The sequence below is a fragment of the Ambystoma mexicanum genome, chromosome 6q (genome assembly GCF_040938575.1).
Source record: "Ambystoma mexicanum isolate Mex_15411 chromosome 6q, UKY_AmexF1_1, whole genome shotgun sequence".
Lineage (NCBI taxonomy): Eukaryota > Metazoa > Chordata > Amphibia > Caudata > Ambystomatidae > Ambystoma > Ambystoma mexicanum.
In genome coordinates this window covers 159,407,937-159,480,025 of record NC_090937.1, presented here as the reverse complement: position 1 = coordinate 159,480,025, position 72,089 = coordinate 159,407,937, and the positions used below count along the sequence as shown (strand labels likewise).

The 72,089-nt window shown below is 44.3% G+C and overlaps 1 protein-coding gene across 2 annotated transcripts; it reads left to right on the top strand.

Moving 5' to 3' along the window:
• The first annotated feature begins 12,975 nt into the window (after positions 1 to 12,975).
• LOC138515473 (leucine-rich repeat-containing protein AAC1-like) lies at positions 12,976 to 67,905 on the top strand. Of its 2 annotated transcripts, XM_069630298.1 has the most exons (6): positions 56,582 to 56,624; positions 61,641 to 61,710; positions 63,564 to 63,605; positions 64,046 to 64,087; positions 65,937 to 66,212; positions 67,731 to 67,905. In XM_069630298.1, the coding sequence occupies exons 2-5, from the start codon at positions 61,657 to 61,659 to the stop codon at positions 66,198 to 66,200; spliced, it is 402 nt and encodes a 133-aa protein (XP_069486399.1). In that variant the 5' UTR covers positions 56,582 to 56,624; positions 61,641 to 61,656; the 3' UTR covers positions 66,201 to 66,212; positions 67,731 to 67,905. The 2 variants fall into 2 exon arrangements, with proteins under 2 accessions (XP_069486400.1, XP_069486399.1); XM_069630299.1 differs by lacking the exons at positions 56,582 to 56,624; positions 61,641 to 61,710; positions 63,564 to 63,605 and adding exons at positions 12,976 to 13,047; positions 14,925 to 14,966.
• The last annotated feature ends 4,184 nt before the right edge of the window (positions 67,906 to 72,089 follow it).

Genomic DNA, 72,089 nt, shown 5'->3' with positions numbered 1-72,089 from the left:
GGCCAGGCATGCTGTGGAGGCTGTGTCCCGCAACATAAAACATTATCATTCACTGAACGTGCAGATGGTGTGTGATGCCCAACTCATATTCACCCATTTCTGTGCAATATTTCCCAGTTCCACCCATGACTCCATGCTGTTGCGCAACTCCACGCTGCCTGGGTGCATGGTATGTTACGGTGGACAGTGTACCTGGCTGCTGGGTGAGTCTAACTACAAGGCCATGTGCACAGTTAAATTTGGGGGGGACATGAAACAGCATAGTGTTCCTCCTTGCTTTATGAGTCTAACTACAAGGCCATGAGCACAGTTGAATTTGGGCCATGTCTAACACACATCACCAGTGGCTGTGCACATTTAATGCTTCATTCCATCTTACATCCCACTTATCTGTGCTCCTTAAATTACTAAAAGCCATGAAATCGAACTGGTTGAATTTCCTCAGAGTTACTGCAGGAAACCGTAGAGCCAGGGAGAGGGACACTAGATTGTGTGCATTGCTTGTAAGCTAGCCTAAAGCTTTTGGAAGATCCTACAGCCTCCCACAAAGCAGTACTGACCAGGCCTGACTCCTCTCAGTCAAGTGCTGGACCTCAGATGTGAGGAAAGTCCACCTTGACAGCCAGGAACATTGCTTATTGCTATTTGTTGTACCACAAGGAGCTGAAACGCGAAACAGCCACGGAAAGTAAAGTTTTCTGGTTGCCAGTTTTTTGCAGTACTGGGGTAATGCAGGAGTCCCCCAACGCCCCTCCTCTTGTCACCACAACTGAGGTCCAGGAACAGTAAGATCTGCAGAACAGCACAGGAACTGAAGTCTTCAGCTGCATCTTGTCTGCTTTACCAAGGTACTGTAAAACCAGGCTCAGACAACTTACCTCTTACTGTGGAAGTGCTTGCAACTTCTACAACTCACACGTCTAACCAGCTTGTGGCCCTACATCTGATTCTTCTTTTTATCAAAGACTCCTAAGAACTTGTGAAAAGACTTTCCGTTTGCTTACCTGAGGTGCTGCATCCTATACAAAGACTTTTCCCATTGACTTTGACTTGGCCTATTTGAATTCTAAGTGCTATCTGAAAGTATTTGCCCTGATTATGAATATTTGTAATTTCTTGTGTTCTAATAACCTTTGCCTTTTACCATCTTTTTAAGAGTGTTCTGAATGCCAACAGTAAGATATTAATGTCCCCAGCACCCTTGTTACTGAAGTCACCTGTGGGTGTAGGTTGTGTCTGTGGGCCACCCCAAAGGGTCTTGTCTGATTCAGAAACTCATATTGTACAGTATTGAAGTATGTTTATGTGTTACTATTCTATTGCTCCCTTTTGAAGAAGGCTATAGAGCTGACTGATAAATACATTATTAATTGTTTATGCAAGATACCTTGAGGCTGATTCATGGAATTATTTGCACCAAAAAACAGGGATTTGTGCGCCATTCTGCCCGCAAATCCTTGTTTAACAAATGGGGATTTGCGGGCAGAATGGCGCACAGATCCCCATTTTTCGGCGCAAATAATTCCATGAATCAGCCCCCTTGGGTGTAAGAGTTTATTTGAATAGCTGTAATTGTGAATCTTTGTGTAACTCCACTACTGCTCACATTTCCTGTCTTGAGATAAGCCTGGCTGCTCAACACGCTACCAAAACTCTGTAGTACAAGCTTATGCAAAAGGTGGTGTTGGCTACACCTGTAGTCATAATTGCTTGTAGTGTTCCCAGAGGGTACTGCATTCAAACTGTGCCTAACAGCAACCACACAACATCCACAAGCAGGAATACCATCGTGCCCATGTACGTACTTGGGGCACAATTGAACAGACATTTGGTCAGTTGAGGCAAGGCTCCGCTGCGTGAGCAGATCGGAGGGGCACTGATGTACAGCCCAGAAAAGGTTGGAAAGATACTGCTTGTCTGTGCCATGTTGCACAACTTGTGCATCAGACGCAATGTCCTACTGCCCCCTGACATGGACATTCACACACCAGAGGCTGAGTACGACAGTGATGATGATGAGGCAATTGGCCAGCGCCATGATGGCATAGATGGATGTGTTTCACGTGATGCACTTATACAGCACTACTTCTAATCACCTGTCACACACGTGGCACAGGCCACCTTGCGCACTGGGCACTGCACGTAAATAAATACAATCACACTGAATAATCAAAGTCCAGTCATTATTTCTGTTTGCCACACCAACTATATTTTGTGATTTGAAACTATGTACATTTGTAAAGTTACTATACTATTAATACTGTGCATCCCAATGATCCCTCCCCACACCCCCTCCCCAACTATCCCTCCCCACACCACCTCCCCAACTATCCCTTCCCACCCGCTCCCCATCTATCCCTCCTGAAAACCCCTCCCAAAATATACATCCCCACACCCCCTCCACAACTATCCCTTCCCACACCCCCTCCCCAATTGTACCTTCCCACACCCCCTCACCAAACTGTCTATGGCCAACCGATGTCCTGTACAACTATGTACATTTGAAAAATTCTCGGATAGGGCAGCCATGGGTCCATGGCCTATTTGCGGCTCCTTTTATGCTCGTGGGTGCGGCTTTGTGCAGTACGAGACAGCCGTGCTGAGCGACGCCTTGGGCTACTCTGTACTGAACTCCCTGGTGTGGTGATGGAGGAGGGAGCCAGTGGTGTTGACAGGGGCCATCAGTGCAGGAAGGCCTGTAACAACATGGCCATTGTTTCTGCTATTAAGGGTATGACACATTTGCCCTCCCTCACCCTGTGTGACATTTGTACTATGGCACAAGTGCATCACCCCAGTGCCCGTGAATTGTGCCTTGAACTGGCCTGCACACTCTCCCGCATCAGCTGTGCCTCATTAAGGTGCTGTTGCACAGTGATTTGAGAGCATCCTGGCATTGCTCCATCTGTGTCAGGCAGAGCATCCTTGTTAGCATAATCCCCATTTCCATTGAGCCCTATGGGGGCTCAAATGGGAATGGGGATGTACCGGGTCTGGGTCAAATCCGTGTCCGGGTTCCCTGAATGGGGAATTACCAGGCCATTCCGAGTTCGGAGGACCCGGTAATTCCTCCCTCAGGGAAAACGGGCCCGGACCTTCCCCTTTCCCATTTGAGCCCCCATACGGCTCAAATGGGAATGGGAGCGGGAGCTAACAACGGGCCGATTACGTCCGGTCTGTTGTTAGCTCCCTGTTCCCCTCGCGGTTTTACAAGGCGTCTTTACCGGGTCTCTCAAGGGGACCTCGTAATATTGCAGAATGGGTTAACGGGTGCCGCCACCATTAGCGGCACCTGTTAACCCATTCTATAATTCTTGTAAGATGCCCATAGACCTTCTAAAACACATTTGAAATTTCGAGTATGTATTATGTAGTGTGATATGTTTTTCCAAGTCATATATGTTATGTTATTTTGCATTTATATAGATCCTTATATACCATTGGTATGGTCTAAAGGCGCTGGTAGGTTGAACGCCCTTTGGAACCGAAGTTCAGATCAGTAGAGAGAGTAGAGAGAGTCAAAGGTGCGTGTGAGCACCAGGTATGTGTGCAGCTGGTGCAGTATTTGTGTAATAGCTGCTTCTTAGCGGTAGGTGTGGTGGTTTAGAGATCAGGAGTATGTGTTCGTTCTGGCAGGATTTATCCAGACCGAATGTGGCTGCGTTGTGCCTGAGGAGAATGCCTGGCTGTGGGGTGTGTAACCACCAGTGTTTACTTAGAATGATGTGGAGTGTGCGGCGGATGTTGGTATGAGAACAGTTATACCGAATGGTGTCATAGTATCTCTGTGTTCTAGTTGAGTGGTGGTGTAAAGGAGAGAGTAAGCGTGGTGGTGTGATATGATGGGTTATATGCTTTTTAAACGTTCTCATTATTCCAAATGATACTATATACGTCATGCAGTTCTATGCTCTCCAATTGGTTCCATGCACTCCTATCTACCCATGCACCCCAGTCTGCTCCACACACTCCGGTCAGCTCCACGCACTCATACATTCCAGTCGGCCCCACACGCTAAAGTCTGCATGCACTCTTGTCTGCCCCACACATGCACTCTTTTCTGCCCCATGCATGCATTCCTGTCAACCCTATGCTCTACGCATTCAGCAGTTCTACGTACTCCTCCATATATAGAATTAGAATCGAAAATACTTTTCCAGCTGCATCCGTTAATGAAACGGGCCTATAGTTTTCAGGCTTTGCTGGATCGCCCTTTTTGTAAATCGGAACTGTCAGAAGTGTTTTTGTTAGGACACCCTTCTGCACGTCCTTGCGGCTGGGGTGCAGGTGCCACCGGGATCTGAGGTGGCTGCGGTGCAAGTGCCACCGGGTTCGGAGGCAGCTGGGTTGCAGGTGCCACCAGGATCTGAAGTGACTGGGGTGCAGGTGCCATCGGCATCTGAGGCGGCTGGGGTGTAGGTGACACCGGGATCTGAGGCAGCTGGGGTGCAGGTGCCTCTGGGATCTGAGGTAGCTGGGGTGCAGGTACCACTGGGATCCGAGGCGACTGGGTTGCAGGTGCCACCGGGATCTGAGGTAGCTGGAGGGATGCGGATGGGGTCGCACTTTCAAATCTGCCTCTTGACGCTGTGGAGTCCTGTGTCAAAGTGGTGGTGGGATTTCTGCAGTGAGGCCTGATTTTGCACATTCCAAGTTCTCTAATATTCACGTATCCCATTGCAAGAGCAGTTTTAATTCCTGCATTTATTTTCTAAACAGCATTTCAGAGTCTATGGGGCTCATTATGCGGTAGCCGGTAAAATCCCACGGCAGGCGGCGGATTACCGGCAACTCTGTAACACCCTTACTGCCACTTGATATCCCGGTGCCACTGGCAAATCCCCATTTTCATAGTCACATGGGACTCCATGGAAATTGGGTCACTGAAGCACTGGCACTGTTGTTAAGGTAGCTGGTGCTTCAGCAACAACCATGCGGGCAGGCGCCTGAAAACCCAGCAGGTCAGGCCGCAGGTCAGGCCTGCCTGTGGATCCGTGGCCCCTACCGCCATTGTTGTAGTATTGTGGTCTGAAAAGGGTGCCGGTACGTTGCTATCGGCACCCTTATTTCCAGACTGCCATACTTATAATGACCTATGCCTGCAGTCCTGTTAAGGATTTCAATCAGACGACACACACCTTAGTCTCGGCCTAGTATGCAGCGCGCGATTGAAAGGCTTATGTTTTATGTTAGATTCAATAGTGAGATGGAACACCACTCATATCACACCCCCTTTTCAAATAGCCAGGGTCACAATGGACCATGAACCAGGCTGGTTGATAAAATGTAATATTAATTTCTTTATTTTAAAATTCAAAAGAAATCATAACATTTTTAATATGGGGCAGCAATCACCAATGGGGTGATAAGAACAATAGGAATGTAAGCAATGTCCTTAGTTTAACCTTCTATTGACACAACTACAAAACACCAGGGAATAGGAGCACTTTTGATTTTAGGTAAGATAGCACTTGAGTTAGAATGTCCCCCTGCAATGTTCCATCAACCCACAAATAATCATTTCTAAGTGGATAAACAGAAGCAGCAGGTAATCAGGAATGACAAATGGGAAACAAATGGGAAACATAATTGAAATCCAACCTTACCTCTCCAAGCAAGAGAGAAAAACAGATTTTAAACCCTGGCAATGCTAAAACTGAAACTCAGAAATGGAGGAATAAAACAATGAATGTATATAAAACGCTTGAAACAAAAACAATTCTCTACTGGAGCAACACTGGAAAGATACTAGCAATCAAAAGCAATGTATTGAGCAAAAGCATACAATTCAAAATTGAATGGAATATTTAAAACACTTTATAATCAAAATGACACATTGGAAATTTAGTGAACTTTTACAATTCCCTCCTGAATTTACCAAAAACGTTTTTTTTTTTTAAATGGGTGGAATATTGAGTAGGGGTGTAGCTATGGATCATAGGTACAATATGGAAGTGAAATGAGGTCTCTAGCTGGTAAATTGAGTGAGTTATGCAAGATCTAGTGAGGTGCGTTTTGAGAAAATGAAGGCGCGAAAAAGGAAAAGAAATCAATGTTGACAATTCTACACTAGAGCATTCAGGCTAGACTACCAGATTGAGACACAGTTAGCTCCAGGGTTGACTCACAAATTCAACCCTAGCACCTCCTTCGACCGCCGTGGCGGAACCACTCCAATCACTCGAAAGAGGAATTAGTGCTTAGGATTTCAAAAGTCAAAATTATTAAAGAAGTTGGCGCCAGTGCAAGAAATCAAAAGCAGGGTATGAAGGATAAGCATAGGATGACTTAGAGAGTGGAACTAAGGACAAGGCGATACAAGGTATAATATGGTTTTCTATGGTTCTTATTGGAACTCACAGTCCACTTTTTAGTTTGGTTTTTGGACAGTCAATGGTTCTGGTCACCAAACGGATCTAGTCTAACACAACACAGCTGGACAAAATCAGCGGGACAGGATAAGCTGGGCAGGGACGCGATAACAAAGTATAGTTCTTTTGGACTGGCAATTCTGGTTATTGGATACTATAGATCAGCAGGGTAGCAGGTTGGCAGCTGCATGCAGTGAGTGGCGGCAAGCCAAACTGGATTAGGATGCCAAAAGTACCACAGTTTCTCCTGGTTGCTGGGATATTAGTAGGTTTTAATATTGTAGGGTAGGCCTTGCCCGAGCCGGATCAGCAATGCTTGGTTTTTGCAATGGGTTCTGGAATAGGATCAGCAATGCTTGGCCTTGTAGTTGGAGTCTGGAGTCTGAAAGATGAAACAGGAACAGGATTGTAGCGCAGGAAATCAGGAAGAGTGGGTGTCTAGGGTCCTGTCAGGGACCTTTATTTATAATGCAAAATTACATCATCCAGGTAGAGGCTGGGCAGGTTAACTACGCCGGCCCCGAAACTACTTGGATTGGGCAGGGGAGCCAGTCTCTGCCTCGCTCTCAGTTGGTGGGACTTCTAAGGGAATGATGTCAGATTTATGAGGTGAGGTTTACAATGTCCAAACACTCCCACATTTACTTTACTTAAAATCCGATTTTGCCAAAAAAATACATTTCTTCACTTGCAATCTCTTGGCAAATTATACAAACAGGTTACATATTATGTGCAGCCCAGATCAGTCCAATCTTCAGTTCTGTGCAACCTTGTTTCACCTTTCTGATACATTTTGGTCAATTTGGCCTAAAAATCCACAATTTTATACAGAGATGCAAATTGTCCCCAGGGATGTATGTACAAAATGGTATGTTTGCCACATTAATACTTTCCTTGGAATCTCTCTTATTCCGTAACTTGTGTTCCCAATGTGGCAATGAGTTCTACCAAGTTTGAAAAGATAGCCCACAAAATTAGATTTAAAACTGCAAACTTTTAAAATTTTTGCTTATTCTTGCTACAGATAAAAGTCTTAAAGTTTCTTTATAACATAGTCTTGTAACCCAAAAGGCAGTCCCTTTGTTACTGGAGCCTGTTTTTTCCCTCCAACTGCAAGCAGCTGTCATTTCCTTGCAGACAAGGGGGTTTCCAGTCTTAATTGAAGGTTTTATTGCCCCTTCACACTTGACAGGTGAGTTTCCCAGGACTGCTATTGTCCCAGCCTGGAGCACAGAAGAATGTCTGATGAGCGTGTGAACTTTCATGGTCCTGTCCCATACAACGTTTTTCAAGCTTGCAATTTGCACCTCTATGTCCTTGATTACGGTGTATCTCCCTTCCTTGGAGAAGTTTCATGACTGGCAACTCGAATAACAGGTTTTTCTGAGAGTTTGCTAATCCATCCCATGTGTTTTAAACTGTTTAATTTCTTACTTTGTGTCTTGAATTAAAGGAGACCCTGTGCAGGGAGTCCTAACCCCCCCCCTCACATCCTGTCCCCCCAAAACATACAGGCGTCTAAGGAGGGCTTCTGTGTAGAAGCCCGCAAAAGGAGAGTGAACAAAGGAACCAAACCTGGTTTGGCGTGCAGAGAAAAACACGAGAAATACTTTTACAAAAAGAAATGGCGACTAAACCCAGCCAGAACCGTATAAAAACGTAAATGGTCTAGCGGGTTTAAGTTTGAGGCTTCCAAGATAGCCTATAACAATAGAAGGCTAATAAATATAACTGCGGTAGGAAAAATAGGGTAGTTACCACTGCCACCAGCCAAGTCTTAATGAAAAGGGAGCGAAACAATGCTCCAAGAGAAACAGACAAAAAAGGGATAAGTATTAACCCTTTCCAGAACTCTATTTAAGATAGTTTGTACTGGGTCCGTGAGTTTTAAAAGAGACTAATAAAGTCAATGGCAACTTTATATGTTCTGGGAGACAGTAGTCAGTCCCAGAAAATGGAGTCTGAGTTGGGAAGCCAAAAAGACAACCCTGTCTCACTGCACTGAAGGTGCTGTGTAACACACAGTAAAAAAGATGATGCCTATGGATTAGGTGAGGCTCCACAGTCTATGAACACAAGAAAATGTTAAATACACACAGCAACACACATGTAAGAGTGGGAAAAAAGGCTCACACTCTTACCAGGTGAAAAAAATAAATCCTAGAAATCCAGCAAAGCCGCTGAGGGACTCAGTAGGGAAGAGAAACTAGCCATTCTGGAGAATTCTCCCTAACACACCCTACCATATCACTTCTACAGAAGTCTAAGTTATGATTGTTGGCCCAGTTGAATTTTTCACCAATCTGAAAATGTGCACCGCCTAAATCTCGTAAAGTCCCTTCAAGACGTCTCAATGCTGAACCTTCAGGATATATATCTCTTGAACCTCTTGCTCCCCATTCTCCAAGTTGCAGGTCTCTCATAGCTCTCTGGTTTCTCAGCATTCAGTCTTAGGAGGGCTAACATAGCTTTAGGGTTTCTAAGCATTTACAGTTTAGGTACCTCTTATCGTTCCTCCGTAATCAGTATCAGGTCTCAGCTAGATGTGTGGTTTCTTGGCTTTCACTGTTCACGCCTCCCATAGACCCCTGGCAGGTGTCACCCAGATTTATCAGGGTCTACGTAGCAAGTAAGGACTCCAACAAAGTGGCCATCTTGCACCAAGTAGAATGTTTCCTGTATCAGCATAGAACAGTATGGCACACTTCTTTCATATTGCAGTTGGCTACCTGTGCTGGGCTCTTCTACAGTGTCTTACTGGTGTGTGTGTAACAGTTCCACCCTTGTTATTGGCTGGGATCCCTAGAGAGTTATGTCAGGTTTTAGGATTGTGCTTTTCCCTTGATTTTCATAAATGTACCACACACCTTGCACAAGCCCCCTTCTCTAAATTGGTTAATTGTAGTATTATCCTCACCTGGCATTTACGGGGCTTTATAGGTGCAGCGGACCATCAACAACATCCTGGATTTCCTCTTGTAGTAGATGTCCATTCCGCGACAGCCCCAATCCTCCCAGGCTCATGGAGGGGACTGCAGAGGTGTCTCTGTGCAACAACATGGTTTGTTGTTGTGTTGCTTTCTGTCTCTCATCTGCGGGTATGTTTGGGAAATGTTAGCTGTGTTGTGCGTGCCCTAGACAGCACCACATATGGACGTGAAAACCTTTTTTATTCATTTTCCTGCTTTGTCCCACATGCCATTTTTGTATGGCCTGAATTGGTTTGAAGGGTATTTTCCCAGTTGGTATTAGGAATTACAGAAGGTACAAGTGGGGTTATACCAGGTTTTGGATGATTTAGCACACCTGTGGGTCCCCGCTCTATCTACCCTCTGGGAGACACATCGGGTAGCAGCCAGACTAACCCAGTCCATTGTGGCTCACTCCCTTGACTAGTAGGAGTCCCTCTGCCAACTCACTCCATCATCAAACTGCATGAATGATAGTACTGCAGAACAAAAGCCTTGCTCAGCCCACAAGGGGCCTGATTCATGGAATGTTTAGCACAGTGCAAAGTGACTTTTCACTGGTGCAAAGTGACTTTGCACTGCACAAATACAATTTGTACTGCTCCTTGAATCAGGGTGTTTTTTGCAGTGCAAAGTCATGTTGCACCAGTGAAAAGTCACTTTGCACCATGCAGGCTCCATTGAGCACAACTTTTATTATAATAGCCAGTGCAGAAGCACTACATTTATTTTCTGTGCCCCCATCTTCTCCCCCCTGCAATACTCTCCAAATCATGTGATGGTCAAGGCAGTGCATATGTAAGATTCACTTTGGACTAGGATTGGTGGGGGTGTAGTAACTGACAAAACAAAGAGCAGCCTGCCTCTTCCATACTGAATGGGGGTCGTATCTCTTTACAGAACAAATCAGAGTTAATGTTCACCAAGTGTCTGATGCTGTGATGCTTTGAACAAAGTCTCCCAACTTGCTCAATATTTCAAAGAAAAGCCACAGCTGCTTGTGAAGTTATTTGTGTTTATGGACTGTTGACAGGTGAACACATCCGAGAGTTAAGTGGGGAGGGTTTCTTACGCCCACTGACCCAACGTGCACTAATTTGTGTTAATCCCTGAAACAAGGCACCATTTCAAAGAACACTATAAATGCAAAGCATGCTCTGCTTTCAAACATCAGTTCTGCAACACAGGCAACAGGATCATTCGTGTCACTACTCGAGGAAGGTAAGTGGCTGCGTTAGTGCAGCGCATCGCATGCCGTGGAAATGTGCACTATTCTAGATCACAAACCTGTTTGTTTCCAATTAATCACAAACCCCTTTGTATTCACATTACATAAAATTATCTGTGTGTTCTATAACATTTTTAAATATAATGGCCTGAATTGGGGCGCTTTCGTCCACCGACCATATGATAAAATTTTGTTTGATTTTAATGTGGGACAAAATAATATGAAAACCTATTTTTTATTGATTTCAGGAAAGACACATTTGGACTAATTTGCAAAGCGTTTTTCGAAGGGAAAATCCCATTGCAAAATGCTTTATAAAATAGATCAATTGTATTTTCTTAGTAATTATAAAGATCATCCTGATTCTAAATACTCAGGAAGTCAATGGGACAAGGCGACACGTGGAAGCAGCCCTTTGGTGAATAGATTATTGCCTAAATTCTACAATGTGTATGTCCTACGGCTGTGCTGCTCTCTAGAATGAACCGATTCATTTACCAAGAACCCCAACATATTTTAGGCTAGAAGATTGTATGAAAGAAACATCAGATAAACTAATGATGTTATTTGATCTATGGATCCCATAATCCCACACTTTCAAATGTGAATTAACTAGTGGGGAGATGTTCAGATGCACGTTTGTTGTCAGAGTCATGTCCTCCATTCATTGCTGGTCTTCAATTGCCAATGATCCAGCCCTGGAAACAATGGTGTGCATGCTATGGACCTGGGTGTGAGGTGAATAGGCTGTGCATTCATAGCAAGTCTATTTTGCATTTTGAGTTACAGAAACAGTATTTTGTCGACGTTGCCCACAAAACAATAACATGTAAGGGTCATATCTTGTATGAATGTACATTTTGTAGCAGAATATAACTCAAAGGGTGGTAATGTACATTTAAGTGGAAAACCTCAATAAGCTCCTGGGCTTTGGACATATTAAAGAATCTTAATTCAAACAAAGGAATGATTACATGTCTCTCATATGGCTATGACGAAGGTCTTCCTAACAGTATTCAGGTTTATTTGGAGAGGAGAGGTTGACATTGATGAGTTGTTTTTTTGAGTCCCGAATATGGACTAGCTTTGTTGATAATGGGTTTGAAGGAAAGTCATGGCTTCACAACGACAAGAAATGATGTGATCCGTGAGGTGATGTCTAGGAAGCATGATCTTTGGCAGATGGGATTGGGGATGGATGGCCTGTGTTCATTCCTGTAGTTGGAGCTTTCAGTAGCTACAATGTTTTGGAGACATGTAAGCATAGCTACAACATCAACTGTCAGTCTTGAACTATGTGAGGCAGTTCACTTACTTCTTTATCGTGGAGCATCCCTCGAACATTCTTCGAAGGATTGGGTGTAGTCTACACTTTGAAAACCAGAGAGGCATTAGCCGTGACTTACCTCTCCAATTTGGGCACTGGAGCTGTTGAGAAGCAGTGGGGAGAGGAAAGAGACTTACGGTATGAGGGAGGTTGTTTTTTGGGGTCCAGGTTGTATAACAAAGATTATTTCATGAGGTTGGTGAGAAATGAGCTGCACCATTACCAGACTGGACCACCTTGTGCTAGTCAAACTAAGTTTGCGTAACTGGACACCAGGAATGAGAAATGGAATAACCATCAGAATACTGGCAGATAATAGAGAGACTTAGTTGAACACCATCTTATTTCATGTTTAAACATCTGAACTAAGCCTAATGTGTCTTATCGGAGTCCAAAGCATAGCTAGGAGTGTGATCCATAACATCCCTTGCTGTGTTCACTTCTGTTGTTTAAAGGCACTGCACGTCTCACTGGCACTGGGAATTCCCCTGGTCGTGCTAAGGATTCTGAACACCAACCTCAGCATAAGCATTCCCAGACCACCCAGGACTCCCCCACAGGATATCAGCAGCACTCTAGCATATATATTTTTTTCTCTTTTTTATATATATTGTTTTATTTGTGACATATGAAACAAATGCTATTCAGATGTTGGCAACACATATAAATGTTCAATGTTTTAGAAAAAAAGTGAATACAAGTCATTTTACTGTTGCTAAAAGCTGAATGATTTTAGTCTTTCACATTTTGAATGTGTATTGATCTTAGAAATAAGGTGCACATGATCTTAAGATTGACCCTCTTGTGACATTGTGGTTGAAAGGGCTATTTTTGGTATTTGCAAATGGTAGGAAGGGACAGTTCTTCATGCTATCCACCTGGACGTCATGTGAAGAATTTTACAAATTGTGGCCACTGAGCTCTGTTCATCAATCCGTTGCTTCACAGCACCTTTCCCTAATTCTATATCAGTAAAAAAAAATACGTTCAGTGAATCCATTCCTTTTTAAATGTCAGAGAAATGTGCAGTGCATAAAAAGCCCACATAAGTGTTTCATTTTTATTTATTTATTTACTTTCAGAGGCAGCTGATACACAATGAGGACTCTACTTGTGGTGGCCTGCTTTATGGCGGTAGCTATTTGTATAGTGGTAAGTGGCAGAATCAGTGGGGTAAAGTTAGACAGCGTTAGACTTGCTGCAAGTGGGCAAACAATTTAAGTAGTTCACAATTAATCCTGCTCTCATCAGAATCCCCCCATTTCATAATGTGGCTTATTCCATTGTGTTTTCTTATGTATAAACCTTACAAAAATGGTACTAATGCAAGTGACCAACGTTTCAGTCCAATGTTTCCAACACAATCAAAGGGAAGAGAGATTCATTGTTTACAATAATTGCAATGCTAGTGATGAAGACGGACGCGTGTAGCATGTCCCCCGGATCAGGCCAAAGGCCCCCCTCATCCCTCTCCTGGCCACCCTGCCTTCACTTATCCCCTTCTCTGTCTCCTGTGTATAATCTGATGATCGTTTCTGCCTCCATCGCTAAGGGTTCTCCAAAGTTAAGAGATTCAAAGTATATGTGTGTGCTGTGGTTTCTACTGAAAAGTGAGAAGTGCAGTATCTCCTCTTCAGCCCTTACTCTGCATGTGTCTTCCATTATTCTGATCGCTCAGTTGGATCTAAGACTAGTGGGCAATCTTTACCGCACTCTCATACCTCTATCATCCCTCTTCCTTTCAGTGCGGCCTCACCATGATGCTCCATGGTATGCCGCTGCCTGCTCACCCTGAAACACTCGTGACCTTTCCTCACTCACACCAAGCCCTCTGTTCTTGTTTCCCTCTTCATATTCTGTTCCCTTTATTTATGCCAAAAAGTACCACTCTATGGGCCTGATTCTTGGATTTTTGTGCAAAGTCACTTTGCACAGCAAAACGACACTTTGCACTGCTGCATGAATTAGGGTGTTCGTTGACAGTGCAAGTCACTTTGCACTAGTGAAAAGCCACTTTGCACTGTGCAAAGAATTCCATGAATCAGGCTCTATGAGTGCTTAGCAGCTGAGTGAGTGAGTCAGTCAGTCAGTTGATCAGCCAGCCAGTCTCTGTCAGTGACAACCAGTCAGTGAGATCCATTCTGAGGCAATGACTGCCCACCAAAAGTCCCCTTAGTGCTGGCCATCAACACAGAGGAGACCCAGAGCAAATGACAAGCCAGAGAAGAGCCTCCAAGGGGCTTGCATTGCTGCCTTTTTAGTAGGAGTGTGTTCCACTGTTTCAGCAACCTTTTGGGATAGCCAAGAACTCCAAAGCTGCACATATTAATCCGCTCTAGTGACCGAATAATGACGCTCATCCAACGCAGGAATTCAGGGTTTAGCCCCTGAAGACATAGCATAAAAAGGCATGCTTGCATACCGCAGATTATTACAGGGCAGTTTATGGTATGTTATAGGGGGCAGTTCCAAGTGAAATTGACTGACAGTTCTTGTGATAGTAGAAGGAAGTTGTATGGACAGTTAATGCCTTACGAATAGGGGGAATTATCAATTTTTTGAAATAAAGGCAAGTGAACGTGACTTTTAAAGTTTTATTTTTCTTGGAGATAGTTTTCTAATACCTATCTGCAAGCACAGAAGAGGAATGTATTGGGCAGTTCATAACATACTTGTATTCTCAATAAAACAGGGCTGTTATTTTAAGCAGAATAGAAGGATGTGAACCAGCTGGCGAGTGGGCTTCTCTTCCATGGGGGTCCGAGCATGCAGGCAGCCGAAAGCTGTGACATTTGCAATACGCCAGACCTTTGCATACAATGGGTGTGGCAATATGGATTGTATTTTGCAATTCTCAATTCAACTGTTAGAATCATATATACCTATTGATAGAGATGACTCATCGTGCTAATGGCAAAGTTACATCAATGTATACATAATAGGACGGGAATAGGAATTGCGACTGTTTGTATGTGTCCCTTTCATGTAATTCTGAAGGCTTCTTCTTGTGTCACCGGCATTATTTGCAGATCTCTGCAGAGAATGAACAGGAAGATGCAAGTGCTGGCAGCGTAAGTGACCCTCTCCTTCTCAATGAATTCCGTTTTCTTGCATTCATCAATATTAGTTTTATCCATTTTATTTTAATGTTAAGTCAGTTAATCACTTCACACATTTAGTTTTCCTAATTATGCAACTTTCAATGCAAATTAAAAAAAGCGATCTATGGGATCATTTCATAAACGGTGACTAATCTGTGTGGCAAATAAATTAAGAAGATATACTAAGTATGCAATTCTAAACAGTGTCCAGACAAACAATCGAAAAAAAAGGATTGAATGACCTTTTGCTCGAATGCAAAAGGATTGAAAAAATAAGGGTTGAATTTTTGTTTTATTTATTTATATATATATTTTAGTTTGGGTTGGTAAAAAAATGTATTTAATAAAGAAAACGGGGGCTGGGGGGAACCCCTCCATACAAAAAATAAAATTAAAAAACAACCCTTTTTTTCGATCCTTTGACTGTCGATCAAAAGGCATTCGATCCTTTTGTGTTCGACCCTATCACTGGCAACCATTCTAAACACATTAGCATTTTTAGAAACAGCCATAAAACAGCATTTCTGTTCAATAATATTAAGAGAAGAGGCAAATGTCCTGGATCAGGATTCAACCCATTTGATTGGACTACAGAGGAAGCAGGATCAGGAAATGCATGTAGTTGTGATCTTTGTTTTGCCTTCTACCTTTTCATTCTTGATTGTTCTTCCTCTGTTCCTTGTGATACTTACAGGCTTCCGTAGCGAAGATGCGGGAGGATCGAAGTGCTTCCGACGTAAGTGGAAAATCACCTTTTGTAAGTGTTCCTTGTTTCTTGTTCTTCTCAGGAATGAGTATGGCCTTTCATTATTCATTTGACATCAATTGCTCACAAATTAAAATCTTTGTTTAACGTTTTCTCAGACAACAATCAATGCCGGGTTTACCTTCTACCGGAGATAGATATTGACACATTTAGAACAAGTGAACCATTCAAAAGAAATGTATTTGAGAATTATGTAGGAAAATGAGGTAATGTGAGAAAAAAATAAAATAATAAACTGAGTAGGAGAATTGTGAGGCTGTCCCTACGAAGTATTTGTAAAAAGCCAATCGGGGAAAATAAAGTATTACTAAAGATAGAGTCCCCAAAACTCTCATGTACATAACAGAACGAATCTGCAGCAAGCCTCTGCCTCCCTGTTTATTCTTCTTTCGGTTGTCTTGCTAGTACCATCTTTTGTCTGTTACCATTAGATTGTGCTCCACACCATGCCCACCGCCTTTCCCAACCAACCACTGAGGCCTTTGTTTAACACCGGGGAAACTATCCCTTAGCCCTGTTCTGCCCAATATAACTCACTACCTCGCATGCCATGAAAAGGTTCTCCAAATGAGGAAAAAACCCTGTACTGTCTTCCAGCCTCGATCCTTCTTTATTCTCTCAGCATTTCCTTCCCCTACACCCAAACACCCATGTCTCTCCTCCACTACACTACATCACAGCCACCCGAGCAACGTCAGCAAATGAGGGAAAGCCCCATCTTGTCTTCCATCCTCCCTCTTCTCTGTTGTCTCTGCATTTCCCACCCAAACACACACTTCTCTAATCCATTACACTACATCACAGCCCCAGGCCGGAGGCGTTGCTAGATGGCGGAGGGGGAGCTAAGGGGGCTATAGCCCGGGTCATTTGGTTGTAGCCCCAGATAGAAGCCCAGGAGCAACAACCAAAAAGGCTAGCTAGCCCTGAGTCCTAATAGTCCTGACATTTGAACAGCCCCAGATCTTTTCCAGACCTAGCAACACCCCGCCCCCCCCACGCCGCATCAGCAAAAGAGGGAATGCTGCATGTGGTCTTCCTTCCTCAACCTTCTCTTTTCTCTCTGCATTTATCTTCCCCTGCACCCAAACACCCATGTGGCTCCTCTATTACACCACTCATGTGAATCTCTTCCAATCCTGCTCCTCCTCACATTGCAACCCTAAGATCTGCCAGGCCAACCAATAAACGGCAATGGTGCAAAGCAATCTGCCTTCATTCAAGATTCATATATTTTTTTTTTTTTATTTTGTATTTAATCAAAATTAGATTTTTACAAAAAGAAGAAGAAAAGTCTTTCTTTGTCGTTAACTGAAGAGATGAAGAAAAGAAAAAAGAAAAAAGAAAAAAAAAAGGAAAAAGAAGAGGATTCTGCCGTTTTCTTTGTGCGCTGGCTTGCTCATACCGCTGGTTGATTGAGAGTTTCGATTGCTGAAATTTATTTTTTTTTTTGCAGAATTTTCTCCAGAGCAATGTCTATTAGTTTAGAAGCCGCTATTAGCCATCTAGTTTTTGCTCCCGTGATCAGACGATTCCACCAGACATTGTGGTTGATTAAATATGAAGATTTTAGTATAGGGCCAAGAAAGGCCTCTCTTTCGTAGTCAATTGAGGGACAAGTCATCAAAAGATGTTTGATTGTTTCTGTAGATTGAGAATCTCCACACAGTCTGCAGGATTTATCTTTCGATGCGGCCCGAATTGCCAGAACCTCTTGAGTCGGTAGGAGATTTAAACGGGCTTTGAGTAGAGTTCTCATGAGGCGCTTTGACGGATATTTCAAACAGTACTCCATTGGTTGCTTCAATTTGTTATATATTGGTGGCAGGTGGGTCAGTAGCTTGTTCGCAGTTGAGTTGTCGTTGGTTTTTATCCAGTCCAACCATTCCATTTTAGATTTTATTCTCGTGGGATTTTGAATTAATTCCTCTCCTGAGCAGGCTATTTCTTGCAGCATACGCTTTTGTTTCTCAGCCCAGTTGGTAACGGATTTGTTGGTTCCCTTCGCTATTTCTTCAGAGATCATTTTATATATTTCCAAGCTGTCTTTGTTCCGCAGTTTCTTATAGAGCTGGATCGAGCTCTTCGCAACTACCACCTCGAGAGAGAGCAGGCCGGGTTTGCGCCTTATAGGAGCCACTGCTTTCGATTTAGGTAAGCCTAGAGTTGTTCTCCAGATGAAACCAGATGAAACCTTCTAGCTTATATTCATATTTTAAATGAATATAGTTTTTTTTCTAACTTTTCAAATAATTACAAGGTTTGCGGACATCCCTTGGAAGCGGTAGTCAATTTACGAGTTTTAATGAAAATTTATTTTTCTTATTTTTAACTTTTAAAATGGCAAAAACAATTCTGAAATTGCTAAGTGTCACGGATCTTAGAGTGCGTACACCGGTGTTTCCTACACCTCGACATAGGAGTCTCCCTCATAAATATCTTATTTCCCTTTGCACAGCACCCTGCTGCTTTCATGCTAGAGTTGCACTACAGCAATAACACACATGCACACATGAATAGAACATAAGTAGGTTTTTACATTACCTACTTGCCTGCCTCTAGTCTATGAGCAAAAACAATTAATACTCCTTCCGGTGTGTTCACTAGCTGTCTTTGCAAAACCTTTTCATGCCCCTGAGGGCATCTATGCTAGATATGGAAAGTAAAGATAATCAGTGTACAAAATAAGCGGCCATTTGCATTTCTATGATTTGGATACCTTGAGTCTACATACACACATAGAAGAGTGATAGAAAACCATGTGACCTGTGTGGTTTGTAGCTTTATTGTAATCCATTGTCAGGATGTTTCAATTCATTTGTTGATGACTTTTTTTTTCTTGCAGTCAAATGAAAGCAGGGGATATGCAAAGCGAAAGTATAATCGTAAAGATCGTCATCATCGTTTAGGTTCAACTACTCCAACCACTACTACGCCAACCACCACTACTCCAACCACCACTACTCCAACCACCACAACTCCCACTACACCTTCCACAGCTCAAGGCTAATAATGGAATCAGCTATGTGATGCACTCCAGATCATGTGTGTAATATGCCAAATGCTTAAGAGATGTTTCTTATTCTGTCCCTTCAAGTGACCACACTGAGTACCTCTGACTAGCTGACTGTCTAAAAGTCCTTAAAAGATGGAACATAGGATTGAGATACAGGGCAGTCCAAGTCTATCTTTCATGTGTTGGCTTCCCCAGATACCACATGGTCACATGATATAGGAACGCCATTTGACAATGCCAATGTGTTGAGCAACACTTCAGACAGAGACCATAAAATGGGTAAGCCCTCCTCTAAGTCTACAGTAAGTCTAGAAATGTTGTTAGTCATCCTTTGGAAACAGTATTATAATAGCAATTCGGTTGCACAGGTGTTGCCATCCTGTTGTGTGTAAAGACACATTTTCATCAATCCAAGAGCATTTAGACATAGCAAAAATGTCTCTTCGTCAATCCAAGAGCCTCCTGCATGGCAAGCATGGTTTGCAGCTAAGCACCCAGCCATGGCTCTCCCGATGCCCCTTTGGGCTTCTCTCCCTCTCCAGTTTGTGATCTCGGCAGTTGGACTCTATCACAATGCACAGACAGACACAGGCACAAACAATTTCAGTCTGACAATACCAGCACATCTTCTGTGGCATTTTCCTCTGTATGAATCCTTTGAAAACGCATATGGATGTGTTCACATGTAGCCCCGACTCTCAAATCCTCCAGTACATCACGAGCGCAGCTGCCCCCAATGGAGGCCATGGCGCATGGACTGTAGAGATTGAATGAACGTGGACACGTGTCAGCGTTCCTAAGGTGGATGATCTGTAAGTTCTAGCCGCTCATGGCTACCAAGCGCTGTCGTCACTCAAGCATTCGCCAATATAACTTTTGCAAAGTTCTGGATCGCAATATCTGGAACATATTGATGCCGGTTCAGCAGCAGATTAAAATCTTGTTTCAATGTCTGCTTGTGTTGATATGGAGGAAGCATCAGAAGGCTCTTCTGTACTTTCAGCATTTGGAAATCTCCGTCTACTGAACAAAAACTATTGCTTTTTGTACACAATGTACTCCCTTCTTCATTGGTAAACATGAGGCAAAACCAGTGTAATAATGCAGCATAAGGTACCGTAACTGAAGTGTGTCTAGCAGGTACTTGCTCAAAGTTACGTTCTTAAGGTGATGCAGGCGATACACAGCTGAGCAATAGCGAGTGCTCTAAGATGGCTGATGCAGAGAGACCCTCCAGCTGCACCTTCTCATGTGGACTATGACTGTCCATCTGGGTATGACTGAGACAATTGTAATTGGGCAGCCCTAGGACACCTCAGAAGCATGATTTGCAATGGGTCCCTCGACCTGCCCTTAGTATTTGCCATTGGGAGCGTTGCCAACATTTACTGCAACAGAGATCAAACACCAAGTTATAGATGTAGTTTCTTATTAGATTAGAGCCCATTTGAATGGTACTAGAGTAGGCAACGCAGTACAATGAATTAAGTGAACTGAATATAATTTCATATGCATACATTTTGCTTACTATTCTTTTTCTTTCTTTTAGAGCCGGAAGTAAAAGAGGACTCCTGGACCTGCACCACGAGAAGGGAAAAGAAGCCAGAGTCTGCTTCAGTGCAGCTTCCAATGCATTTCACATGACCAAGCAACAGTGCACACAATAAAGCTCCTGTGCATTAATGATGCCTTTTCTGTCAATAAACACATTTTGCAGGCTTCATGCAGATTTGTCAATTGCTTTCTTATTGTGTTAAAAATATTGGCTTGTACTCTTGAGAAAAAGGGACATGTTATTTCTACAACAGCTTCATCGTCTATTATCAATTTGGGCACTGACTTTGCAATGAGAGCTTATGATTAGTAAAAACAGAAACATTATCACCTTCGGAATGAACATACAAAAATGAGGTAACCTGCAGTCTTCCTCCAGAAAGTAAGCTCTATATTGTTGTTTGAGCTATGAACACCCTCTGCACCTTCCGCTGTGTGCTGCAACCACAAGGCCTGTTGCCATGCTGGATCCTCATGCACGGTGGTGCATGCCACGCGGCATCCCTTATCATCCTCTGGAGCAGTAGGATTTCTGGTGCCGCACTGAGCGCAATTAGAGCATAGATTTAATGATAGTGAGATGTGGGTAACACACACCTCAGATATAGATAGAACAAAACAGAGATATTGCTGTTCACATGTGCTACGCACGCATAATATTTCGGGATAAATAGCACTACTGTGAACCAACAAACAGATATACACTATTCATAAATGTAAACGTCAGACCGAATTAGACATATACTTAAGACCTCACTGTTGCGATCCTAACGAGAGCTAAAAAAGGGAAAATTGCAAGAGAGAAGGGGCTCGTGGGCCATTATAGCAAGGAGGTCGGGAGAGTGAGCAATTGCCAAGGAGGAAGGTGCAAAGATGAAGGAAAACAGGGATAACAACCTCATAGGCACAGGACAGTACCACAATCCATCTGGACAGGACCATTTCTCAACTGTCACAACCATAACTGACCAAAGCGAGAATGTCTGCATCGGAATTGAACATGGTAGAACACTTTGTGTTAAGCTCTCTTTGATGATAAAGCCTCAAAGTAATTACTCCAAGAAGGGCAAGGGGGACCAGACACTCCCATTGGTATAATTTGTTAGAGAGTTGAAAGGGTTCCAATATGGACAATTCTTTCATGCAAACGCGGAGTGATGAATGGTGCTGCTTGGAAACTGGTCGACTTCAAACCTTTTGGAAAGTCCTGTGCATGTCACTTCTACTGCCCAGATGCCTCCTCTGATGCATGTGTGCACTCAAGGAACCACACTCCCATGCTCACCCTGGTAATGCCAGGTTTACAGGGGATGAGGGCAACCTGCACTTTACATCCCACCTGCCTCCTACGATTTCCTGGGAATTAGTAAATAACTATAGCTGGTGACCCAAAGCCTAATGTTAATGTCTACTTTTAACATGCAATGTAGGCAATATGCTGGTGTTTAAACCATTGTAAACCTCTCCTGATTTATTTTTAAATGTAATGGAATCGTGGCACCGGCGGGTAAAGTACTTTAATTTGCCTGTTATTGTTCAACATGGTCCAATGAGAAGATTGATTGAAACCCTGATTTCTTTACTATCCCATTCAATACTCCTGGTATTTTGTAAACTACAATCATGGCATCTTGAATGGGCCATTGGCTGCATGTTCCGCCTTATTGATATAATGCACAATTTAATTAGTTGCGCACACCTATATCTTCAGAAATACTAAGATTTAAAGCATCCATTAATGGTGAGTCATCTGCTTATTGAATTGTCTATAGTGTGCATACAAGCAAAACAACTGTTTTCACCACTGGAGCTCGGGACCGTGTTCAATTTCACTGAAATACCTTCTTTGAATGGTCACTCCCGATCCTTCGCTTGCCAAATTAACACTCTCTCATATTTCCAATCGTAGCACTGTTTCTTTTTTCAGTCTTCCAGTGCGCTAGGCAACTTTACTTTATTACAGAATGAAAGGAACATAAAAATTAAAACAAGCAACAAAAAAAACAGCTCGTATGAGCAATTCTAAGAGAGGCTCTTCTGAAGAAGCGCAGGTGGATGTCACAGTGGGGAAGGCATTGTCCCAAATCATCCTCACCCTCTGCAAACATGTGTATGAACAACAAGACAGAGCCGTTAAGGTTTAGTCACCTTAGCTAGGCCTGCAGTGGCATGGGTGATGAGTCTGTGGCATCAACCTGTGTGGGTGGGTCCACCACAGATCTATTGCCATGGTGACATCTGTCTCTTGGCGAGTCACAAACTTTACTTTGCCCCATATCTCCCGACTTTTGCCTCCTGTTTGGGTGGCAGATTGATGGGAGGCGGGGCGCCAGAGTTGAAGAGCGAATGTGCATGGTATTAGCACTAGGGCAAAGATTGCCCTATTTTTAAAAACCACAGGGTCATATTAGAAAACTATTGCACCATGACAAGTGAAGTTTGCCAGGTTATTGGAAATATTGAAACAGTCAAAGTGGGAGATGGCAATGGCAGAGGTAATATGGATTTATGTAGGTAATACTCAAGAGGGGTAGGCTGCATCTGAGGACATGGGCTTGGAAGTGAGATGTCTTGAATGGGAGAATAAAGATTGAGGTGGCTGTGAAAGTTCACTCCAAGGTTGTTAATGTCAGGTGAGGACAGATGGGGGAGTGCTTAATGAGGAAGGCAAAGGTAAACAACAAATACTTCAGTGCATTAAGCCAGAGGACATGTCAGATGCAGCATACCCTCATTCAATATGACCCAAATAATTAAAGCTAACACTTCTATATCCTTCTCCCACCTTAACTGTTGTGGAAAACCCCTCTTGGGCCTAGTTTAAAATCTTTAAAATGTCGAAAATAAAGCAGCTAGACCGGTTCTTGGACCAAAACAGTTATCACATAACACCTCCCTTGATAGCCTTCTATTGGATGCCTCTAGATATGCACTTCAAATTCAAGGCTCTCTGCCTCATCTACAGAACCATCGTAACACTGACCCAATCCAAAACAGGTGCAAGATGAAGTAGAACATTCCCCACAGGAGCCTGAGTTCATCTGGATCAATGACGGTTGTCGGTAAGACTCTGGATCCTTCCAGCCTCTGGAACATCCTCCCTCATTTCATTAGATGTTGGGCGAACCACCTACAATTGAAGACATATCTCAAAATCTCACCTCTTCAGAGTGGCATTCCTTTAGGAGATAGGTTATTCCTTCCCATTAACACACTATCGGCCTCACTACAAGGATGCTGGTCTGGAAACAATGGTGCTGGTAGTTCCGTACCAGCACCTTTTTCCAGACCGGTATAGTCTGAGTAGCGATGCCGGCAACACTGACACTGCAAGTGACCCACTGCATGCTGCAACACCGTGGCCGGTATCTGCGGAGTCCCATGGCAACCATGCCTGCCATACCGCCATGGCGTTACTAAGTGCACATTATGAGCAGCACAGACACGCAAATACTGGCATGGACATGCCGGTATCAACATGAAATTGATGCCGGAAACACCGGGATCGCGGACCTGGAGTTAAGTAGAATCACGTGTGTAAAAATATCCCACAAGTGCAAAAAATCAGCAAAGGTACCACAAATCAGCAGTGGTACAGCACAAAAGGACCACACCCACACTCTGCACCCCTTACAAGACCGCAATGCTAGCAGTAGCAGAAGCAGTACTGGAGCTGGAGGCCATTCCTGCAGTACTATTACTTGAAGAGGCAGGGGGGTAGAGGATGCAGCATAGGCGCTTGAGGAGAAAGAGGGCCATCATGGTCCAGCAAAACCCCATTGTCCAGCTTGTTGCACTGCACAGACAGCCACCAAATCTCGGTAAATGGCCACACAATTAAACCGAGCGAAAGGAGGCTCCACACCCTGTACCGGCTAGACAGGGAGACCACCATTAATGTAGTAGACTAGATCCACGATGACACTTTCTTGCTACAGGCACATACCGGCACACAGTTGGAGAGCTGCATGGGATAACGCAACCCTGTTTTTCAAGTGTCCTGTTCCAGGTCATTGATGCACTATTACGTCATGTTCGAGACCACATCAGTCTACCCAGAACAGCAGACCAGGTCAATGTCAAGAAAAAAGTCTTCCATGCCGTTGCATGCATGCCGAATGTTATTGGTGCCTCGGACTGCACACATGTGGAGCTGGTGGCCAGGCAGGCTGTGGAGGCTGTGTAACATAAAACATTATCATTCACTGACGTGCAGATGATGTGTGATGCCCACCTCATCATCACCCATTTCTGTGCCATATTTCCCGGTTCCACCCATGACTCCATGCTGCTGCGCAACTCCACGCTGCCTGGGTACATGGCATGTTACGGTGGACAGTGTACCTGGCTGCTGGGTGAGTCTAACTGCAAGGCCATGTGCACAGTTGAATGTGGGGGGGGCATGAAACAGCATAGTGTACCTGGCTGCTTTATGAGTCTAACTACAAAGCCATGAATTTGGGCCATGTCTAACACACATCACCAGTGGATGTGCACATGTAATGCTTCATTCCATTTTACATCCCACTTATCTGTGCTCCTTAAATTACCAAAAAGCCATGAATCGAACATGTGCAAGATAGGGGGTGTAAAGGGGAATGGTTGCAATGAATAAGACTAGTTCTCATGAATCCAGGCAATAGTACTACACATACAGTTACTAAATGAAAGGGGAGAAGTATTTACTTTGTGTTGTGTGCGCATTAAACCTTAAAGTGTACAGATGTGACTGAAGGTGCTACACAGTAATAGCATGCCCGAGAGCAAGGTCTTGACAAGCGTTCCACAACTTAGGAAATCGATCCAGTGCATGCATAAGAATAACAATTCTGTACAACAATAAACAAGAAAACAACATGTACACAGCACCACAACAAAATGAGACCAAGAAGCAATAACACAGTCAAGCAAACACACAACAATTGAAGGACAGACAGAGAACAATACTGCATCCACCCGCATAATAGTGTTTGTCAACACACACATTGTCCATCTCCCCTGCCTGTTTGAACCACACAATCACACATTTCTCATTCCTAATCTAAAAGTAACCTAGTACATGGGCATTGTCTTACATTTTCCCTCATAACACAAGAATGATAGATCCAGCATTTCAATTTCTGTATTTGGTACTACAAGGGTAGGAGGTCATGTTGCCAGTGAATGGCCCGAGTGAATGCGACTGCAGACCACACCCCCCACACGCATTTTGACATAGTGCATTTCTGATACAGGACATATGTTAGCGGAACTAAATATTGCATATGCATGTCTGTCCACTCAAATGAACACCATAGAGCCTGTGCCAACATGACATGGACATAAGAATGACATTGTACACTTTCTGTTGTCCCGGTGCAGGTGATGTTACCCCCTGTCGCCATGGTTGATGACACCCATGAGGAAACTGTTAGTGAGAATTCTCAAAAATGTGTTAATTCCCTCCACCTTAGAGACCCTCAGCAACTTTGCTGGTTTTTGAGGACTTGTTTTTTTTTCCTGGAGAGAGTGTGACCCTTTTTTCCCACTCTCTCGTGTATTTTTTTTTCAATTCTCTTTATTGAATTTTCCAACAACTTTAACAATCCACATAACTCTCCCTCCCTCCCTTCCCCCCTCCCCCCGGTGCTGTTCCAAAGTCTCCATAGCTCCCTGTCACCACAAAGTGTCTAGTCGGGGTTATTCCAGATCCAGAAGTCTTAAACGTTGCGGGCGCCACCCGATCCTGAAATCATCTCTGAGAAAGGAAAGGACCTCACCCCACTCGCCCGCAAAGTTTTGTATTGTATTGTTCATTGCACAGGAGGCCCATTCCATCGCTACTATCTCCCAGCCTTTACGCAGCCAGTCTTGAAACATTGGTATGTTCGAGCTCTTCCATCTCTGGGCTATGATTGTCATTGCTGCCAGAATGAGCATCACTCTCGCTCTTTCCCTGCCCCTCGGACCCGCCGGCCCTTCTGCTGGCCTCAAGCCTAATAGTGACCATTCCGGGGGTATGCCTCCCTCTGCTCCAAACACTTGTTCCATTGCCTGCTTGATGTCTCCCCAGAAAGGGACTATTTTTGGGCATCGCCACCAAATATGTATTTTAATGTGATTTTATACACTCTGTTTCTTTTTGGTTGTGGAGTCTAACCAACTCCATAGGCATCATATTTTACAATTGTGTCACAAAGCACCTTCAGTGCTGTGCCACAGGGAAGTCTTCCAGATTTCCCAGGGTTTAAATACCTTCTCTGGGATCAAAAACTGTTTCCCAGGGCAGTAAAGTGAAATTGGCTTTACTTAGCATTTTACTTACTAGACCCAGCACACCCTGTCTTACAATATAGTGCTGGAGGGGTTACTTAGTATCCCATGTGTCTAAATGCTCATGTTCCCTTTTTTATGTTACCCTTTCCTCAATTGAATGGCTGGTGGCAGTGGTTTCGTTTTGAACTACCTAGGTTTACATTTACCGCGACCATTCGCAGACCCGGTAATGTTAACTGCGGGAGCCATCTTTTTCAAAATGGAATCCAGTCATCTTTGCTAAAATGGTGGCCAGTCTATTTTCGCCATGTCTTTGTGGAAAGGCCCTTCTTTGTTCATTTTGCCTTTGGCAGAATTTCTGAGAGAAACCCGCCTCTGCGTCCAGAGTGCCTGGGCTAGGCAGGAAGTGAAGGAGGTACCCGAAACGCCCTGTGCTTAGTCTCCTAGGAGACCTGAATGCACCCCGTGGTGATTGGCTGGCTGACTGTCTGGCAACGACAGCCACCCTGCTAGGTGAGCTACAGCTAGGCTCGAAAGAAGGGGAGAGAACTGAATAAAAGGCCAGTCTTTCGGCTTGGAAGGCAGATTCGACCAAAGAATGAAGGAACTGAAGAAGGGCTTGAAGAGGATGCCTGCTGCAACTCCTGCACCGTTGGTTTGCCCTGCAAGGACGACTTCTCCCTTTAAGTTGGTGGGACTAATCAACTCCGAAGTAAACCACCTAGACACCAATCTCGGAGCTGGTTCAATTTCCTCAGAGTTACTGCAGGAAACCGTAGAGCCAGGGAGAGGGACACCAGATTGTGTGCATTGCTTGTAAGCTAGCCTAAAGCTTTTGGAAGATCCTACAGACTCCTACAAAGCAGTACTGACTTAGCCTGACCCCCCTCAGTCAGGTGCTGGACCTCAGATGTGAGGAAAGTCCACCTTGACAGCCAGGAACATTGCTTATTGCTATTTGTTGTACCACAAGGAGCTGAAACGCGAAACAGCCACTGAAAGTAAAGTTTGCCAGTTGCCAGTTTTTTACAGTACTGGTGTAATGCAGGAGTCCCCCACCGTCCCCCCTCTTGTCACCACAATTGAGGTCCAGGAACAGTGAGATCTGCAGAACAGCACAGGAACAGAAGTCTTCAGCTGCATCTTGTCTGCTTTACCAAGGTACTCTAAAACCAGGCTAAGAGAACTTACCTCTTACTGTGGAAGTGCTTGCAACTTCTACAACTCCAAGGTCTAACCAGCTTGTGGCCCTACATCTTATTCTTCTTTTTATCAAAGACTCCTAAGAACTTGTGAAAAGACTTTTCCATTTGCTTACCTGAGGTGCTTCATCCTATGCAAAGACTTTTGCCCATTGACTTTGACTTAGCCTATTTGAATTCTAAGTGCTATCTGAAAGTATTTGCCCTGCTTATGAATATTTGTAATTTCTTGTGTTCTAATAACCTTTGCCTTTTACCAACTTTTTATGAGTGTTCTGAATGCCAACAGTAAGATATTAATGTCCCCATCACCCTTGTTACTGAAGTCATCTGTGGGTGTAGGTTGTCTCTGTGGGCCACCCCAAAGGGTCTTGTCTGATTCAGAAACTCATATTGTACAGTATTGAAGTATGTTTATGTGTTACTATTCTATTGCTCCCTTCTGAAGAAGGCTATAGAGTTGACTGATAAATAAATTATTAATTGTTTATGCAAGACACCTTGGGTCTGATTCATGGAATTATTTGCGCCAAAAAACAGGGATTCGTGCGCCATTCTGCCCGCAAATCCTTGTTCAACAAATGGGGATTTGCCGGCAGAATGGCGTACAAATCCCTATTTTTCGGCACAAATAATTCCATGAATCAGCCTCCTTGGGTGTAAGAGTTTATTTGAATAGCTGTAATTGTGAATCTTTGTGTAACTCCACTACTGCTCACATTTCCTGTCTTGAGATAAGCCTGGCTGCTCAACACGCTACCAAAAGTAGAGTAGTACAAGCTTATGCAAAAGGTGGTGTTGGCTACACCTGTAGTCATAGTTGCTTGTAGTGTTCCCAGAGGGTACTGCATTCAAACTTTGCCTAACAGCAACCACACAACATCCACAAGCAGGAATACAATTGTGCCCATGTACGTACTTGGGGCACAATTGAACAGACATTTGTCCAGTTGAGGCAAGGTTCCTCTGCCTGAGCAGATCGGGGGGGGGGGCACTGATGTACAGCCCGGAAAAGGTTGGAAAGATACTGCTTGTCTGTGCCATGTTGCACAACATGTGCATCAGACGGAATGTCCTGCTGCCCCCTGACATGGACATGCACACACCAGAGGCTGAGTACGACAGTGATGATGATGAGTCAATTGGCCAGAGCCATGATGGCATGGATGGATGTGTTGCACGTGATGCACTTATACAGCACTCCTTCTAATCACCTGTCACACACGTGGCACAGGCCACCTTGCGCACTGGGCACTGCACGTAAATAAATACAATCACACTGAATAATCAATGTCCGGTCATTATTTCTGTTTGCCACACCAACTATATTTTGTGATTTGAAACTATGTACAATTGTAAAGTTACTATACTACTAATACTGTGCATCCCAACTATCCCTCCCCACAACCCCTCCCCAACTATCCCTCCCCACCTATCCCTCCTGAAAACCCCTCCCCAAATATACATCCCCACACCCCCTCCACAACTATCCCTTCCCACACCCCCTCCCCAACTGTACCTCCCCACACCACCTCCCCAACTATCCCTCCCCACCCCCTCCCCACCTATCCCTCCTGAGAACCCCTCCCCAAATATACATCCCCACACCCCCTCCACAACTATCCCTTCCCACACCCCCTCCCCAACTGTACCTCCCCACACCCCCTCACCAAACTGTCTATGGCCAACCCCTGTCCTGTATAACTATGTACATTTGAAAAATTCTCGGACAGGGCACCCATGGGTCCATGGCCTATTTGCGGCTCCTTTTATGCTCGTGGGTGCGGCTTTGTGCAGTACGAGACAGCCGCGCCGAGCGCCGCCTTGGGCTGCTCTTTACTGAACTCCCTGGTGTGGGGATGGAGGAGGGAGCCAGTGGTGTTGACAGGGTCCGTCGGTGCAGGAAGGCCTGTAACAACATGGCCATTGTTTCTGCTATTGAGGACATGACACTTTTGCCCTCCCTCACCCTGCGTGACATTTGTACTATGACACATGTGCATCACCCCAGTGCCCGTGCATTCTGCCTTGAAATGGCCTGCACACTCTCCCGCATCAGCTGTGCCTCATTAAGGTGCTGTTGCACAGTGATTTGAGAGCATCCTGGCATTGCTCCATCTGTGTCAGGCAGAGCATCCTTGTTAGCATAATCCCCATTCCCATTGAGCCCTATGGGGGCTCAAATGGGAATGGGGATGTACCGGGTGTGGGTCCCAGGAAAGGGAATTACCGGGACCTCCAAGGTCGGATAGGCCCGGTAATTCCTCATTCATGGAACCCGGACCCGGTATGGGGTAGCCATGCCACTAAAAGCGGCATGACTACCTCCATAATAGTAATGAGGCCTATTGTATTTTTGTTGCCTTTTTGTTTTCCCCAATTCCTTGTCCTTTCAAGCGTATGAAATTGATTCATTTTATAGCGCATACAGTACACACGGGTGACATTACAGGGAAAGATAGCTAAATAGGAACAGCATCCTTCCCTTTTCCGAGGGTGCTTGGCACACTCTTTATAGGTACTGTACGTATTAAGTTCCTCTATTGTCCTAGCCCAGTCTTGTTGTAATAGTTTTTTTTTTTTACATAAACAGGTCGCAGGTATAAGTAATTTTGTGCCACCCCAATTTCGTCCAATAATGATTTCATCCTTGCATGGTACGCCCTAATAGAGCGAGAGCTACTTCCCATTGATATTTGACACAAATCTTGATAGAGGGAGTTCCTTAAAGGAACTAGGATTCTATTGTAGTTTGACAGTGCTCTCCATTCCCAACAGCAAGAGAGAGATATTATACCCAACTCATGACGAATTATGCAATTCGGGATGGAAGCAGCAAGATGAAGAGCAGATTTCAACAGGCGCCCCTGTAAGGTGTTATGATATGAATTTAAATTAAAGAAACACATATCAAGGGCGTAGAGAAGAACTGATTCCACTTTTAATGACATAAATTCCAACATCGGTATCAGAGAGAATCTGCTGTATTTGTGGAAATTTATCTTCATTTTACTTAGTAAAGGTCTTGCCTTTGAATGGAGACGATCAATCCAGAATTTGGTGGAATATGAATTACTTAAATGTAGCCATGGTATGTAATTTCAGTAGATTTGGATATAGCTTTCCAATTAATCTTCCATGTAAAAAATGCTGGCAAAAAATGTTTAATTTTTTGCCAGCATCAAACACAATAATGCAAGTCCTTGGAGAATTTGGTGTGAGATTATGTTGGATTGCAAATTGCTCAAATAACTGCAGCTTCCTCTAAAGGCCTGCCGGAGGAAGATCGAACAAAAAATTATCATCCGCAAAAGCTAACCAATGTAGCCTCAAGGAACACAACCTGGCAGCAAACGTATTACTGTTCTTCCAAAGTTCATCCAGATCGCACAAATATAGATTAAACAACGTTGCTTCCAGGTTGAATCCTTGCTACAAGCCTAAGTATGACATTACAGAATCCGTCATTGCCCCTGTTGGGTGATTCTAATCTTGTATGAGGTATTTGTGTGAAATTTGGCAATCCAATAAATCAGGTTTACCAGGATGCCTAAGTTAAACATCTTCGTCCATAACAGATTTCGAACTACAGTGTCTCACGCTGCAGACATGTCAATGGAAGCCATGCAAATTGGACTAAGTTCTTTAGTTGTACTGCCTGCTAACAAAAATGAGCCATTATTGTAGCGTTTAACATTGTACTCATGGGGCCTCATTGCGGGTTTGGCGGTAGCCATGCCCTTAATAAGGGCATAGCTGCCTCCAAAACCGTGTCCGGGTTCCCTGAATGGGGACTTACCGGGCCATTCCGAGTTCAGAGGGCCCAGTAATTCCTCCCTCAGGGAACACGGGCCCGGACCTTCCCCGTTCCCATTTGAGCTCCAATAGGGCTCAAATGGGAATGGGAGCGGGAGCTAACAACGGGGCGATTACGTCCGGTCCCTTTGTTAGCTCCCTGGTCCCCTTGCCATTTTACCAGGCGTCCTTACCAGGTCCCTCAAGAGGACCTCGTAATATTGCAGATAGGATAACGGGTGCTGCCACCATTAGCGGCACCCATTAACCCATTCTATAATTCTTGTAAGAGGGCCATAGACCTTCTAAAACACGTTTGAAATTTCGAGTATGTATTATGTAGTGTGATATGTTTTTCCAAGTCATATATGTTATGTTATGTTATTTTGCATTTATATAGCGCCTTATATACCATTGGTATGGTCTGTAAGGATATTTGGCGTGTTACAGCACAGAGTACAGCACTACTGCACAGGTAGCAAACAGCACAGAGTACAGCACTACTGCACAGGTAGCAATTTTTTTTTTTGCAGCACCACCACAAGGGTGCGGTGCATTGCTATATGTGTTACCAGATTAACAAGGAAAGACAGGCTATTCAGTCAAAAAACGATTTTAACATATAAGATGCAAATCTATTTTTACAGTTAAAAGCACACGTGCACATTCAAAAATGCACACTATTTTTTCACCTGAAATGCCTATGGTGCGAGAGACACATTTGAAAATTAATAACTAACATTACTTATAACTAACCTGACTAATGAAACTGAGGTTAACATAATCCACTAATAAAAATGTGTCTCCAGTGCAGAATTAGGCCTATTCTGAAAGTGAGCTTTTAAACGCACATCCATTTTTTTTTTGTTTTCTCTGCTGCCCTGTCCACATAATTACAGGAAGCAAAAGAGCTCGTAAGAACAGGAAATCAGTTAGTTACAAAGTATTACTATAAAAATGAGCCATTGTGTAGAGAAGGAGGAGATGGCATGATTGATTCTGATTGGAGCAGCGTCATAGCAAGTATCATGCTAGAGGGAGTGATCAGAGTTTTGCTGGGGGGAGTTTGAGGAGGAAGGAGGACAGTCAAGATTTGGCAGAGCTGGGAGAAGGACCTTTTTCCTGGCTGGAGCATTCCTATCTGCAAAAGCTGAGAATTCCAGGCAATGACCCCAGTTTGAGAAGGAAAGGCGCTCCTTTTCACTGGGGTTAATCTTCAAGGGAGCCACATTCAGAAAGAGAACAGCTGAAGAAAACTCGGCTGAACATATAAGGTAATTACATAGGTGTGGTAGCTGAGTGTGTAGGAGAATATTCAGTTAGAGTAGGAAAGGAGATTCCGGTGCCTTAATCACATGTTAATGTTGCAAATTGTGTTCTGTTCTCCGCCACTATTTTTTCAGTGTATGACAGACAATGCTGTCACTGTGCTATTGTATTTATTTCTGTAAAGAGTGAGATCGTGTTTAAATGCAACTTTTATAATACAGAAAAATATTTGAAAGCAGACGGGTGGTGTATTTTATATTTACCAATACAGTGCTGATGATGAGGGGAGATTTTTAAACAATGCAATTGTCATTTTAAGACAGATGTGTGCATGATCATATTCAGTATGGACAGTTGAGAGTGATTGTTTGTAGCATAGCTCGTTGGAGGTACATGAGCCAACGGGAAGAGGGACTCTCTGAACATAGTTCCCTACCGTATATAAGGTAGTGGAAATTACCACAAAATTACCACATATAGCTCTCTGTCGTAAATAAGTCAGTGAGATCGCCCATGGTGGCACACTAACACTAACACTGAAAATGTGGTATTCCTAAAATGTAGGTCTGAGGTCTCTCTAGTGATTACACGAAAAATCTAAGCAAAGATAAGGGATTCTGGACATTGGGGCCACAAATAAAACAAGGGAATTATGCTCACCAAAATACCACCAACCACGCATACCAACCACGCATACCAAATATGCATGTCTGGGTGCTGAAATAATGCATGTCCGCTGTATTATTGTTGCACATGGCCCAATCTGAATACCAGGAGTGATTATTGCTAAGTTATTTTTCGGCGGTAATAAAATACCGTCAGGCCCCAAATCTCCACAAAATACCCTACATATTTACGGTGCGTTGGCCGGGAAAGTGATCATAGAGTACCTACTGGGCGTGGCAAGTGTGTCTCACACCGCCATTTGCACATTAAAGGGAACCCATTTTATAATAGCAGTGTGCCACTAAAAACGAATTTCAGAATGTCACAAAGGGAAACCACATTCTCAGATTTAGTGCAATATTTAGAGGCAAAGTTGTTTGCACATGGGAATTGGTCGTCAAATAGCACGTAAGAATGGAGTAACCGCATTCAGGGTGAGGTGCAGAAAGAAAAACTAGACAATATTTTTGCAGAAGGCAGCATAATTCAGGTCTGCCTTACAAGATTATTGAATGCAGCCGATAAAAGTGCAGAGAAAGACTGTTTAATACGGCTATGCGGCAAAATATGGTTTATTTTAAACAAGTCCCTGCGAATGCAAGAGAATGATACTCAGCTAATTAACAGGTTAAAGACTGAATTAGATGGGGCAAGTAAAAATCAGGAAATGTTGAGAGCAGAATTGGATGTATGCCAAAAAGACATGCAATTAAAATGCAGAGACGTTGATACTCAGTTATCCAAAAGCAAGAAACAATTTGAAGATAGTGAGCAAGAATTGGCACACTTAAAAGCCTTAGTGGATCACATTAGACGGGATAAAGATGAGGTTGTTTCAGAGATGCAGATTTTATAAAAAGAACATTGTGAAAAAGAAGGTGATCTCCAGAGTGCAGAACAAGAAATGATTAAAATGATTCAAGAAAGAGACAAGAGAAATAAAGAGTTCAATGAATGCCAAATGCAAATGTGCGGCATGCAGGAGGTGATTAATAAGATGAATGGTGAAAACAACTATTTGCAAGATGAAGCCAACAGACTCCTTAAAAAGTGTAAGGACTTAGAACAGCAAATGTGCATTCCCAGGTCCCAGGAGAGGCGGCAGGGTACCACATTCAATGGAGTGGAGGTGAATTCTAGCTCTGCCCAAAGAGCTAGTGCTCCAGTGACTGGGCCGGTGACTGAACTTGGTTGCAGCGCCCTTGGGGGATTTGATACTCCCAATGGGGGCAGCCATCAATCTCATACACCTGAAAACAGGATTGAATCACAAAATAGTGCAATTCCATGCATTGCAACAAGTAGCCCCATAAAAATAATGAAATCCATTAAAGCCCTGATCAAACCATTTAAAAAGGGAGGTGAATGCTGCATTGAGGATCAGTTAGAAGTGGTGCATGACATTTTTAAAGCACTCCAGATACCTAAGGAACAGTATAGACAATATTTTCATTTAACTTTAGATGCCCCGACGGCCAGCATCATAAGGGGATTAAATGAACAGCAGAATATGACATGGCTGGAGTTTGAAAAAGAAATTAGGCGTCATTTTTCTCCTTTTCAGTCATTGCAGGAGGCAAAGAAAGTCGCGTACACAATTACTGCTGGACCTAATACATCTCCTCGCCAATTTTTACAAGACTTAAAAAGAGCATTTTCTCGCTTTGATGTATCTTTTGACTCAAATTCCAATGAGTTTAAAACTGCATACTTCTATGGGCTACAGAAAGACATCATATCCCAATTGGTCCGTGAATTTGACCGTGACAAGTCCCTTGAATGTATTGTACATCAAAGCACAAAACTATATGAGGTACTCTATTGTCAGGGTAGAGAAAGTGATAAAATGAAAGATACTAGACCTAAATCTAAAGAACCCTCAGCCACAGTAATGGAAATCAGGTCAGCCAAAATGTCCCTTGAGTCTGCTCAAAGCCAAGGTAAAAATAATGTGACACCTGAACAAAGGGGTAATCAACAAAGATCGCCATTTCCTGTACCAATGTTCCAATCACATGATCCTAGTAATAGAGAGAGCTACATCAGCCCTAGGTATTTAGGGGACAGACCCCGGGTAGGATACCGGCCTGATATGGCAGGTATGAACAATAACCAGAGACAAAATCAAGATCAAAGAAATGATGGTCCCTACCAGTCATTGGGGACACAGAGCAGATTTGATCCCAGCACCATGATATATGGTAATCAGGATAGGCCCCGATATGTGGATCGATTTACTGATAATGGAAATCAACCTAGGGGCCAGTACCCACAATCTGAGAGACAGGACATGAGGCAAAACGTGAACTACAATCCACGCCAGTACAATGATTCCCCACCAGGGGACTATAATCAAAGGATGGGTGCAACCCGCTCCCCTCCACAAATGAATCAAGAGTTCAGAAACCATCCCAACCGACATCGATCACCTGAGAGGTATCAGAATAGATCCAATCAGGGGGAAAACAACCAATATCGACCTAGGCCACAGAAAGAGGATCCTAGAGAGATGGAAAGGTTCCAGTGCCTTGAGGCCCAAGTGAAAATGTTAGCTGAGCAAATAGGAAAGCTCAATACAGCGCAAAAACAACCTTCCAAAGAGGGGGCTGATGGCCATAGCAATGACCGGGGGGCTTCCGAAAAGTGACTAAGTACTCATGATAACTGCAATGCCAAAATGAGAGATTGCTCTGATATAATTTTGCATAACGACTCTGAGATGCCTAATGGATTAAAAATGAAAGTGCCCGTAAATAAACTTGTGACAGAAAGTGCAAATACTTCTAAAAAAAAGGTACGATTTAACCTAGAGCTAAATAAAGCAGTAAAGATTTGCACAAATGAAAAAGAAACATTAGGAATTCCAAAAGAACAAAGGGACAGATTTAAGAAAAATGATTCATGCATGGGGAATACCAGTGAACATGGAGTAAGTGGGGATGCTATAGCTCCTTCCCTGGGCAAGCAAAACAATGACCAAACACAGACAGAAAAAGGAAATACTCAAAAGGAGGGTACAAGTCAATCACCTGAAGAATTCTTTGAGCCACATATTTTTGAAGAGGCTGAAAGGGCTGGTATCACACTAAATGATCACAAATGCACAGAATTAAAAAATGACAAATTGCTGAATGATGTTGTTACACATGTTCAGTTGGAGGATTGTAATGTGGTCTCTGATGTTACCCAGATGGATGGGCGAACAGTGGACACACTCCAAAAAACCTCTGAACATGGAGAAATGAATAAAATCTCTCGCACAGAAATGGGTAAAAAGGAGGGAAAAATGTCTTTTCATTTACCAATGTGCTTAGCCAAAAGTGAAATGATCTGAGAAAGGTGAGCCCTGAACTCAGTAAGAATTCACACTTTTTATGTGCATTAGAGGAAGTTGAGGACAGATATTATGCACCCATCACTGTAGAAGAAAAATGCCACACCTTTGCTATGATTGACACTGGCGCACAGGCCACAATTATGTCCAAGGAGCTGGTAAAGAGTATCAATGAAGGGAGACCTCCACAGAGTCAGATCACAGTGAAGGAAAATCAAGGCCCAGTGCATAACTTTAATGGGGAGGAGGTGCCCATCATAGGTGTAACTGAGGTTGACATAAAAATAGGAAAGCACAGAATGAAACAAGAGGTATTGATCACATCTATTTGTGAAATTCCATTTCTGATGGGGACAGATTGCCTGAAAAGATTGTCTCCTCTCATAGATGGGGTGAATGGAGTGCTGTGGTCCGTAACCAAAAAACCATTGAGGTCTAAGAAACTAAAATCATAAAACAGCAATATAAATGAATGTCACACCGTTGCCAAAACAAATGATGCTGTGGAGGTATATCTCCAGAATAGCTGCATACCTAGTGTCACTGTTATATTAATGTGTCAAGTCAAAATGCAGAGCGACAATGAAAAACTACCTGTACAAATATACTTGGACCCAAGGAAAAATTGGCAGACTGCCATAGATGAGCACACATTACGTTTTTATTTAAAAGAGAAAACGTGCAAACAGAATATTGCTCCTAAAACAGATTCAGAAAAACACATTACCACTCTGGCAGAAATACACATGGAAGATGAGCAACCATGGGTTCATGTTGGTATAAATGACTATTTTAAAACAATAAAAGCCACTTTAGCGCTTGAACATGAAAGGAGTTTCATTAATGAGAAGTTGTTGCAAAAAATAATGGAAAGGGAAGAAATCCCGAAATTTAGGATTAAAAACCAATATGTTTCTGGGTTGGACAGTCCAGACTTTGAAAACCGAATTGCAGGCAGATGCATGCTTAAAATTAGCATTGGGCAGAAAACAATTTACCATAATGTCTGGATAGTGAGTGGAGCACAAAATGAATTTTACATGGGCAATGACATCATGCACAGAATGTGTATGGTGTTAGATTTCCTTAATCAAAAAATATGGTCACGCCTAGGTGGTCCGGCACCTGAATTTGAAGACAAAAGAAGGGCTTATCATTGTGCACAACTGGTTCCTTATGCAATCGAATTACAAAAGAGGAAAGATACTATTATACCTGCATTTAAAAAACAGTTTGCAATAACACTGAAATACAAAAATGGACAGCAGATGAAAGGCTCTGATGCATTTGTATGCCTGAATGAATCCATAAAACAGCAAGGCCTGTATTATGAATACATTCCATTGGTAGACATTGGTGAAGGATCTGTAAAAATCATGGTAAATAATAAAGGTTGTCAGGATATTCATTTAGAGGAAAACTCCCCATTAGGAATGGCCATACAAAAATCACATTATACGGCAGATTTAAATAACATGGTGATTGGGAATATTCCTGAAAAATATGTGGATGCCAAGGGCGAGTTGCCAGAACACCTGGACTCTCAGCCCAAAGGAATATTTAAAATTCATTCTGTGTGTCCTTATGATTCAAATGAGACAGTGTGCTGCCATCAAGAGGATTGCATAATATTTAATTTAAATGAAAATGAAACAGAAAATCAGCCCATTGAAGTGGAAGCTGATATGCCAAAATATTTAAAAGTGGCAGCTTTACAAAAAGACACAGCCACACAGTTAGAGGAAAGCGCCGAGATTACCTTACCAGAAGATTTTCCAGAATTTTCCAAAATGGTAGAAGAGCAGATCTCCTTAGTGGATGCATGTGAAAGCAATGAAGAGAGGGACAATCTGAGGGAGATATTTATGGAGTTTAAGGATGTATTTGCAAAAGATGCTTATGATTGTGGTTTAACTGATTTACATGTGGCCACACTACCAGAAGGGTGTAGCAGAAATCCAGTGTTTGTGCGCCAGTATAGACTAACGCTGGCATGTTTAGAATCATTGGCAAAGATTATTAAAAATTTGGAATCGCGGGGAATCATCAGGCCCATTCATAGCAAATCCAATACACCTATTTTAGGTGTGTTAAAGCAAAATGGTCAATGGCGGCTGTGTGCAGACTTGAGAGAGTTAAATAAAAGAGTACCAATATCTAGATGGCCACTGCCATTCATTGATCAGGGCCTAGCTCAGGTACATGGTTCAAATGTATTTACCACATTAGATCTCACCTCTGGATATTGGTGCGTGCTATTGGCAGAGGAGATACAACATTTATTTTCCTTTACATTTGACAGGACTCAATATGCCTGGCTTAGAGCTCCGTTCGGGTACATCAATAGTGGGAGTGAATTTGGCATATTTTTGAGAAAGGCCATGCCGGATGCAGCGGAAAGAGGAACAATAGTTTATGTGGACGATGTCCTGATAAAAAATGAAAGCCTGAAAAGCCATTTTGATGAAATAAGACATGTACTTGGCCAATTGCAGAAAGCAGGCGCCAAAGTCTCTTTGCAAAAAGCACAATGGTGCAAGAAAAAAGTGAACTTTCTAGGGCATGAAGTGACTGAACATGGGCTAAATCCACAAAAGAAGAAAGTAGAGGCCATACAAAGATTAAAAGATCCTAAAAATGTGAAAGGAGTAAAAAGTTTATTAGGGATGACAGGCTATAACAGAAAGTTCATTGAAAATTATGCAGAAATCACTCAACCATTGACTAAACTGCTTAAACTGAATACTCCCTGGAAATGGGAAAAAGGGCAGTCTGATGCAGTGGCTAAATTAAAGGAATGTCTTGTAAAGGCACCATGTTTAGCATACCCCATAAAGGACAGGGATTTCTTTATAGAAATAGGTTTTTCTGAACATTGTATGTCAGCAGTGTTATCACAAAAACACGATTTGAATCACAAAACCATTGCATATGCAAGTAAGGCATTTTCCCAAGTTGAAATGAAATTTAATGAATGTGAAAAGGCCCTATTAACCACTGTGTGGGCGCTACAACATTTCCGCCCCATTGTTCAGGGAGAAAAGGTAATTATTGAAACAAATCATCAACCTTTGCAATTTTTAGAGAGTAAAAGAATTAGATCAGGTAATCTAGCGCAATCCAGAATCACTTCATGGACGCTGGCATTACAAGGTTTTCCCGTACAAGTGAGATATGGACAAAATAAAAAGAACCCAATTGCTCAAGGGTTAGCTGACTTACATGACTGTGCTGCTGAACAAATACCAAATGAAATGGAAGTAGAAACTAGTTTGCAGGAATTTGAACAATCACCACACAAAGCTTTTGATGAAAAAACATGCAAGGATTTGCCAACTGTATATGTGGATGGTTGTGCTTTTCACATTGAAAATGACAGTAATAAACAGTTAATGGCAGGAATAGGAAATGTCTGGTTGAAATGTGAAGGTGTCCCCAGTATAGGGATGAGGATTGGAGATAGGAGCAGTCAGGTGGCGGAATTGGCAGCCATTTATAAAGCAATTGCTACTGCAGTTGATAAAAAGTTCAGTGAAATTGTCCTGGTGACTGATTCTGACTATGCACGGAATAGCTTTGTGGAGTATTTGCCTGGTTGGAAAGCAAGAGGCATGGTTACATATAACAAAAAGCCACTTAAGCATGGAAAAATGATACAAGCCATAGACCAATTGGTGTCAGAGAATAAGTTAACAATACACTGGAGAAAAATTCGTGGGCATTTAAAAACACCAGGAGAGGATAAGGAGGGAAATGATAAGGCAGACCACCTGGCTAAGATTGGGGCTGTGATGGGAGAATTGCTACCTATTGATTATTTAATGGGTGAAATACAAATTGATGCAGTCACACGTTCTAAAGCACCAAAGGAGGTAGATCAACCGGTGATGCAGTGGAGTCATGACACGCCAGACCAAGATTTGATTGAGGCACAAAAGAATGATCAAATTTTGGGAATCTATTATAATCATTTGATAGATCCCGAACAAAATCCTTTAACAGAAAATGATTGTATGGGAAAAGAAGAGTTGAGGGTGCTATTAAAGAACAAAACACGAATTAGATTACAGGATGGACTCATGATTAGAGAGTCCATAACAGGACAAATACAGTGGGTAGTACCCCTTTCATTCAGAGGACTAATGCTACACCATGCACATGATGCCATAACTGCAGGCCATAGAGGTTCACAAAAAACATTAGAAATACTAAAAGATTATGCTTACTGGCCACATATGTCCCAAGATGTGGAATTATATACTAGAGGATGTCTAGTATGCGCCCAATTTAAACCTGCTTCACCAATGCATAGAGCACCATTGATGAAAAGAGGCCTAACTCTCCCATGGTCAGATTTGCAAATAGACTATGTAGGTCCTTTAAAAAGGTTGAGCAGGGGACACCGTTATATTTTGAGTGTGGTATGTTTGATGTCGAAGTGGATTGAATGCATTCCTGCACCAGATTGTAGTGCGCAAACAGCAGCCACACTGCTGGAGAACCATGTGTTCTCAAGGTTTGGGTTGCCACAAAGAATTGAGTCAGACAGAGGAAGTCATTTCACAAGTACTCTAATGAGTAAGGTATGGCAAATACTAGGTGTGAAAAGGAAACTACATATCGCATATCGGGCGGCGTCTTCAGGTACAGTTGAAAGAAGCAATAGGTCTGTTGTGGATATTTTAAAGAAATTTGTGGCAGAAGCAGGTTCCAGCTGGGATTTACGTTTACCATTGGTTTTGATGGCAATCAGGTCAACTCCTGCCAAAGCAACAGGTGTTAGCCCCCATGAGGTCTTAACAGGTAGGAACATGGTGTTACCACAACACCTACTATACAGAACACATGAGCAAACCCTTGTGAGTGCATCCACAGTTCATGAATATATTGATGAACTGAGGAGGCATTTGCAACATGCATTTGCTTTTGTGCAGAGAAATCTGGAAAGAGCTGCTGACAGTGCAAAATCTTATTATGATAAAAAGACATCAGTAAAGGAATACAGTGTAGGGGATCAGGTGTACAAGTTTCATTTTGGAAAAAGTAAACAGAAAAATTCTAAATTTCTAGCAGCCTGGCAGGGGCCATTTCGAATTATAGATAAGGTCTCTCCTGTAGTTTATAAAATTTTGAAAAATGAAGGTGAAACAGCAATAGAGCAGTTTGTCCATGTAAATCAAATCAAACCATGCCATCCCAGACATGAGATCAGGCAGCTTGAGCATGTAGAAACAGATAAAGTCCCTTGAACACAAAAAGGGAAAATAAATGGGTACAATCAGGAGGCAGTGACAAAGGAGTTAAAAAGTTGATTGTTATGATGGCACATAAACACTGTAGTATATGTAAAAATATATAATATAAAATAAATAAATAAATAAATGCACATATAACAGAAGCTCATGGTTGGTGTGCAGAGAGAAAATGTATTAAATATTGAATGCTGTTTATGTGTGCTTGTTTTCTTTTAACTTGTGTTTAATTTCAGAAAAAAGAAAAACGAAATATTTTTACCAAGCATGTTTTATTTTTGGCAAAAGGGTGAAGTTAGTATTGTGCTATGTACTTAATTTGTTTATTTTCTATTTGATTTAGAAAATTAACATTATTTGGTCGTAGGTTCCGTGATCAGAGGCCACGGGAGACGATGGAGTCCTGGAGTCCCCTGGATGAAGACCAAAAGATGCCTGCCTCCAGGTGGAGGTGAAGACAAGATAACCAGAATGCTAAAAAAGATGACTCCTATGGATCTAAGATGGCCAAGATGAAAGTGTACTCGAATGAACCAAATAACATTGCTGGTCGGGACATATCAGAGTGCATATAGACAAGAGTGCTGACATATGGAGTTCCACGTATTTATTATTTTAATTATTTATTTTAATTTGTTATATTAATTATTTGTTTTGGTTAGTTGTTTTATTTCATTGTTTTTAATTGACTTGAAAAATCTAAACTTAGAGTAATGCCACTGAGAAGGCAAATGTAGAACATTTTGTAAACTAATGAACTCAGATGAATATTGTATTGATTGCAACATTTTCATTGATGCACATGAATATTCATTTTATTGGATTGATATATTGTGAAAAGAAGAAAAAGAACAAATTGTTTTTAGGAATTGGCTTGGATCGTAGCCAGATTCTAAAAACAAAAGGAGGGTATGTAAGGATATTTGGCGTGTTACAGCACAGAGTACAGCACTACTGCACAGGTAGCAAACAGCACAGAGTACAGCACTACTGCACAGGTAGCAATTTTTTTTTTGCAGCACCACCACAAGGGTGCGGTGCATTGCTATATGTGTTACCAGATTAACAAGGAAAGACAGGCTATTCAGTCAAAAAACGATTTTAACATATAAGATGCAAATCTATTTTTACAGTTAAAAGCACACGTGCACATTCAAAAATGCACACTATTTTTTCACCTGAAATGCCTATGGTGCGAGAGACACATTTGAAAATTAATAACTAACATTACTTATAACTAACCTGACTAATGAAACTGAGGTTAACATAATCCACTAATAAAAATGTGTCTCCACTGCAGAATTAGACCTATTCTGAAAGTGAACTTTTAAACGCACATCCATTTTTTTTTGTTTTCTCTGCTGCCCTGTCCACATAATTACAGGAAGCAAAAGAGCTCAAAAGAACAGGAAATCAGTTGGTTACAAAGTATTATTATAAAAATGAGCCATTGTGTAGAGAAGGAGGAGATGGCATGATTGATTCTGATTGGAGCAGCGTCATAGCAAGTATCATGCTAGAGGGAGTGATCAGAGTTTTGCTGGGGGGAGTTTGAGGAGGAAGGAGGACAGTCAAGATTTGGCAGAGCTGGGAGAAGGACCTTTTTCCTGGCTGGAGCATTCCTATCTGCAAAAGCTGAGAATTCCAGGCAATGACCCCGGTTTGAGAAGGAAAGGCGCTCCTTTTCACTGGGGTTAATCTTCAAGGGAGCCACATTCAGAAAGAGAACAGCTGAAGAAAACTCGGCTGAACATATAAGGTAATTACATAAGTGTGGGAGCTGAGTGTGTACGAGAATATTCAGTCAGAGTAGGAAAGGAGATTCCGGTGCCTTAATCACATGTTAATGTTGCAAATTGTGTTCTGTTCTCCGCCATTTTTCCAGTGCATCACAGACAATGCTGTTACTGTGCTATTTTATTTATTTCTGTAAAGAGTGAGATCGTGTTTAAATGCAACTTTTATAATACAGAAAAATATTTGAAAGGAGACGGGTGGTGTATTTTATATTTACCAATACAGTGCTGATGATGAGGGGAGATTTTTAAACAATGCAATTGTCATTTTAAGACAGATGTGTGCATGATCATATTCAGTATGGACAGTTGAGAGTGATTGTTTGTAGCATAGCTCGTTGGAGGTACATGAGCCAACGGGAAGAGGGACTCTCAGAACATAGTTCCCTACCGTATATAAGGTAGTGGAAATTACCACAAAATTACCACATATAGCTCTCTGTCGTAAATAAGTCAGTGAGATCGCCCATGGTGGCACACTAACACTAACATTGAAAATGTGGTATTCCTAAAATGTAGATCTGAGGTCTCTCTAGTGATTACACGAAAAATCTAAGCAAAGATAAGGGATTCTGGACATTGGGGCCACAAATAAAACAAGGGAATTATGCTCACCAAAATACCACCAACCACGCATACCAACCACGCATACCAAATATGCATGTCTGGGTGCTGAAATAATGCATGTCCACTGTATTATTGTTGCACATGGCCCAATCTGAATACCAGGAGTGATTATTGCTAAGTTATTTTTCGGCGGTAATAAAATACCGTCAGGCCCCAAATCTCCACAAAATACCCTACAGGTCTGAAGGTGCTGGTAGATTGAACGCCCTTGGGAACCGAAGTTCCGATCAGTTGAGAGAGTAGAGAGAGTCAAAAGTGCATGTGAGCACCAGGTATGTGTGCAGCTGGTGCGGTATTCGTGTAATAGCTGCTTCTTAGCGGTAGGTGTGGAGGTTGAGAGATCAGGAGTATGTGTTCATTCCGGCAGGATTTATCCAAACCGAATGTGGCTGCATTAGGACTGAGGAGAACGCCTGGCTGGGGGGTGTGTAACCAGCAGTGTTTACTTAGAATGATGTGGAGTGTGCGGCAGATGTTGGTATGAGAACAGTTATACCGAATGGTGTCATAGTATCTCTGTGTTCTAGTTGAGTGGTGGTGTAAAGGAGAGAGCAAGCGTGGTGGTGTGATATGATGGGTTATATGCTTTTTAAACGTTCTCTGTATTCCAAACGATACTATATACGTCACGCAGTTCTATGCTCTCCAATTGGTTCCATGCATTCCTATCTACCCATGCACCCCAGTCTGCTCCACACACTCCGGTCAGCTCCAGGCCCTCATGCATTCCAGTCGGCCCCATGCGCTAAAGTCTGCATGCACTCTTGTCTGCCCCACGCATGCACTCTTTTCTGCCCCACGCATGCATTCCTGTCATCCCTATGCTCTACGCTTTCAGCAGTTCTACGTGCTCCTCCATATACAGGATGAGAATCGAAAATACTTTTCCAGTGGCATCCGTTAATGAAACGGGCCTATAGTTTTCGGGCTTTGCTGGATCGCCCTTTTTGTAAATCGGAACTGTCAGAAGTGTTTTTGTTAGGACACCCTTAAGCACGTCCTTGCGGCTGGGGTGCAGGTGCCACTGGGATCTGAGGCAGCTGTGGTGCCAGTGCCACCGGGTTCGGAGGCAGCTGGGTTGCAGGTGCCACCGGGATCTGAAGTGACTGGGGTGCAGGTGCCACCGGCATCTGAGGCGGCTGGGGTGTAGGTGACACCGGGATCTGAGGCAGCTGGGGTGCAGGTGCGACCGGGATCTGAGGTAGCTGGGGTGCAGGTGCCACTGGGATCCGAGGCGACTGGATTGCAGGTGCCACCGGGATCTGAGGTAGCTGGAGGGATGCGGATGGGGTCGCACTTTCAAATCTGCTTCTTGACTCTCTGGAGTCCTGTGTCAAAGTGGTGTTGTTATTTCAACAGTGGGGCCTGATTTTGCACATTCCAAGTTCTCTAATATTCACGTAGCCCATTGCAAGAGCAGTTTTAATTCCTGCATTTATTTTCTAAACAGCATTTCAGAGTCTATGTGGCTCATTATGGGGTAGCCGCTAAAATCCGCCGGCAGGCGGCGGATTACCGGCAACCCTGTAACACCCTTACTGCCACTTGATATCCCGGTGCCACTGGGATATCACAAGCAGCGGCAGTACTGGTAAATCCCCATTTTCATAGAGTCACATGGGACTCCATGGAAATTGGGTCACTGAAGCACTGGCACTGTTGTTAAGGTAGCTGGTGCTTCAGCAACATCCATGCCGGCAGGGGCCTGAAAACCCAGCAGGTCAGGCCGCAGATCAGGCCTGCCTGCGGATCCGTGGCCCCTACCGCCATTGTTGTAGTATTGTGGTCTGCAAAGGGTGCCGGTACGTTGCTACCGGCCCCCTTATTTCCAGACTGCCATACTTATAATGACCTATGCCTGCAGTCCTGTTAAGGATTTCAATCAGTCGACAGACACCTTAGTCTCGGCCTAGTATGCAGCGCGCGATTGAAAGGCTTATGTTTTATGTTAGATCCAATATTGAGATGGAACACCACTCATATCACACCCCCTTTTCAGATAGCCGGGTCACAATGGACCATGAACCTGGCTGGTCGATAAAATGTAATATTAATTTATTTATTTTAAAATTCAAAAGAAATCATAACATTTTTAATATGGGGCAGCAATCACCAATGGGGTGATAAGAACAATAGGAATGTAAGCAATGAACTTAGTTTAACCTTCTATTGACACAACTACAAAACACCAGGGAATAGGAGCACTTTTGATTTTAGGTAAAATAGCACTTGAGTTAGAATGTCCCCCTGCAATGTTCTCTCAACCCACAAATAATCATTTCTAAGTGGATAAACAGAAGCAGCAGGTAATCAGGAATGACAAATGGAAAACATAATTGAAATCCAACCTTCCCTCTCCAAGCAAGAGAGAAAAACAGATTTTAAACCCTGGCAATGCTGAAACTGAAACTCAGAAATGGAGGAATAAAACAATGAATGTATATAAAACGCTTGAAACAAAAACAATTCTTTACTGGAGCAACACTGGAAAGATACTAACAATCAAAAGCAATGTATTGAGCAAAAGCATACAATTCAAAATTGAATGGAAGATTTAAAACAGTTTATAATCAAAATGACACATTGGAAATTTAGTAAAGTTTTACAATTCCAGTCTGAATTTACCAAAAAGGTTTTTTTGTAAAAACGGGTGAAATATTGAGTAGGGGTATAGCTATGGATCATAGGTACAACATGGAAGCGAAATTGAGTGAGTTATGCAAGATCTAGTGAGGTGCGTTTTGAGAAAATGAAGGCGCGAAAAAGGAAAAGAAATCAATTTTGACAATTCTACACTAGAGCATTCAGGCTAGACTACCAGATTGAGACACAGTTAGCTCCAGGGTTGACTCACAAATTCAACCCTAGCACCTCCTTTTCCCGCCGTGGCGGAACCACTCCAATCACTCGAAAGAGGACTAAGTACTTAGGATTTCACAAGACAAAATTATTAAAGAAGTTGGCGCTAGTGCAAGAAATCAAAGACAGGGTTTCAAGAATGATTTTTGACAATATTACAAGTTATCAGGATAAGCATGGGATGACTTAGAGAGTGGAACTAAGGACAAGGCGATACAAGGTATACTATGGTTTTCTATGGTTCTTATTGGAACTCACAGTCCACTTTTTAGTTTGGTTTTTGGACAGTCACCGGTTCTGGTCACCAAATGGATCTAGTCTAACACAACACAGCTGGACAAAATCAGCGGGACAGGATAAGCTGGGCAGGGACGCGATACCAAAGGATAGTTCTTCTGGACTGGCAATTCTGGTTACCGGATACTATAGGTCAGCAGGGTAGCAGGATGGCAGCAGTGGAGTGAGTGGCGGAAAGCCAGACTGGATTAGGATGCCAAAAGTACCACAGTTTCTCCTGGTTGCTGGGAGATTAGTGGGTTTTAATATTGTAGGGTAGGCCTTGCCCGAGCCGGATCAGCAATGCTTGGGTTTTGCAATGGGTTCTGGAATAGGATCAGCAATGCTTGGCCTTGTAGTTGGAGTCTGGAGTCTGAAGCATGAAACAGGAACAGGAATGTAGCACAGGAAATCAGGAAGAGTGTGTGTCTAGGGTCCTGTCAGGGACCTTTATTTAAAATGCAAAATTACATCATCCAAGTAGAGGCTGGGCAGGTTATCTACGCCGGCCCCTAATCTACTTGGATTGGGCAGTGGAGCTATCCTCTGCCTCGCTCTCAGTTGGTTGGACTTCTAAGGGAATGATGTCAGATTTATGAGGTGAGGTTTACAATGTCCAAACACTCCCACATTTACTTTACTCAAAATCCGATTTTGCCAAAAACATACATTTCTTCACTTGCAATCTCTTGGCAAATTATACAAACAGGTTACATATTATGTGCAGCCCAGATCAGTCCAATCTTCAGTTCTGTGCAACCTTGTTTCACCTTTCTGATACATTTTGGTAATTTTACACATTAAAGATTTGGCCTAAAAATCCACAATTTTATACACAGATACAAATTGTCCCTAGGGATGTATGTACAAAATGTTATGTTTGCCACATTAATACTTTCCTTGGAATCTGTCCTATTCTGTAACTTCTGTTCCCCATGCGGCAATGAGTTCTACCAAGTTTGAAAAGATAGCCCACAAAATTAGATTTAAAACTGCAAACTTTTAAAATGTTTGCTTATTCTTGCTACAGAAATAAAAGTCTTAAAGTTTCTTTATAACATAGTCTTGTAACACAAAAGGCAGTCCCTTTGTAACTAGAGCCTGTTTTTTCCCTCCAACTGTCAGGCAAGGGGGTTTCCAGTCTTAATTGAAGGTTTTATTGCCCCTTCACACTTGACAGGTGAGTGTCCCAGGACTGCTATTGTCCCAGCCTGGAGCACAGACGAATGTCTGATGAGCTTGTGAACTTTCATTGTCCTGTCCCATACAACGTTTTTCAAGCTTGCAATTCGCACCTACATGTCCTTGATTTATGGTGTATCTCCCTTGGTTGGAGAAGTTTCATGACTGGCAACTGGAATAACAGGTTTTTCTGAGAGTTTGCAAATCCATCCCATGTGTTTTAAACTGTTTAATGTCTTACTTTGGGTCTTGAATTAAAGGACACCCTGTGCAGGGAGTCCTAAACCCCTCCCTCACATCCTGTCGCCCCCAGACATACAGACGTCTAAGGAGGGTTTCTGTGTAGAAGCCCGCGAAAGGACAGTGAACAAAGGACCCAAACCTGGTTTGGTGTGCAGAGAAAAACACGAGAAATACTTTTACAAAAATAAATGGCGACTAAACCCAGCCAGAACCGTATAAAAACATAGATGCTCTAGCGAGTTTAACTTAGAGGCTACCAAGATAGACTAAAACAATAGAAGGCTATTAAAGATAACCGCGGTAGGAAAAATAGGGTAGTTACCACTGCCACCAGCCAAGTCTTAATGAAAAGGGAGCGAAACAATGCTCCAAGAGAAACAGACAAAAAGGGATAAGTATTAACCCTTTCCAGAACTATATTTAAGATAGTTCGTACTGGGTCTGTTAGTTTTAAAAGAGACTAATAAAGTCAATGGCAACTTTACATGTTCTGGGAGACAGTAGTCAGTCCCAGAAAATGGAGTCGGAGTTGGGAAGCCAAAAAGACAACCCTGTCTCACTGCACTGAAGGTGATGTGTAACACACAGTAAAAAGATGATGCCTATGGAGTAGGTGAGGCTCCACAGTCTATGAACACAAGAACATGTTAAATACACACAGCAAAACACATGTAAGAGTGGGAAAAAAGAATCACACTCTTACCAGGTAAAACAAATAAATCCTAGAAATCCAGCAAAGCTGCTGAGGGACTCAGTAGGGAAGGGAATCTAGCCATTCTGGAGAATTCTCCCTAACACACCCTACCATATCACTTCTGCAGGAGTCGAAGTTATGATTTTTGGCCTAGTTGAAATTTGCACCAATCCGAAAATGTGCACCGCCTAAATCTCCTAAAGTCCCTTCCAGACGTCTCAATGCTTAACCTTCAGGATATATCTCTCCTGAACCTCTTGCTTCCCATTCTCCAAGTTGCAGGTCTCTCATAGCTCTCTGGTTTCTCAGCATTCAGTCTTAGGAGGGCTGACTTAGCTGTTGGTTTTCTAAGCATTTACAGTTTAGGTACCTCTTATGGTTCCTCAGTATTCAGTTTCAGGTCTCAGCTGGATGTTTGGTTTCTTGGCTTTCACTGTTCACGCCTCCCATAGACCCCTGGCAGGTGTCACCCACATTTATCAGGGTCTATGTAGCAAGTAAGGACTTCAATAAAGTGGCCACCTTGTACCAAGTAGAAGGTTTCCTGTATCAGCATAGAACAGTATGGCACACTTCTTTCATATCGCAGTTGGCTACCTGTGCTGGGCTCTTCTACAGTGTCTTACTGGTGTATGTAGTAGTTCCACCCTTGTGATTGGCTGGGATCCCTATAAGGTTGTGTCAGGTATTAGGATTGTGCTTTCCCTTGGTTCTCCTAAATGTACCACACACCTGGCACAAGCCCCATTTTCCACATAGGTTAATTGTAGTATTATCCTCACCTGGCAGTTCCGGGACTTTATAGGTGCAGGGGACCATCAACAACATCCTGGATTTCCTCTTGTAGCAGATGTCCATTCCGTGACAGCCCCAATCCTCCCAGGCTCAAGGAGGGAACTGCAGAGTTGTCTCTGTGCAGAGGGGAAGTGCAGTATATGGTTAGTAGAATACAAGATAAATAATAGGGCCAGCTGGTGGCAAGTGCAAGGAAAGTGTGGTACATGGTTAAGAGAATACTAGATAAATAATAGGGCCAGCTGGTGGCAAGTGCAAAGGTAAGTGCCAGGAGAAGGGGCTGTAGGATACAGAGACAGTAGTCATGTATCGTAGTGCATGTAGGCAGTGCAAGGAAGAGGGGCTGGGCCAGGACATGAGATCGGTGAGTGGCCCAGTTGCAGATTTAGTGCAGGTTCAGTGATTTTAGCAGGGGAGAGAGGGAGAGAAAGCGGAGGCAAAGAGGAAGGTTTTGAGGTGCTTCCGGAACCGGAGATGGTTCTCCTCAAGTTTCAGGGAGGCATGAAGGCTGTTCCAGAGGGAGGCCCCTGCTGCGGCGAGAGATCTACCACCAGCTCGTTGCTTGGAGAAGCGGCTGACACTGAGGTAGTTGGAGGTGGATGAGCGAAGGGCTTGAGAAGGAAGATATTTAGGAAGAGAGAGTTGAAGGTATTTCGGCCCAAGGCCCCAGAAGGCCTTATGGACAATGCAGAGGGTTTTGAACTTAATCCTTGCAGCCACTGGGAGCCAGTGTAGTGATTTCAGTCCTGGAGAGATACGGTCCCTGGGCTTGAGGCCAAGGACAAGTCTCGCAGTCCTGTTCTGGATGAGTTGCAAAGGGCGGGGAGTAGAGGCAGGAAGATTTAGATAGAGGCTGTTACAGTAGTCCAGCCTAGAGAGAACCAGAGCTCTGGAGACAGTGAGCTTCTGGGGGAAGGAGAGAAAAGGAAGGATACCTCTGAGGAGGTGTAGCTGGTAGTGTGACTTCTTAGAGACGTCAGAGATGTGAGGAGAGAAGGAGAGTGTGGAGTCGAAGATGACCCAGAGGTTTTCTGCTGTGCAGGTAGGAGCAGGAAGAGGGCCAAGGGAGGCCGGCCAGAGAGCTGCAGGGAAGGAGGGAGTGGGTGTGCCGATAAGTAGAATCTCAGTCTTACTAGCATTAAGGCAGAGGTCTTTGGCGGCACACCATTCCTGGATAGCAGAAAGACAGTCAGAGATGAGGGAAGTGGAAGAGAAGGCCGAGGGTAGCCTGAAAAAGAGCTGGGTATCATCCACGTAGCACTGAAAGTTGGGACATAGAGTGGCTATGCGGTGAGCAAGAAGTGCAAGATACTGATTGAACAGCCAGGGGGAGAGGTTAGATCCCTGGGGGACACCACAGGTAGAGAAAAAGATGTCAGAGAGGAAGGAACCCAGTTGGACCTGGGAGGGTCGATTGGAGAGGAAGGAGGACAGCCATGCCAGAGCTTGAACAGTGATACCCAGGTTATCACAGAGACGGTTGAGCAGGATGGTGTGGTTAACAGTGTCAAAGGCAGAGGAGAGGTCGATGAGAACACAAGGGGTATTAGAGTCAAGGTTTGAGAGCAGGTCCTCACGGATGTTCAGGAGAGCAGTTTCCCTGCTTCTGGGAGCTCTGAAGCCAGACTGATGTCATGAAGACTACCAACAGATTCAGCGTGGAGATTAAGCTGGGAGATGGCCAGTTTCTCCAGGAGCTTGCCCAGGAAGGGAGTGATAGAGATTGGGTTATCTGGGCAGGAGGGGTCGGATGAGGGTTTCTTAAGAAGGGGGTGCACAAGGTAGTGCTTGAGGGGGGATGGGAAGACTCCAGAGGCGAAGGAGTGATTGCAGAATTCAGCCAAGGCAGGCGCTAGGGAGTCGATGTGGTCCTTGATAGTTTTGGAGGAACAGGGGTGGACCTGTTTTGACGAGACTTTCATAGATCAGACTTGTCTCGCAACCTCGTCAGCAGAAAAAGGGGAAAGGCAGAGAAGGAGGGAGGAGGGGTGGCTGCCGAAAGGCCAGAGGGAGAGCAGGGAATAGGGGAGGGGAGGTGATAGGAGGAGAGGAGAGTGAGGACAGGATGTCTTGAGTTTTTGAAATGAAGTGAGAGGCCAGTGCTGTGCAGAGGGCCTGGGAGAGGTGGAGACTGCAGCAGGGTTGGCCAGCTCCTTGCAGATTTTAAAGAGTTTGGCCGAATTGTTAGATGCCGCAGAGATGCAGGCTTGGATAAGGGCTCTCTTCTTAGTGAAAACGGAGAGCCGGTATTTCCTTTGGAGCAGGCGGCAGGCCAGTTTGTCAGAAGATGAACATGAAGCACGCCATTTCCTCTCTGCCACCCTGCACTTGCGTTTAAGGGTGACAAGATCTGAGTCATACCAGGAGTTACATTTGGCTTTGGGCTTCAGGTGGATTCTCATGACAGGGGCAAGGATATCAAGGGTATCAGATATAGCAGAGTGGAGATTGGAGAGGGCTGTGTCAGTGTGGGAGTCACCCGAAGGGGGGGGGGCGAGAAGGTGGTAGCGAAAGCCTCAACTGACACGCACTTCATGGGTCGGATGACCGCGAAGGTGGGTGGCAGTGATGAGGGTGGCTTTGCCTGTGCGGTAGGGAGGGTGAGGTGGGAGGAAAGGAGAGAGTGATCACTCCAGGAGAGAGGAGTGGAGAGAGGGACAGAGAGGGGAAGGTCAGAAGAGATCAGAGCGTCAAGAGTGTGCCCTGCAGAATGGGTCGGCCCAGACGGGAGAACAGAGAGTGAGAGAGAGTGGCAGAGGTCGTGAAAGAGTCTAGAGGGAGGACAGGAGGCTTCAAGGTGGATATTGAAGTCTCCAAGAAAGAGGAGTTGAGTGGTTAAGGACAGGAGTGAGGAGGAGAGGTCAGCCCACTCAGAGAGTAAGGAGGACATTTGACCAAGTGGCCGATAGATAGTAGCCACAGTAAGGGAATGGCTAGGAGAGAGAGAGAGTCGGCAGACAAGGCATTCAAAGGAGGAGTAGGTCTGCGAGGAGTGACAGTGGCAGGAATCCACTCAGGGAAGATAAGGGCCACACCCTGCCCCAGCACGGTTGGGCCTGGGCAAGGAGAGGATCTTGTAACCGTCAGGTAGGAGTGTGTCAAAGCTGGCGACAGAGCTGGCCGTGAACCATGTCTCAGTGAGACCGAGGATGTCAAGGTCCAGTTCCTCAAGAAGGCGACATTTATCAGAGGAATGTTTGACGGCAGAGCGAGAGTTAAGATTGGCAATGTGGAGTAGGTTGCCATCCTTGAAGGACTTCCAGGGAGGGGTGCAGATCAGAGGTACGCCCTGTGGAGGTGAAGAAGAAGGAGCCAGAGAGAGGGCAGGGTGAGAGGGTGGTGGCAGGGTAGCCGAGGACAGAGAAGAGGGGACAGCAGTAGAGGAAAGGAAGTTGATGAGGCACGGGAAGCGTCTATCAAAGAGGTGGAGGTTGGCCTGAGGGCCTTGGACCAAGACGGTCCCATTAGCGTAGACATTAATGAGGAGCGGAAGGGGGCCAAGAGGACATCCCAACGGGTGCCACCATTAATGGGAGAAGAGGAGAAGGGAGAGAGCAGAGAGACCATATGAAGAGTCCATTGGTCAGGGGAAGGCACGAAAAACAGGATGTCAGTAAGTGTTTCCTTGGATGCGGCGCTAGTGTAGGTGTCAGCTATAGGGAGGCCTGGGTTGGAGACCAGGATATCCTTTTTAAACTTTTTCCTACCAGATTTAGTGAGGAGAGCAGGATAGTCAATGGAGAAGCAGTTAGAGAAGATAGGAGAGAGAGCACCATGGAATAATGAGGGAGTGGGCGGAAGACAGACGAGATCAAGCGGAAATGAATGAAGCGGCAAGCCCTAGTTACCACAGTTTCAGAGCAACAGTAACACAGTAAAAACGAATTAGGTACCCAGTGTAGAGGCCACCTAAATTTGAGAGTCCTGCGAGGGGAGAAAAAGCCCTAGTTTACCACAATTTCAGAGCAACAGTAACACAGTAAAAACGAATTAGGCACCCAGTGTAGAGGCCACCTAAATTTGAGAGTCCTGCGAGGGGAGAAAAGCAGACCTAATTTACCACAATTGGCGGTACACACTGAAGTGTAGAAACCATGTGAAAGAAAAGGAAAGGGAAGGAGTGGGTAGTTGGGCTGGGCGAGCAGGTGGAGCTAACCAGAAAAAGGCGGACCGGCGACTGGCGTCCTCTGCGGACACCTGCAGACACAGGGAGCCGCAGACACAGGGAGCCGCAGCCATAGGAGCCGCCCTTTGCCTAAGGGGGCCCTTAGCCGATTGGGGCTGCCGGGCCGGGGGCTGCCCCAGGGGGTGGGCTTTTAGGCAGGAGGAGAGGAAGGGGAGTGGGGGAGTGGGCGGGCATGGAGGCGGGAGGGGACAGGGGAGAGGAGGAACCAGGGAGTGAGTTGGAGGCAGGGGGCAGGAGGCAGCACAAAAACGCACAGAGCGCTAAACCAAAAATAAACTACAGTGCCTGAAATGAATGAATCTTACTGAAGGCCCAGCAGGGCCTGGCAGGCAGCCTTGGAACACGCACACCGGGCTACGGGCGACCGCTCACACCAGCTCTAGCTCAACAAAGAAGCGAGCTTCAGGAGCGGTCGTCGCGTTGTCCCAGAGGGACTACAAGGACAACCAATCAGAGGGGGGTTGGGCGGGCAGGGAGGCGGGAGGGGACAGGGGAGAGGAGGAACCAGGAAGTGAGTTGGAGGGAGGGGGCAGGGGGCAGCACAAACGCGCACAGAGCGCTAAACCAAAAATAAACTACAGTGCCTGAAATGAATGAATCTTACTGAAGGCCCAGCGGGGCCTGGCAGGCAGCCTCGGAACACGCACACCGGGCTACGGACAACCGCTCACACCAGCTCTAGCTCAACAAAGAAGTGTGCTTCACGAGCGGTCGTCGCGTAGTGCCGCAGGGACTACACAGACAACCAATCAGAGGGGGGGTGGGCGGGCAGGGAGGCGGGAGGGGACAGAGGAGAGGAGGAACCGGGAAGTGAGTTGGAGGGAGGGGGTAGGGAGCAGCACAAACACGCACAGAGCGCTAAACCAAAAATAAACTACAGTGCCTGAAATGAATGAATCTTACTGAAGGCCCAGCGGGGCCTGGCAGGCAGCCTCGGAACACGCACACCATTTACGGGCGACCGTTCACACCAGCTCTAGCTCAACAAAGACCAGGTTTTGGAGGATTTAGCACACCTGTGGGATCTCGCTCTGTCTACCATCTGGGAGACACATCGGGTAGCAGCCAGACTAACCCAGTCCATTGTGGCTCACTCCCTCGACTAGTAGGAGTTCCTCTGCAACTCACTGCATCATCAAACTGCATGAGTGATAGTACTGCAGAACAAAAGCATTGCTCAGCCCACAAAGGGCCTGATTCATGGAATTTTTAGCACAGTGCAAAAATACACTTTGTACTGCTCCTTGAATCAGGGTGTTGGTTGGCAGTGCAAAGTCACGTTGCACCAGTGAAAAGTCACTTTGCACCATGCAGGTTCCATTGAGCATGCATTTATTATAATCGCCAGTGCAGAAGCACTACATTTATTTTCTGTGCCCCCTTCATGTCCCCCCTGCAATAGTCTCCAAATCTTGTGATGGTCAAGGCAGTGCATATGTAAGATTCACTGGACCAGGAAAGGTGGGGCTGTAGTAACTGACAAAACAAAGAGCAGTCTGTCCCTTCCATACTGAACTGGGGTGGTGCATAGCTCTATAACAATTATACATTTACAGAACAAATCAGAGCTAATGCTAAACAAGTGTCTGATGCTGTGATGCTTTGAACACAGTCTCCCGACTTGCTCAATATTTCAACGAAAAGCCACAGCTTCTTGTGAAGTTATTTGTTTTTAGGGACTGTTGGCAGGGGAACACATCCGAGAGTTAAGTGGGGAGGACGGTCCCATTGTGCACTCATTTGTGTTAATCCCTGAAACAAGGCACCATTTCAAAGAACACTATAAATGCAATGCATGCTCTGCTTTCAAACATCAGTTCGGCAACACAGGCAACAGGATCATTCACGTCACTACTCAAGGAAGGTAAGTGGCTGTGTTAGTGCAGCGCATCTCATGCCATGGAAATGTGCACGATTAGAATCTAATTTAGATCACAAACCTGTTTGTTTACAATTAATAATAAACCAATTTGTATTGACATTACATTAAATAATGTGTTTGTTGTATATCATTTTTAAATATAATGGCATGAATTGGGGCACGTTCGTCCATCGACAGTATGATACAATTTGGTTTGATTTTAATGTGGGACAAAATAATATGAAAACGTATTGATTTCAGGAAAGACACATTGCAAAATGCTATATAAAATAGACCAATTGTATGTTCTTAGTAATTATGAAGATCATCCTGAAATATTCAGGAAGTCAACGGGACAAGATGACACATGGAAGCAGCCTGTTGATGAATAGATTATTGCCTAAATTCCACAATGTGTATATCCTACGGTGGTGCTGCTCACTAGAATGAACTAAGAACCCCAAAATATCTTAGGCTAGAAGATTTTATGAAAGAAACATTGTATAAGCTAATTACGTTATTTGATCTAGGATCCCACAGTCCCACACTTTTACATGTGAACATAGCAATTTAACCAGTGGGGAGATGTTCGGATGCACTTTTGTTGTCAGTTTCATGTCCTCCAGTCATTGCTGGTCTTCAGTATCCAATGATCCAGCCCTGGAAACAATGGTGTGCATGCTATGGACCTGGGTGTGAGGTGAATATGCTGTGCATTCTTACCAAATCTATTTTGCATTGTGAGTTACAGAAACAGTATTTTGGCAACGTTGCCCACAAAACAATAATATGGAAGGGTCATATGTTGTATGAATGTACATTTTGTAGCAGCATATAACTCAATGGGTGTTAATGTACAATTGAGTGGAAAACCTTGATAATCTCCTGGGCTTTTGACATATTAAAGAATCTTAATTCAAACAAACAGGACTACATGTCTCTGATAGGGCTATGATGAATGTCTTCCTAACAACATTCAGGTATATTTGGAGAGGAGAGGTTGATGTTGTTGAGTTGTTTTTTTGAGTCCCAAATATGGTCTGCCTTTGTTGATAATGGGTTTGAAGGAAAGTCATGGCTCCACAAGGAGAAGAAATTATGCGATCCGTGAGGTCATGTCTAGGAAGCATGATCATTGGCAGATGGTGTTGAGGATGGTTACAATATAAAATACAAAGCAATATAATACCGAAGTATACATGAGTAAAGACAGTGCAATATAGTACAAGGGTATATACAGGTTAAAGTACAAATGAATGGAATGTGTGACAGAACCAGGAGAGCTGTAAGAGGAGTTCTAACAGGGTGGGAGGTCATTGGATATCAGCCAGAGTTTGAGGTGTTTCCTAAATTTCAGGATTGATTGGTCAAATCTTTAATGGGGGATGTGGGGTAGGGAGTTCCACAGTTGGGCGGCCATGACTGGAAAGCTGCTGCCACCTGCTTTCTTCAATCTGAACCTAGGGACTCTAAGGCAGCCTGAGTTGGAAGATCTGGTAGTTCGGGGCGAAGTTTTGCCTGATTAATTTTGCAGAAAGGTACTGAGGGGCTGCTTTATTAAGGCATTTGTGCGTAAGAGAGGCTGTTTTGAGGGTGATTCTGTCCTTGATGGATAACCAGTAGTTGTTTGGTCTGAGCATGGAGATGTGCTGTCTTCCAGGGATGCTAAGAGCTGTTCTGAGAGCATTGCTTTTCAAGATCTGTAGTTTGTTAATGATATTTTTGTTGGCTCCGATGTAAAGTGCATTGCAGTAGTCGATTTTACAGAGAATAAGGGCTCAAGCCAATGTAATGCAACTATCTACAGAGAGAAATGTTTTGCAGGTGTGGATCAGCTTGCAGGTGTAAGGTGTCGCTGAGGCTGTGGCACTGGCTTGTTTGCATAAATTCAGGGCGGAATCTAGGTGGAAACCCAAGGTGTTAACCTCTTTAGCCACCTTGATGTTATTGCCATCAATGTTGAAGGCGGGGTATTGGTTACATGATTTCTTCTGGTTATGGGGAGAGGCTAGGAAATTCAGTCTTCTCATCATTCAGGCAAAGACCATGTGTGGCCACCCGTGCCTGAATGATGAAATAGTAGCCCGTCAAGGTATGAGTATCTGGATGTCAACTGCATATTTAGTGTAGGTGACACCCAGATAGTCTAGGTCATTGAATAATGGTTTGGTAAATGCATTATACATGGTGGGCAACACACAGGAACCTTGTAGGACTCCACAGGTTATGGGAATGGGATCAGCTGCAGCTTTGGATGAGAAAACTCTCATGGATCTGTTGCTTAGGAAAATTTGGACCCATGCTGTTGCTTCTACTGAGAAATGGGCCGCTGAGGATAGATGTTTGCAGAGTACCTTATGATCAACTAAGTCAAAAGCGGCTGACAGATCCAGTAGAAGCAAAAGGGCAGGTGTTCCATTGTCTATCAAGTCATCAATCTGTATCTTTAGGTCAATCAAAGCTGTTTCAGTGACATGTTGGGGTCTGAAGCCAGATTGTCTGAGTCCTAATAGGTTGTTGGAGTCTAAGTAAGATTGAATCTGGATGTAAGCAGCTTTATCAATGATTTTTAGAAAAAATGGGGCAGTAGTTATAAATCTAAAGTTAGTGGGGATGCTTCAGTCCAGGGAGAGTTTCTTTAGAAGAGGTACTACCTAGGAGTTCTTTAGGTTAGTGGGGACAGTGGAAGTGTGAAGGAAAAGTGGATCGGAGTGGCAACAAAAGGGGCAAGTGCGCTGGCAGCTTCTTTAATAGTGGAAGCTGGGCACGAGTCTCTCTGGCAATTGGAGGATTCTAATGAGGCTATGATGTTTTCCACTTCCCGAGTGGAAACTTGAGTGAATTTGAATCGCAGGAAAGGTTTTGTATGGTTGAAGCCGGGATTGGAGGTATTTCTTTGAGATTCTTGGGAAAGGAGATTGGTTCTTTTGGCAGTAATTTTATTCTGGAGTGAAGTGATCTTATTGGCTAGTGCATCTTGGATCTTGGTGCACAAAGTCTTGTCTATGATACAGTTATCTGTTGGGGGGATAGGTGATTCCAGCTCTCTTAGTATGGAGAAATGTTCTCTAGTACTTGAGCTGGCTTTTTCAATCATATCGTTGTAGGGGTCTCGTTTGGCAGAAAGGATTTAGGCTTTGTCGTTGGCTGCGATTTTAAGAAGTTTATCTTCATTGGCAGGGCTGGGTTATTCTTCCAGGTGGTTTCCCATTTCCTTTTTTCATTACAAATGGATTTGAGTTTGGGTGTGAACCAGGTGTTCAGATGTGATTCAGGTTTGCCTTTCCTCAATTTAAGGGGTGCTATTATGTCAAGAACAGAGGTGATAGTGTTGTTGTGGAGCTCCACAAGTTCTGCCGGATCAGCAGATGCAGGTAATCTGAGGTGTGCAGTCAAGGATGTTAAAGGTAAGTAGTGAGTGGTCGGTCCACAGGTATGGTTCAATAGCGGTAATGGAGGTTGCACAATGTAAGTCAGCGACCCAATCTAAGGTTCTACCTTTATTGTGCATAGGGTGGAGGACTATTTGTGTGAGGCCCTTCTCAGTCAAGGAATTAGTCAGAGACATGACAGGTTGGTCATTCGGGTCATTGTGACCTAGGTTGAAATCACCTAGAATGAGGATTTTGAGGAAGGTTTGGTATTAGAAGGGAGTAGAGTAACAATGTCTTCTTCAAAGGAGCCTATAGGCCCTGGGGGTCTGTAGATCAAATGTATTGTTATAGTCCGTGAGTTATTGAGGGGAAGCTTAACTGATATCATTTCACAAGAGGTAGTGGGAGTGTGAGGAGCTATTCTGAGTCCTAAGTGTGTCTTGGCGATAAAGGAAATTCCTCCATCTTTGGAGGATTCTCTGTCGGATTTTAGTATTGTGTAATTATCAGGGGTAGCAACGAAGAGAGCGGGTCCTGCAGAAGCGTGCAGCCAGGTCTCAGTTATTGCTATGAAGTCCGATTTCTTCTCCATAATTAGATCTGCAATGTCTGCAGCATGAGCCACCAGGAATCTGGCGTTGATTAGTTACAAACTATTACAAAGATTATTTTATGAAGTTGATGAGAAACGAGTTGCACCATTTCAAGACTGGACCACCTTGTCCTAGTCAAACTAAGTTTGTGTAACTGGAAACCAAGAATGTGGAAATTGAATAACCATCCCAATACTCGCAGGTAATAGAGAGACTTAGTTGAACACCATCAGTTTTCATGTTGAAGAATCAGGAATAAACATAAGGTGTCTCGTTTGTGTTCAAACCATAGCTAGGAGAGAGATCCATGACATACCTTGCTGTGTTCCCTTCTGTTGTTTCAAGGTGCTGCACTTCTCATTGGCATTCGGAATACGCCTGGGCATGCTGAGGATTCTGAACACCGACCTCAGCAGAGGCATTTCAGAACTGCCCAGGACTCGCCCACAGAATATCAGCAGCACTCTAGCATATGTTTTTTTCTCTTTTTTTTATATATTGTTTTTTTTGTGACATATGAAACAAATGCCATTCAGATTTTTGGCAACACACTGAAATGTCCAATGTTTTAGAAATAAGGAATTCATCCTGATAATATGGGTCACTTGAAGCGTATTAGTGGATTTTCGAATATCGATTCTTTACAAGTTATCAAAAAAGTTAATCCAAATCATTTTACTGGTGCTAAAAGCTGAATGATTGCAGTCTTTCACATTTTGAAAGTTTATTGATCTTAGAAATAAGGTGCACATAATCTTAATATTGGCCCTCTTGTGACATTTTGGTTGAAAGGGCTATTTTTGGTATTTGCAAATGGTAGGAAGGGACAGTTCTTCATGCTATCCACCTGGACGTCATGTTAAGAATTTTACAAATTGCGGCCCCTGAGCTCTGTTCATCAATCCATTGCCTCACAGCACCGTTCGCTAATTCTATATCAGTAAAAAAAAACACGTTCAGTGAGCCCACACGTTTTTAAATGTCAGAGAAATGTGCAGTGCATTGAAAAGCCCATATAAGTGTTTCTTTTTTATTTATTTATTTACTTTCAGAGGCAGCTGATACACAATGAGGACTCTACTTGTGGTGGCCTGCTTTATGGCGGTAGCTATTTGCATAGTGGTAAGTGGCAGAATCAGTGGGGTAAAGTTAGACAGCGTTAGACTTGCTGCAAGTGGACACACAACTTAAGTAGTTCACAATTAATCCTGATCTCATCAGAATACCCCTATTTCACAATGTGGCTTATTCCATTGTGTTTTCTTATGTATAAATCTTACAAAAATGGTACTAATGCAAGTGACCAACGTTTCAGTTCAATGTTTCCAACATAATAAAAGGGAAGAGAGATTCATTGTTTACAATATTTGCAATGCTAGTGATGAAGACGGCGCATGTTGCATGCCCCCCTGCTCAGGGCAGAGGCCCCCCAACCCTTCCCTGACCACCCATCTGTCACGTATCCCCTTCTCTGTCTCCTGTGTATAATCTGATGATAGTTTCTGCCTCCATCGCTAAGGGCTCTCCAAAGTTAGGAGATTCAAAGTATATGTGTATGCTGTGGTTTCTCCTGAAAAGTGAGAACTGCAGTATCTCCTCTTCAGCCCTTACTCTGCATGTGTCTTCCATTATTCTGATCGCTCAGTTGGATCTCATACTAGTGGACATCTTTATGGCGCTCTCATGCCGCTATCATCCATCTTCCAAAGCAGCGTAGTGTTACCATGATACTCCATGGTACGCCGCCGCCTGCTCACCCTGAAACAATCGCAACCTTTTCTCACTACCAAAGGACCTCTGTTCTTGTTTACTTCTTCATATTCTGTTCCGATTATTTATGCCAAAAGGTACCACTACATCGGCCTGATTCTTGGATGTTTGTGCAAAGTGACGTTGCAATGCAAAAATACACATTACAATACACTGCTCCATGAATCAGTGTGCTCCATACACTGCTTCATGAATCAGGGTGTTTGTTGGCAGTTCAAGTCACTTTGCACCATTGAAAAGTCACTTTGCACCATGCAAAGAATTCCATGAATCAGGCTCTATGAGTGCTTAGCAGCTGAGTGAGTGAGTCAGTCAGACAGTTGATCAGCCAGCCAGTCTCTGTCAGTGACAACCAGTCAGTGAGATCCATTCTGAGGCAAAAACTGCCCACCAAAAGTCCCCTTAGTGCTGGCCATCAACACAGAGGAGACCCAGAGCAAATAACGAGCCAGAGAAGAGCCTCCAAGGGGCTTGCATTGCTGCCTTTTTAGTAGGAGTGTGTTCCACTGTTTCAGCAACCTTTTGGGATAGCCAAGAACTCCAAAGCTGCACATATTAATCCGCTCTAGTGACAGAATAGTGACGCTCATCAAACGCAGGAATTCAGGGTTTAGCCCCTGAAAAAATAGCATGAAAGTCCATGCTTGCATACTGCAGATTATTACAGGGACGTTTTGTGGGCGGTGACAGTTCTTTTCATAGTAGAAGGAAGTTGTATGGAGACAGTTTATGCCTCAAGAAAAAGGCAAGTGAATGTGACTTTTAGAGTTTTATTTTTGTTGGATATAGTTTTCTAACACCTATCTGCAAGCACAGAAGAGGACCGTATTGGGCAGTTCATAACATACTTGTATTATCGATCAAACAGGGCTTTTATGTTATGCAGAATAAAAGTATGTAAACCAGCTGGCGAGTGGGCTTCTCTTCCATGGGGGTCCTAGCGTGCAGGCAGCCGAAAGCTGTGACGTTTGCAATACGCCAGACCTTTGCATGCAATGGGTCTGGCGATATAGACTGTATTTTGCAATTCTCAATTCAACTGTTAGAATCATATATAACTTTTGATAGAGATGAGGCATCCTGCTAATGGCAAAGTTACATCAATGTGTACAGATTAGGATGGGCATGGGAATTGAGAATGTTTGTATGTGTCCTTTCCATGTAATTCTGAAGGCTTCTTCTTGTGTCCCCGGCATTATTTGCAGATCTCTGCAGAGAATGAACTGGAAGATGCAAGTGCAGGCAGCGTAAGTGACCCTCTCCTTCTCAATGAATTCCTTTTTCTTGCATTCATCAATATTAGTTTTATCCATTTTATTTTAATGTTAAGTCAGTTAATCATTTCACACATTTATTTTTCCTACTAATGCAACTTTCAATGCAAATTAAAAAAAGCGATATATGGGATCATTTCATAAATGGTGACTAATCTGTCTGGCAAATAAATTAAGAAGACATACTAATTATGCAATTCTAAACACATCAGCATTTTTAGAAACAGCCATAAAACAGCATTTCTGTTCAATAATATTAAGAGAAGAGGCAAATGTCCTGGATCAGGATTCAACCCATTTGATTGGACTACAGAGGAAGCAGGATCAGGAAATGCATGTAGTTGTGATCTTTGATTTGCCTTCTACCTTCTCATTCTTGAGTGTTCTTCCTTTGTTCCTTGTGATACTTACAGGCTTCCGTAGCGAAGCAGCGGGAGGATCGAAGTGCTTCCGACGTAAGTACAAAATCACCTTTCTAAAGGGTTCCGTGTTTCTTGTTCTTCTCAGGAATGTATATGGCCTTTCATTATTCATTTGACAACTATCAATGCCAGGTTTACCTTCTACGGGAGATAGATATTGACACATTTAGAACAAGTACACCATTCAAAAGAAATATATTTGAGATTATTTAGGAAAATGAGGTACTGTGATAAAAAAAAACTAAACTGAGTGGGAGAATTGCGAGGCTGTCCCTACAAAGTATTTGTAAAAAGCCAATAGGGGAAAATAAAGTATTACTAAAGATAGAGAGTCCCCAAAACTCTCATGTACACAACAGAACGAATATGCAGCAAGCCTCTGCCTCCCTGTTCATTCTTCTTTCGGTTGTCTTGCTAGAACCATCTTTTGTCTGTTACCATTAGATTGTGCTCCACACCATGCCCACCGCCTTTCCCAACCAACCACCGAGGCCTTTGGTTAACACAGGGGAAACTATCCCTTAGCCCTGTTCTGCCCAATACCACTCACTACCTTGCGTGCCAAATGAGGAAAAGACCCTGTACTGTCTTCCAGCCTCAATCCTTCCTCATTCTCTCAGAATTTCCTTCCCCTGCACCCAAACGCCCATGTCTCTCCTCCACTACACTACATCACAGCCGCCCGAGCAACATCAGCAAATGAGGGAAAGCCCCATCTTGTCTTCCATCCTCCCACTTCTCTATTGTCCCTGCATTTCCCTCCCCTGAACCCAAACACACATTTCTCTACTCCATTACACTACATCACATCCCCAGGCCAGAGGCGTTGCTAGATGGGGGTGGTGGGGCTGAGGGGGCTATAGCCCCGTGTCTTTTGGTTGTAGCCCCGGATAGAAGCCCAGGAGCAACGACCACAAAGACTAGCTAGGCCCGAGCCCTGACAGTCCTGACATTTGCACAGTCCCAGATCTTTTCCAGACCTAGCAACACAAGCTCCCCCCAAGCCGTATCAGCAAAAGAGGGAATGCTACATGTGGTCTTCCTTCCTTAACCTTCTCTCTTCTCTCTGCATTTCCTTCCCCTGCACCCAAACACCCATGTCTCTCCTCCAGTACACCACTCATGTGAATCTCTTCCAATCCTGCTCCTCCTCACATTGCAACCCTAAGACCCGCCAGGCCAACCAATAAACGGCAATGGTGCAAAACTATATGTCATCGTTCAAGATTCATATTTTAAATTAATATACTTTTTTTCTAACTTTTCAAATAATTGTAAGGTTTGTGGACATCGCTTGTAAACGGTAGTCAATTTACGAGTTGCTATGAACAGTTATTTTTCTTATTTTTAACTTTTAAAATGGCAAAACATTTTTGGGAAGTTGCTAAGTGCCATGGATCTTAGAGCACGCACACCTGTGTTTCCTACCCCATTCGACATAGGAGACTTTACCTGTGTTTCGTCTCCCTTATACATCTCTTATTTATCTTTGCACAGCACCATGCTGCTTTCTCGCTAGTTGCACTACAGCAACACCACACATGCACACATGAATAGAACATAAGTAGGTTTTTACATAACCTACTTGCCTGCCTCTAGTCTATGAGCAAAAACAATTAATACTACTTCCGGTGTGTTCACTAGCTGTCTTTGCAAAACCTTTTCATGCCCCTGAGGGCATCTATGTAGATATGGAAATTAAAGATAAGCAGTGTACAAAATAAGCGGACATTTGCATTTCTATGATTTGGATACCTACAGTCTACATGCAGACATAGAAGAGTGATAAAAAACCATGTGGCCCGCATGGTTTGTAGCTTTATTGTAATCCATTGTCAGGCTGTATCAATTCGTTTGTGAATGACTTTTTTTTTTCTTGCAGTCAAATGAAAGCAGGGGATACGCAAAGCGAAAGTATAATCGTAAAGATCGTCATCATCGTTTCAGTTCAACTACTCCAACCACTACTACGCCAACCACCACAACTACAACTATGTCAACCACCTCTACACCAAGCACCACAACTCCAACAACAACTACGCCAACCACCACTACTCCAACCACCACTACTCCAACCACCACTACTCCAACCACCACTACTCCAACTACCACGACTCCCACTACACCTTCCACAGCTCAAGGCTAATAATGGAATCAAGTATGTGATGCACTCCAAATCATGTGTTTAATATGCCAAATGCCAAATGCTTAAGAGAAAAGTTTCTTCTCCTGTCCCTTCAAGTGAGCACACTGAGTACCACAGACCAGCTGACTGCCTTAAAGTCCTTAAAAGGTAGAACATAGGATTGAGATACAGGGCGATCCAAGTCTATCTTTTATGTATTAGCTTCCCCAGATACCACATGGTCACATGATATAGGAACGCCATTTGACGATACCAAAGTGTTGCGCAACACTTCGGACAGAGACCATAACATCGGCAAGCCCTCCACTAAGTCTACAGTGAGTCTAGAAATGTCATTAGTCATTCTTTGTGAACAGTATTATAATAGTAATTTGGTTGCACAGGTGTTGCCATCCAGTTGCGTTTAAAAACACCTTTTCATCAATCCAAGAGCATTTAGACATAGCATAGCAAAAAAATGCCTCTTCGTCAATCCAAGAGACTCCTGCATGGCAAGCATGTTTTGCAGCGAAGCACCCAGCCACGGCTCTCCCGAAGCCACTTTGGGCTTCTCTCCCTCTCCAGTTTGTGATCTCGGCATTGGGACGCCATCAACACACACATACACTCTCAGTCTGGCAATGCCAGCACCTCTTCCGTGGCATTTTCTTCCATATGAATCCTTTGAAAACGCATATCATGTAGCCTTGATTCTCAAATTCCCCTGTACATCACGAGTGCAGCTGCCCCCAATGGAGGCCATGGCACATTGACTGTATAAATTGAATGACCGTGGACACGTGTCAGCGTTCCTAAGGGGCATGACCTGCAAGTTCTAGCCGCTCATGACTACCACGCGTTGTTGTCATTCAAGCATTCGCCAATATAACTTTTGCAAAGTTCTGGATCGCAATATCTGGAACACTATGAGGCAGGTTTAGCAGTAGATTAAAATCTTGATTTAATGTCTGCATGTGTTGATATGGAGGAAGCATCAGAAGGCTCTTCTCCATCTACTGAACAAAAACTATTGTTTCATGTAGACAATATACTAATTCTTTATTGGTAACCATGAGTCAAAACCAGCATAATAATGCAGTATAATGTTCCTAGGCTGAAGTGTGTCTGGCAGGTGCTTGCTGAAAGTTACGTTCTTAAGGTGATGCAGGTGATACACAGCTGAGCAATTGTGACTGTTCTAAAATGGCTGATGCACAGAGACTCTGCAGCTGTAACTTCTCATGTGGACTATGACTGTCCATCTTGGTAGGACTGAGACAATGGTAATTGGGCAGCAGAAAGACACCTCATAAGCATGATCTACAATGGGTCCCTCGACCTGCACTTAGTATTTGCCATTGGGAGCTTTGCCAACATTTACCACAACTGAGATCAAACACCACATTATAGATGTGGTTTCTGATTAAATTCGAGGCCAGCATTTGAATAGTACTAGCGTAGGCAACACAGTACAATGAATTACGAGAACTGAATTTAATTCAAGATGCATACATGTTTCTTAATATTGTTTTTTTTTCGTTTTTCCTCTAGACCCGAAAGTAAAAGAGGGCTCCTGGAGCTGCACCACTACGAGGGAAAAGAAGCCACAGTCTGCTTCAGTGCAGCTAATAGTGCATTGCACATGACCAAGCAACAGTGCACACAATCAAGCTCCTGTGCATTAATGATGCTTTTTCTGCAATAAACAAACTGTACAGGCATCATAGAGATGTGTCAATTGCTTTTGTTTTTTGTTAAAAATATTGGCTTGTCTTAAGGAATAGGGACATATTTTTAAACAGCAGCTTTACCGTCTATTATCAATTTGGACACTGACTTTGCAATGCGAGCTTCTGATTATTAAAAACAGAAACATTATGACCTTCGGAATGAACATACAAAAATAAGGTAACCTGCTGTCTTCCTCCAGAAAGCCAGCTCTATAGTGTGGTATGTGCCAGGAATGCCCTCTGCACCTTCCGCTGTGTGCTGCTGCCACACGGCCTTTTGCCATGCTGGGTCCTCATGCACGGTGGTGAATGCCGCGCGGCAATGCCTCATCATCCTCTGGTGCAGTCGGATTTCTGATACCACACAGAGCTCAATTAGAGAATAGATTTAATGCACAAGTGAGATGTGGGTAGCACACACCTCAGATATAGGTAGAACAGAACAGAGATGTTGCTGTTCACATATGTAAGGCACGCAGACTATTTTGGGATGAATAGCACTACTTTGTGTCAACACAAACATATTCAGGGTAATTCATAGAATTTCGCACAAAAGTGGTGCACGCGGCTGGCGCACAGTGTGCGCGTGCGAATGCCTGCGCCAGCCACGTGCGCTAAAATCGATTTGCGCGCACAGCGTATTCATGGATTTTAGCCTCCAAAACCAGCCGTGGCGCAGAGTGGCGCAGCGACCCTGCAGCAGCGCCAGTTACGCCCCCAAGAACGCCCTTGCGCAGGGAAAAGCCATCAAAATTCCCAATTTAGCGCAAAGGGCTGCTCTAACCCTGGACCAGTTTACAGGGATGCCAAACAGCAAACGCCAAGCGGGGAACATGTATTAATGGGGTGCACGTGAGTTTCACACGCGAAAGGGCCTGTGCGAGTGGGGTACGTGTATTACTGGGGTTCGCAGGAAGTTTCACACGCAATTTGAGCAGGGTACATGTATTACGGGGTTCGCGGGAACTTTCACACGCAAAAGGACCTGCGCACGTGGGGTACGTGTATTACGGGGGTGTGCGGGAAGTTTCACACACGATTGGGCTGGTTACGTGTATTTCAGGGGTGCGCGGGAAGTTTCACCTGCGATTGGCCTGGGTATGTGTATTTCAGGCGTGCGCAGGAAGTTTCACAAGCGAAAGGGCCTTTGCGAGTGGGGTACGTGTATCAGGGGGGTGCGCGGGATGTTTCACATGCGATTTCAGCAGGGTACGTGTATTACTGGGGTTTGCGGGAAGTTTCACATGCGATTTCAGCAGGGTACGTGTATTACAGGGTTTGCGGGAACTTTCACACGTGAAAGGGCCTGTGCGAGTGGGGTATCTGTATTACGGGGGTGTGCGGGAAGTTTCACACGAGATTGGGCTGGGTACGTGTATTTCCGGGGTGCGCGGGAAGTTTCACATACGATTAACCTGGTTACGTGTATTTCAGGGGTGCGCGGGAAGTTTCACACGCGAAAGGGCCTGTGCGAGTGGGGTACGTGTATTACGGGGTGCCCTGGAAGTTTCACACGGGATTGGCCTGGGTACATGATTTACTGGGGTTTGCGGGAAGTTTCACACGCAATTGGGCTGGGTACGTGTATTTCAGGGGTGTGCGGGAAGTTTCACATGCGATTGGCCTGGGTACGTGTATTTTGGGGGTGCGCGTGAAGTTTCACACGCGATTGGGCTGGGTACGTGTATTTCAGGGGTGCGCGGGAAGTTTCACACCCGATTGGCCTGGGTACGTGTATTTCAGGGGTGCGTGGGAAGTTTCACACGCGATTGGGCTGGGTAAGTGTATTTCAGGGGTGCGCGGGAAGTTTCACACGCGATTGGAGTAGGGTACGTGTATTACTGGGCTGCGCATGAAGTTTCACACGCGATTTTGCTGTCAGAGCAGGGAACGCGTTTTTTGGGGGTGCGCGGGGAGTCCTACGCGTGAATTGGCAGTGTGTGTCCTCTACCCCCTCCATGACCCTGCAGGCAGCCCACACCACAGGGGACTACCCTGCACCCCTGGGCATGTCCCGCAGGCAGCCCATTCAGCATGGGCATGCCCCCCAGCCAAGCCACATGTCATGTTGCAATATGATCACCAACTCATGTCTCCCAGCACCCCCACCCCCCAGCAGTGAGGGGCACCTGCCAGCAGGCCCCCACTCATGTCCCCCAGCCCCCCCACCCCCCAGCAGTGCAGGGCACCTGCCAGCAGGCCCCCACACAAGTCTCCCAGCACCCCCACCCCCCAGCAGTGCAGGGCACCTGCCAGCAGGCCCCCACACATGTCCCCCAGCACCCCCACCCCCAGCAGTGCAGGGCACCTGCCAGCAGGCCCCCACACATGCCCCCCTGTGCCCCCACCCCCCAGCAGTCAATGTCCCTCAGACCCACGCAATGGTGACACATGACTCTGAAAAGATCAACATTGTTCCATGCAGAAAACAAAAGAGATAAGACCACATCAGTAAAGTATATAATAAATGTGTATTCAATAATTAACCAAATGAATAACAAAAAAAAACACACAATAATGGAAATAATGAAGAAAAAGCTGTATGTCCAAAATATTCAAAAAAAATGTGTGAAAGCAGAATCCAAATCAATCCAAAGGCAAATGGGCCCAAAGAGTCTGTCCGTCCAACCAAATCCAAAGTGTAAAAATAAGACACATCCATTGCTCCATGGTAAAAAAGAAACTTAAATTATGTGAAATCCAGTGTAGAACTATATACAAAGTACAAATCCAGGGTCCATGAGCCCAACCATTGAAAGGAAACCTACAAAAACCCTACCTAATGAAGAACTATATACAAAAGGGTGGGGCATTGTCCAAGCACCCCAAATGAAATGAAAACCAAAAGGAAACATAACACTAATTAACTATATACAATGGCAGCGGGCTAGTCTGATGGCTCACTTCCTGATTTCCCCGGCCAGGGCATCATCGAACTCCTGCTCGATGTCCCGGAGGCGGTCCTCTTCTAAGGCCCCGAGGATTCGCAGGGACGATGACATCCGGACCTCCAGGTCCCTGCGAATTGCCTCGAGGCACTCGACCCGCCTCAGAGCCCTTTGCATGGAGTTCTCCGCCCTGACCATCGTGAGCCGTGCCTCTTCCGCCCGCTGCCACTCTGCATCTATAGCATGGCCTAACCGCTGCCACACGGAAGACATTTCCCATCCTGGGTCCTCCTGCCCTCCGGCCAATGCCTGCCCCTCCAATGTCGAAGGCCCCGAGCCATCATGGCTCCCACCTTGTTGCTGCTGCTGCTGTGCCTGTGCCCGTGCCCTGGCTCCTGCTGCCTGCACATCCTCCTCTGGCTGGGGTGCAGTTCTTGAGGTGGCCACCCCTGCTGGACGTCCGACTCCCGACTGTGGCAGGGATGTGTCCTCCAACAGCCTGGCTGCACGGTCAGAGGCAGCTCCACAGGGTCCCCAGGTGATACATGGGTGGGAAGATGGCACGGAGGACGACTGGCGCATAGGGGGTTCAGGTGAGGAGGGGGTCGAAGCAAGGTTCAGGAAACTGAGGAATCCGGCCTGGGTGACCTGTCCCAGTAGGCTGACGTGGTCAACGAGCCATTCGAGATGCCGTGCAGTCTCCTCATGAAAAGACTGCAGGTCACCTTGCATGTCCCATTGACACAACGCCACCGCACCCAGGACAGGCTCCCGCAGGGAGAGGAAGGCCAGTTGTAAGCGGATCCCCTCCCTGAAAACGGGTCTGGTTGTAGGCATCCCTGCTGGTGCGGGATGATGCAGTCACAAGATCGGGGACAGGATTACACACAGGCACCTCTGCGGTGGTTTGTGCTGCCTCCTGTCCCTGCCCCTGCACTGCACCACTGGCATCAGTGGAATCCCCACCTCCAGACCCCGTCTCTGTCCCTTGCAAGGCCTCCTCCTCCACCAAACCCCCCACCAACCTGGATGACTCAGTGCCATCTTCCTTCGTCGGACCCTGTGGGGTCTCAGCTGCCCCTTCTGCTGCCGAGGAGTCCAACTCCGACCTCCGCCTCTTGGACCTACCCTCGGCAGCTGCGCCTGGGATGCGGCACCAGACTCCTCACTCCCTGACGAGATCACAAACTGGGAGGGGAGCAGGGCCTTGCGTCTCCGGCTGGTGGTGTGACCCCCGCTGCTGTGCTCCACAGCATCCTCTCCGCCCTCTTCATCAGTTGACGCTGCAGACA

What these genes read in the sequence shown, in the direction of transcription:
- LOC138515473 (XM_069630299.1), top strand. Translation starts at nt 12,994, where the DNA reads ATGAGGACTCTACTTGTGGTGGCCTGCTTTATGGCGGTAGCTATTTGT. An exon ending in AAGATGCAAGTGCTGGCAGC is followed by an intron (nt 14,967 to 64,045) that starts GTAAGTGACCCT and finishes TGATACTTACAG; the next exon opens with GCTTCCGTAGCGAAGCAGCG. An exon ending in AGGATCGAAGTGCTTCCGAC is followed by an intron (nt 64,088 to 65,936) that starts GTAAGTACAAAA and finishes TTTTTCTTGCAG; the next exon opens with TCAAATGAAAGCAGGGGATA.